Raw genomic sequence first — 69,710 nt, forward strand, 5'->3', positions numbered from 1 at the left:
CTTATGCCGCATCAATTCGTGATCAGTTTAACCTTTCGCCTTAATAATTATAATGATAATATATAAGATTATTGAAATTTAAGCTAAATAACTCAAAACTAGATTATTTGGTCGATATTGCGTAGTTTTGAGTCGAAAATTCCCTTTAAATACTTATTGTCTAAACCTTTTATATATTTTTTTTAATACCCTGAAGATTTTCTAGCTATTATATGTCAAACATTTCAAATAATACACCTGTATACTAAATAACAATCGTGTGCAGCTTATTAATGTGACCACAGTATAAAAATATACAAGTTTATTCTTATTTTTCTTAAATAATAATTATACATGTTGCTAAAAATCTTAAACGATTATCCTAAACAAAAAATACACTATTATACAAAACAGTAACTTGAATAAGGTATGAACTTTATATGCGATTAATTCAGTGAAATTTATTGACTAGAGTGAGAACTGTATTTTTAATGAGATATCCGCACTGATGCAATTACAATCGATAAGATTTCTGAAAAATTCATCCGACACGTCTTGCTGTTTTATGAAGGGTTTTTACCCCTATATATTTCAAATTGGTTTAATTTGAAAACCAAAAGTAAAAAACAGAGGTGTTTGCTCGGACTGAAATCGATGATCACTCTATCTTTGGACTACGTCGGTTCGGTAATTATACTAATTATTAGTTTTTGTAATATATTATATGTATTAACAGATAAGCAATTGAGCTTCCTGATTTTAGGTCATTTAATATGTTAAACCAACCATTAGATTCAGTAATATCCTTTAGACCGGAACATAATAATACGAATGCAAATTTGTAAATGAATACCGGCCTTTTGTTATAAATAATTGGTAAAATTTAAAAATATTGTACAATAATCTTATTATATTTTATTATAACATTTAGACATGATGTCTATCGTCTACCTATTGACCTGAAATGACAGAACTAAATGCGAAGAACTCCAAATATAGTTCGCTTCGTGATTTTGAAAGAATGTCTAAAACATCGAATATGTCAAAGGTCATTTACTAAACTGAGGAAAACAATTTGTTATTCTGTGATGTTTTCGTTTGAATATAACATAATTGTTCCATTTTGTGAGCAAACCATTAGTAAAGTGCTTTTTTTTCGAGTGTCTATGCAGGTCTATGCATAGATGAAGTTTTAAAAAAAATATTGTAAGTCGTAAGATTGTATAATGGATACATCAAGAAATTAGATTTAAAAATACCAAAATCTATTTGACGAGTGACGTATCAAAATAATCTATTTAAAAACCGCTAAAAGTATATAAGCCTTACCTCTATTTAGGTAAAGGTCCACCGTCAACTTTAGATTATTCAAGGTAGAATGTGCTTACGGAGAAAATCTCTACCCAGGTTCTCCTTCTATCCGTTAGGGTTAGTCAAGTTTAGTTGTGTTAGAATCTCTGATTCGCCTCAGCGGACCCTAGATGGTTGCCGCTTGCCCTGACTTCAACCTAGAATTTTTCCTCCTCCGTGAGAACCTCCGTTTGGAGTTCCCATGGTGGATCGACCGCAAGAAGTGTCGCGAGAGTCTAATACACTGTACGGGCTCTCACAGCGCTCTCACAGCGCTAGCGGCTATAAGCTTCTGCCGCGTCCTCAAGAAGACCCGATTGTGATCGGTGAATGCGTCCACCGTATTGGACAACCGTACAGTGCCATAGACCTCACCATGCCGGCATAATGATCCCAGCCCTCCCACGGGGCCTGCACCTTGTTTAAATCAAATAAATCATTAACTACAGCTTTTTTTTGTTTTAATAATAACTTAATTTTGCTATGCAGTCAATTTTGCTACACAGTCAAAAGTAAATTACGCTTTTACTAAAACATAGTTAAACTATACTTTCATTATACACGTAATAGAAATTGTAAATATCTTAGTGTGGGGTCAGGTCACGAGTCGTTGGGTCGCGGAAGCTTCGGGCTATAAGGGTTATATCAAGCGGTCTTACCCACGGATTTATTTTGAGTTACAATTAAGTAATTTTCTTGCATTTTTTAAACTTATATAATGATTCTGATACAGTTATAACATTATCACATTATATTTATACTAAATTTCTGTATTTAACAAAAATATTAAAAAAGATTAAAATGTTGTCTTATCGTGTAATTCAGTTTTATAATGAAGTATAAGTATTTGTTTTATTTTTAAATTTAAAAATATTTTATGTTGTAACTGATCGACAGTAACCCTGTTAGAGACAGGGTCTCTTCGTGATATACCGGGAGTGAAAGCAGGTTACCTAACCCGGCCTTGGCTTCGGGGCAGGGAAGCCGCAAATGTCACTTACTTCTCATTGTCAATTTATCAGTCGTAATAAAATAGCTCGAGGGATCACTATGAATTGTTGTCGAGAGTTTCCTGCATATTGAAATTGTTTTAACTATGGTTAATTTATTGCATTTAATTCATCGTAAAATAAAATATTATACAAAATGTACGATTGATTACGTTTATATGATTTTTATTAATATTTGATCTACTTTTGTTATTTAATTCCGTGTACATATAATGTAAACTGGTTAATTATTATTTCTTTATATTGTATAATATATATAGTGTATGTTACATATAGACAGAGACAGACAGAGTTGTCATACAAACCGAAATTTAAATCAGATTGAAGGAATAGTATTAATGTATATTATATATTGGAAATTAAATTCGCAACAAACTGAGAAATAACAAAAATCGCATAAAACCTTGCGGAATCAAAAGTCTGGGATACAATATTATTATGAATTAAATAAAATGCTATAAATTCAAAGAATATAGCATAGTATTGTTTGATTGTATAATAATAAGTATCATTATACTGATAAGTATCGGTCGATCTGCTTTATCTGATTTAGATTAGATGATAATCGTAAGATCTAGAACTGGAAATACTTAAAATGTGATTCATCCTAATCACTCGCTAAATACGCCCCTGGGCGTTATGAAATCAAATTATTTAAAGCGTGTTGTAAGAACAAACTTATCCACGACCTTCGGCAGCCGTGAGAATCATCGGCGTGCTCTGCGTGCGACCAAACATTGTCTCCTTTGAATAATCGACAACGGTTATGCACATGTTGTAACCGCTTCACGAAAACAATCATTATTTTCGTACGATCGCGTGTATAGTCTTTCAGGAATAACGATCTATTTTGACATAATTTTTTTTTACAAAACAACAAAAATGGCCACAAATAAAATTTTAAAATATTTATTTTATTTTTTACATTTAATTTAAAAAACAACTTACTTTAATCAGAATTGTGTAAGAAACTCGACAAAAGAAACAAAATGAGTTTGAAATCGAGAGGTGTACCAGTCATTATTGAAGAGTTCCATCATCAGACCAGCTCCATAGCAGTAAATATTGTGTGCGACCTCCAATTTATACATACATAATTGCAAACTTACAAATCGATAAGAATCCAGCAAAGACTATTATTAATAAAGAAATACAGTCTAAGTAACTGTAACAAGCCTTTATTAAACACTACTTCGGATACATTTTATTTAACTCAAATATAGTCAAATATCGTCGTAACGTAAATACAATCTCACATTACTGCTATCTCTATCAATCAAAACAAGATAATTGTGTGAAAGCTCCAAGAATGGAAGCCCAGAACGAAAGCGAGATTCTTGTCGGATCTTCTCTATCAAAATAGTCTGTAATTGAGAATCCTCTTACTAAGATTTCGTAGATTTGCTTTTTTATTGCTTTAGATACATTAATAATAGTATAAAGTATTAAATTTTGCAATTGGTAAATAATAGTACTGGGTATTAAGGACGACGATTTCGTTCCCCAGGCAACTTTGTAATGGCTTTAAAGATTTCATAAATCATTAATCCAATTATATATATATATATTATTATATATATATATATATGACTGATTATTCCTTTTTGATATGTAGATCGTTGAAAGATAGAATATCAAATTCCGTGGCAATAAACAGGAGATCCTGTTACGATAATCATCGTCCGTGAGCTTAGTTCCGTGTTGGTTAAAGGATGCGCAAAGGTTACATAAAGGTTTTCTGCATCAACATTTACTTCTGAGCTAATTGTTGAACATTATTAATTGTCAACATTACAAGCTGTAAAATGTTAAGTATGCACTATAAAACTGTTAATATTATTTACGTAATTACTCTTACTAGATGTAACTATGATACGATCAATTTTAATTAATTATTTTGGTTACGTGTATTTTATTTACTGATTATTAAAGTTCAATAATAATTGATTGTATAAAATCAAATTTAGAATGCGGCCCGGTTTCGAATTTTAAATAAAATAAATTTTATGTCGAAGATATAAAATAAATGAAAAATAAACGGATGTGTTTTTGATGATAAGACAAGATCTTACAGTGTGCTTGAAATGACTAATGTTAAAATTGTCACAGAAAAAAAATCCTATTAGATTATATTTGTCAAGGCATGCATAATTTAAGGTGGAGGGCGTTTGTGAGAGAACCGATCTATGCAGAATTTTGCAAAGCATTTCTGCTGTTGCCAAGTATTTAACAACTCATTGTCTCAATACATAAATAGCAAGAAACACTAGGAAGGTTGCTTAATTCAAATAAGCTAGGCGACAATATGTGTAATACGAGTGTGACTTGTTACTAAAGACTTTCCCACGTAAATCCTCTGAGGCATATCAAAATTATTATAAGATTCGTCTCACCCCCGCCGTGAACGACTCGCCTCTATCAAATATAAAAGTAAGCTATCTCCCATAGAATTTTCGATCGTGTAGTCACTGCAATTATATATTTTGTAATATTCGAAATAAACTTAGTTTATAGTGTAAAAAACTCAAAGTATAAAGTGAAGTAATAGAGTGTTAATGTTGCTGGTCTAAGGTCTTCTTGCGGTAAAGGTTTTTATTATATTCCATCACGCTGCTTTAATGCGGCTTAGTGGGTTAGCAGATAGAAATGTGGGATTTTTATTAGACACATGTCGGTATTCTTACGATATGTGCCTCCATCGCCGAGTATGAGTTTAATTATGAACACAAATTAAGTATACGGAAATTCAGTGGAGCTCGTGTAACTTTGCCCAGTAATCATCATATAATATTCACGCGTTTAAGCCACTTGGCCATCTCAGCCTATAACCATGTTGTCAGAGAATCGTAATATCTATAACGAAGCAAAAGAACAATTGTCGCGCTGTTGACTGTGAGCTGTTATGATTACAGACAATTTGCGAATATCCAAGCTGTTTTCGTTAAAATTACTCATAATTCTGTCGTAAATTGCAACTGTTGACTGTTGATATTACTCCAGTGACAAATTGCAAAACTGCGGCAAAGCAGTTTTTACACAAGTGGTGCACATATTCATTCTAAAACAATGCATGTTATGGGAAACTTTTTAGGTACACACAGTAACTGTTCGTAGTTTTAATTTAAATGATTAAGAAATCACAGGCGTTCGAGTCGGATTTTATCTCTAAATGTTCGCGTCTAAACATAATACGTTAGCGCTTATAGTAATGTGAATACTCACAGCGAAGGATAAAATGCATTATGATCACGTATCCGTTAACTAATTAAACGTTCATATGTAAATAGCCAAAGACAAAACAGTTTAGTATTTTTTCTGGTCTGTTACTTCAACTATTTTCTTTTTTTTACTCGCTATTTGCAAACTTTAGTGTTATCTACCAAAAAAATTGAAGGCAGGACGTTATTTACGTTCCTGTTAGTATTTAAAACAGTTCATATTTCTACATCGTTTTTTTTAATTTTACTTTTTAAATAATTATTATTTTTCCTCAATTATTTATTAATTATTTGATTGCGGTGATAACTTTCTCTGTAATCAGTTCATGCGCATATAATGTCATGATATAAAAATCAGTTATATGATACTATACCTACTACTTTATTTCTTATGTAAATAGGTTACACTGGATCGAGTTTCGTCACTAATGAAAAAATAACAATAGATCATAAGCTGTTATTGAGGAATCGTTGCACCAGTTTGCCCGAGATACCTTCAGCAGACGGTCCATGTAGCGTGAAGAACATTTGGTTCACGGTCATCACTCACATTGCATCCGAAGTAACGTTAGGGATTCTAATACATACCTACGTCTCAATGTATTACATTCATACGTCATACGTTACCCGAAATACGATAAACATAATCATAACGAATGATAAGCGTTTATTTGTGTGGGATAAAAATAACGATAAGTGGTTGAAAGGAAATTATTTTATTTTTATTGTAACTTTTAAGATTTCTATATTACCTGAAGTATTTCCTAATTTAAATAACTAAATATATATAAATTCAATATAAAATTAGTAAAGGTAAATTTTACATAAGTCAGTAAGTTAAACAAGTAAATACAACATTATACTATAGAGTTGATTGCCGGAAATGATATACTGCTAGCTATAAAGTCAATAATAGCCTGTTTAAGTCCTGCTGGGTAGACAGCTCATCTTCTGTTAAGAAGGCTTGTAGTTCATTTTACCATGCTGCTCATTTGAGCTACGGAGGCTTTGTACTTCTACACAAAGAAGAATTTTATCGAAACATGCGAGTTTTCTAATGACATCCATCACTGGGAAGGAAAGTTACGAATACAATATAGGCACATGAAAACTCATTGGCGCTTGTCTTCATCTGAATACGAGACGTTCGGTTGAGATATGTAATCAATGGACTGGTATTATTTAACCTCCAAAAAATGCAAGTGACCAATGAACTCTAATATAAATAAAATTATAGCGCTAATATTTTATTCATATACATAAATAAATATAATTTACTGATTAATATATTTTAACTTGATTTACTTAATGCATTTATAATTGGCTCCGGTGTCACAACGCCGGTATAGACTTTGGCGCAGCTTCCGCATGCAACTCGTTACATGTTTCTACTATAAGTTGCATAAGAACACGTTGGAAGATGTTGTTTAGCTGTAAAAGGTTAAATCTAAGACTTCATAATGTGTTAAGTCTAATTGTTTCCGTCATTTGTGTTTTTTAATTCGAATATAATTAATAAATTAAAAAAAAAATGTTAATTTTTACTATGAATTATGTAAATGTTCATAAATAATCATGGACTATTTATTACAGTATGTTTAGTCGTGATATACTTTATGCTTATTAATAATAATTGTGTGAAGGGATCCCGTCCTAACTTACGACTTGTGTATGCAAAGTCAGGACGAGATCTCTGCACACAATTAGGGATCATGCTATCACATCACATGCTAAGTTAGTCCGATATTTTAAATTATTTTACGTTGACACATAAAGAGATGATATGGTAATGCCTTTAGATTCCACCGGCGCCACTAAAAAAAACTCAGCAACATATATAACCTATAAACCGATTACACTTTTGATTTTATTATCTGTGGCAAATCACGCATGCGAAAAACAAACATATTTCGGTAGATGGGCGGATCACGTTTTGAAGCTGCACGTTTCGAGTTTGCATACAATCATTTGATAATCGATTTGAAACGATAATTTAATATTCTGCTTGTTCAGTTCATTTTTACTAAGAAAAGACGATAAAATGTTTTATTTACAAAGGGTCTTCCCACAATATTTCATTACAATTTTTGTCTAATAATCTTATTTCAGAAGGCGTGAATACATCTTTAATCGATTAAGAAATACAAAGTAAACCCACAATAAGTCTCTAAGTGATTACTCACACATAAATACTTGTTCTATGAATATTAACAAAGCACATTGTTATTAAAAGAATGGAAAGATAATCAAATCATACACTTTTGTGGTCGTAAATACTTGACAATGCCTTGTAATGGTGAGTTAATTATTACATAACTAATTCACAAATGAATATGCAATCAATTCAGGTATGTACTTACACTTTTCAATTCGAGAATGACTTTGGTATGTAAATCTTAACATAAAAACTTACAATAACAATATTGTTTGAATAAAATTAGAAATTACAATTTTTTTTATTCGCTATATACATATTTCTAGATGTGAAAATACATTTTTATTTAAATTATATTTTTGAATTTACGTGGTATTGCTGTGGTTTGAAGGGTTAGTAAGCCAGTGTAACTACAGGCAAAATTAATTTGACAGCTTAGGTTTCAAGGTTGGCGCATAAGCGATGCGATTAATAAATATTTCTCACAGCTCACTTTGGTTATTGGTGAACATTTACCATCAGGTCTGCCTGTCTTCCGTACACTTATATATTACATAAAAAAAACAAATAATTTTTTTTGTAAAAAGTCTTTTGAAATTGCTAGCTAGCTAAACGGATGCGTTTTTGTAACTACCTAATACGATTTTTGAATGGGCTTTGTATTGCAGAGAGCGGTCAGCCTTGTGTATACTTCAACAGTTGAATGAAACATCCCGTCGGACACTACAATTAATATTAAAAACGTGATTAATGTTTCTCTCAATCATTGCACTCAAATTACTCATAAGCTGTGGGAATTATACAGCGATATATATACGAGTGTACAAATTGCGTTGTAAAATATGACCTTTATCTAAATGTTTTGTTAGACCAACAACTTTCGTGGTAAGTTCACAAACAAAGTAGAAAGTAAGCGGCAGATAGCTAAATTTATAACGACGAACGAATTTGGCAACGAAATGAGCCTAGAAATCAATTTGTTACAGTCCATGATTGTGTATAATGCACAAAGCTCTAATAGCACCCGCAATGCACCGATCAGTCTAATTATATCATGTTCTTTATTTCAAGATAGTCGGTGAAAAAAATCGTCGTTCGGTAATAATGGGTTATATCTCATATTTGTGTCCACTATTGTCGTATATTTCTTTTCTTCTTTGCGAATGTGATGATGCTGTTTCTTATATCAACAAATAAATAAATATACCAAAACACACTATGGGATTTTTAGATCTATAAAATGTCTAAAGACAGACGGTTAAGGTAGGGTAAGGTAAACTACCTTAGCCGTCTATTTTATGTAAAGGATTAATGAATGCGTTAAGAATTTTTTCCTATTTTATTTCTAGTTTGAAATAAGGTAAGAGGAGAAATAGACGCATCATTCGCAGTATTGCATTGAGTTGATACGGGATATCAAATGGTATGCGGCAATAGATTCGTGTGTATAAAATATATCATCTTTATTTAGGAAAAGAGTTCGGGTGAAAATATCCACATTATATTAATTTCATTATATTCAAGCCATATAATTCTGTTATGGAAATTGCTCTTTATAATTTCAGTTTAATATAAAATCTACTTTATTGTGAATTAATATCGAATACACGACCTCTAACTACGACCACTGAGCCCAACGCTCACCTCTCACTGACTTGTTTTATCATTTACATCCAATATAACACTATAATAACGTATATGAAAACTTTTGTAATGATATAAGTCTTCAAAGACGTAAGCTTGGGAAATCTTCACCTGTATGGAATGTGAGCATCCTCAGCTAAAGGTCACCGCGAGGTCGAGACCGCTCAATGGTAGTTAGTAGCAAAACATACAATAGCAATATCACAATTAAGTGGAACGTGAACTGCAAGTATTGTAGCGGCCCGCGTGAACGCTCTCAATGCGATTTAAAACAAAATAAGGCTAATTAGTTCGAGTGACCATCGACACAATAATATCAAAAACAGATACATTGATCTTGAAAAATTTGGCTTTTATTCATTTATTAGGTACATTCAGCAATTAATCCAACTCTAATATTAATGTTAACTCTGTCGAAGCTTAGAAAGATATCCATTAAGTTATGTGATAGAGAACTGTTATATGTTGATATATAAAGTATAGCTCAGTTTTACTTCTCTATAACATAACTCGTTAGTGTGTCAGTTATGATGTAATAAGATTATAATGAGCAATAGAATAGCGGTCAAGAGATACGTACTGTTTGATGACCCGCGATATCGTTACATTTCATTACATTAGCGATAAAATCTTTACATTTCAAATTATTAAAATGATTACTTTTAAATTGTTTATACTTTAGTCTTACATAACTGTAGGTATTGACTATTTTTGAATAAGTGCACAAATGTTTTGGAAATTAATGTGTTAACCTTTAAAGATGTGTCAAATAGGTATTAAGATATTGATTATATAATTTGATTGATATATATTGATACCTTAATTACAAAAATATTCTTATTATTATTATTATTTGTTTATATATAATATCAAGTCTCTTTTTTTAACAGATATCAACTGTTTTGTGCAGTTTACTTGCTATTCATATAAAATATATTACTGTTTACTTAATAATTAACAGTTAATTAATATTAACTTATTTTTAAATTTATATAAAACATTATATATTTTATTTTATTTTCAATAGGACAACCAACAGTACATACAATATCACATTAAAAAAATCCATTTTAAAAATATATTGGCAATTGTTCTACTATTTACAGGTAGTTTCACTATGTACTATAACATTACACAATATGTATTAAAAATATAAATTAATCATAATCAATGATTAGATTATTATATATAGGAGTATACGTGTATTTTTCTATTTGAAGACACCGGCACTAATATAGGCAAGTATGTCTCCTTGCTAATTAGAAAGGTAAAGATTTTCTTCAACTAACCTGTCAAGGCTTCAGCCTAAATAATAATCAATTTTATGGGCATCTGCAGATAGTATTACTACTAAAGAAGGCAGTAATTTGTTTAAACTATTCCTACTTATTTATAATATAACTATGGACGTGGAAAAATCAACCAATTTAAACTGGCTTAAACAGAAATATTTTAATGATTCACATTAATTGCATAGGAAGAACAATTATTTTCGATTTATAATTAAAATATTACGAATACGGAAAACCTCCATACTCCAATTAGTACAGTTATATTGTGAACATATACTTTTATTTTTATGAGTTTAAGATAGCATGTTTACGTATTTGTAATTTAAATGTGACAATACTCTATAAACCAATATTCTATACAAAAGACTTCAACGGCTAACAATTTTCGACGCCAAAATGTTTATATATATTTTTGAGTTTTTATTTCTTTATGACTAAAAAATTAGCGTGTATTATTAATAATTAAATAATGATTTTATAATTGAATGAATGCCAATAAATAGTTTATACTAGTTTAAGCAAAAAGTATTTACAATACAATGTTCAAATAAAAATTCCTCATGAATCAATGAACAATCGTAAAAGGTTGTGATCGATTAATTTTACATTTTCAATACTTATATCACTGGGATGTTATTTTTATGTATCTCATTAGTTTTTATAGATGTCATTTGATGATTATGCTTCTAAGTTTACGTAATAGAAAGTTAACATAGAGACGATGTAGTAGAGTCTAGGGACCGCAGACTGGCGATTTTCCAAGACGTATTGTGTAAACTTATTATTTAAGCGATCCTATATCTGCATAGAGTTTGACGAATTTGTATAACCTAAATAAAAAATAACCTTTTATATAGTTCTTTGAGATCTTTTTCGTTTTAATGCTGTTTAATATTAAGCGCAATAAATGCATTCACTGCTTTAAATGTAATGCGTAAAAGAGAAGCACTATATTTCAGTACCTTTCGAAACAATTCATTACTATAACCGCGAATTGGTAAGAAGGCTAATAATGTAATGCTACCTCATATTCATCAAGAATAACCTATTTCAACAAAATAATTATAATTATATACATACGTAACGTATATATAGATATGTATATAGATACGTAACACAATACCGCATATCAGCATATAGGTCAAATTATATTCAAAGACCTAGTCTGACAGATGGAATTATAATAATAATAATTGTTATTATCGTCGGCTATTAGTAACCGCAATGACATTGTGCTCAATAAGTAACATTCAAGTGAATCTTTTATTACTGTGACATTAAGACTATTTCACACATGACGAATGACCGTATTGAATGACAAATCTAGAATCATATTAACCAGAAGACGGATAAAAACTTAGAAAATATCTAAGGAACATGTATTAATAAATGAACTACGTTATTACATTTACTCTTATAATTAAAATGTAAATAATGTAAATAGAAAAAGTTTTCAGTTTAAAGAGTACATGTCATTAATTTTTTTTATAGAATATTCTCAAACAGAAACCACTCGTATATAAGTAGAAAGAAGTATTCCATAGAGACTTTTATAATATTTAAATTTTATAAATTTTACTACTTGACTAGGAAATAAGGGGTTAAAGAAATGCATTATTTTTTCTTACTTCTTTTTTATAATTTACTTGTATAGCCTTGAACGTTACAGCACATTTTTTAGGCATATGTAATCGCAGGCGACAAGTTGTTTCAATTTAATGCAATGTTGTAATAAATTTTTATTGGCAGTGTTTTTGTTTGTACGATAATAGTTAATCCACAATTTTATTATATTCAATATTTCAATAACTTGACTTGATATAATTAATAAAAAAGTTTAATTTTGTTTTATTTCCTATTCAAAATTAATAGTTTATTATAATAAAGTTTGTATGAGTTTATTAAAAAAAAAAAATGTGTTCGTAATAAGCTATCACTTCAGTTTCTAGTAAAACGCGGATTAAGTCTAACCTAAGAACGTTAACAATTTAACAAGTAACTTAAATTAAGATAGTCACTGACGGTAAATAATTAAACGCATAAACTCTTAATTTTTAAGGTTTTTTAGATAAAATAGTATACTTAAAAATATAGATTTACTGTACAGCTTTTTATAACAAGCAAACTAAATAATTATTTTTCTTTATACATTGCTGACATTTCAATGCAATAAAATTTTAATTTTATACATAATATTGTGGATATCACCTATACATGGCAAATGTAGTGCTGAATGGAAAGCTTGTAGAATATTAATATTTTATGCACACATCTTCAATTATAAGTGACTCGTTAAATTCCTCCTTTGATTACGGCTACAGCCAACAGTCATAAGGAAGCATAAGACAAAATATAGAACACAAGTATACTATCTTTTACCTAATCCTGAGTCTGAGTTTAGTTTATAACATTTCATTAGCCTGACCTAGTTCAGGATCCGATTGAACCCAGGTTCTTGGAAGCACAAACTAGCGACATACATTACATTAGCAGCCTGTAAATTTCCCGCTGCTGGGCTAGACCCTAATCTCCCTTTGAGGAGAAGGTTTTGGAGCATATTCCACCACGCTGCTCCAATGCGGGTTGGTGGAATACACATGTGGCAGAATTTCGATGAAATTAGACATATGCAGGTTTCCTCACGGTGTTTTCCTTCGCCGCTGAGCACGAGATGAATTATAAACACATGAAATTCAGTGGTGCTTGCCTTGTCGAAATCATCGGTTAAGATGCACGCGTTTTAAGCTCTGGGCCATCTCGGCTCTTAGCGACATAAGCGTCAACGAAATATCTGAAAGTGCAGTATTGGTTAATATAGGTAGTAATAGTTAGTTGTAAATTGTTTAGTTAAGTCGTATTATGTTCGGTGAAGCGTGAATGCGGAAAAGTTGCGAAATGAGAAGATGACTAACTCAAATGTCTGTAATGCTAACAGCCATTTAAACGCACGCGTGTGAGGCAGAATAGATTACGTCTTAAATATGCAGCTGAGTTATTCTTGGCACACATGTCTTAATATCTTAACCAAAAGTTTAATAAAGATATTAATTATTTTTATTCGAAATCGTCTCCAACATTTTTGAATCTAAATAAAGTAATGCATTCTTTAATTGGTATACTTCGACAAGGTATCTGATGTTCTGACTAATATTATAAAAGCGAAAGTAATTCTGTCAGTCTGTCTGTCTGCGCTTTCACCGTCAAAACACTAACCGAATTTGAATAAATTTTAGTATGAAGCAAGCTTGAACACCAAGCAAGGACATCTACTTTTTTATACCGAATACATACAATACAATACATACAAGACATATCTGTAGACTACGTTAAAATGAGAACCGCGGGCGACAACTAGTTTCAAATAAGTACGCATATCCATCACTTCGTATGCATTGTCATGACACTAAAGTCAAATGATTTTCTCTCTACCAAGTTTTATACATAAATCAACTTCATTTCAAGTTTCATTCAAATCCATTCCGTGGTTGTCACGTGAGGCAAAAACAAAAACTAAACATTTAACAACACAAGAGTTGTAGTCGTCTGTTTTGTTTAGTCTTCAAGGTAATAAATAGAAATGTACAAACATGGTCGTTACAATTAATTATATCTTAAGTGAAATTTGTAACCTCAATAATATACTCATTTTCTAATCAATATATTGTGTTTAAAAAGATCGTATTTATGATGTATATTTCTATTTTTGACTAGAGTTTGTTTGTAGTCTAAACATTTACAAGTTGCATAACAATAGCAACTAGGTATTTATATTACGTGAATGAACTAAGTTTTAGAAGTAGGCGATTCATTGTGTGGGTTCAAATACCATTCAATCTTACTCCGTGATTCATGACACAGTTTCCTATGTTATTTTAAAATACAAGTATATAATACTGGTTTATCCTCCTAACGCTTTTAATTACTTTTAAAAACTAGTTAGTAATTAAAAAGATAACAATTTGTGGAATAAAAAGTATAATAAATTAAACACTTTTTGTTTCATTTTATTATTTGTAATCATATCTCTTTCTTTCTATGTTTTATTTTTGATCGTTAATCAGAATTCTATCAGTTACTCTTTATAAGAATTTATATTCTTATAAAGAGTAACGACGAAGAGTAACTGACGAATATGGACTATCGCTGCTTGTGAAGACAGTGTAGACTGTGGTCTATCACGAAGTATATGACATTTGTTTTGTCACGTTTGAAGTATTTGCAGTTCACGTTTAAGAAAATTTCTTACTTCTGCTGACATATTCGTACAACAGATAAATAAAAATTTCAAATGTTGAAAACTGAAAATGTAAAAAAATGATATTTAAATTAAAAAACGAACCTTCATAATATATTAATGAATGTAACAGTTGTAAATGTCCCACTACTGGACCTTTATATATATATATATATATATATATATATATATATATATATATATATATATATATATATATATATATATATATATATATATATATATTTTATTTAATATACAACATCCACGGGCTCACAGTTGCCCGTGCCTTTTTTTACATTTTATTTTTATAAATTGTGGCGTTATTTTATATTTTGACTAAACATCAGCAGATCTTCGCTGGACTTCGCGAGCTTGTCGTCTTCTTGGAAGACGTGACCCACACTAACATTTTTTTATTTTTTTTTCATTTTAAAATAATATATAAATACTTTATGAATTACTGTAATCCAGCGGGCCCTGGTCCGTGCTCGATCAGAGAGAGCACAGCCTCGGCGACTCTGATGTCGCGTTTATGTATAGATGTCTTAAGGCTGTGTTTGGGCCTTTATATTTAAAAGGAACGCTCGGAGCACGCTATTAAAGAGGCGTTCTAACCACTGGGCAATCTCGGCCCAGTGGTTAGAACGCGTGCATCTTAAACGATGATTTCGGGTTTAAACCCAGACAAGCACCACTGAATTTGTGTTTATAATTCATCTCGTGCTCAGCGGTGAAGGAAAACATCATGAGGAAACCTGCATGTGTCTAATTTCAACCAAATTCTGACACAAGTGTATTCCACCAACCCGCATTGGAGCATCGTGGTGGAATAAGCTTCAAACCTTCTCCTCAAAGGGAGAGTAGCAGCCCAGCAGTGGGAAATTTACAGGCTACTAATGTAATGTAAAAAAAGTAATACTAAGAATAGTACAGGACGCAGGCAGGTCACATGACATGAACACAAGATTTCAAAAAAATAATAATGTGGAAATTTTAATTATACTTTCTCGGATCCTTTGTATGTAAATCATGTGTGTTACCTGTGTTTTTGGTATGTTATTAATAATGAAAGTAATAACGTCTTCCCTTTAGCGCTTTCTTTAAGAAGAACAATAAAGAAAAATGTAAAAGTTCTGCAAATAATAATTCTATAAATTATTCCTATTATTTAGAAGAACTTTCACCATTAAGGACGAGATACATTTAAATTAAATTGCTTACTCAAATTTGAAGCTTCAAGTAATACGTACACGTTAATTCTTTGAGCCACCTCTCAAAATATTAAGTACCTGATGAAAAGTTAAACGAACATTTCTAATTCGTTCCATGTTTACTTTGCAAATGCGTCCGTCAAAGAAGAGGATACAATGATGTTGGCAGATTTACATTTAGGTTTGTCAATGTTCCTCACGCTAACATTCTATTTACACAACAAGTTACGTGAGTCGTGTGCGCACTTTATTTTCTTAACAAGATGGAACCGGCACGATTAGATTGTTTCCATATGATAAATATAAATTTTAGTGGGTTCTGTACCCATTGTGAATTATTATCAGTATGTGGTGAAGCTGTATTTTCTCGGAAACATACATCATTACATTTACATATATACGGCATTTATAACATGTTTAATCCTTATTGTAAAACAAAATATTTAGGAGGTACATATAGAAGGAATCGGCGTGGCAGTACTGAAAACTGGATAACGTGTATATATTGACTGATCATATAAACCCTACAGTACACACTATGCTTTGTACTGATGCCTTTCTCAAACGTTTAAAATATTTTTGTGTAGTGTTTAATGAAATGATTTGTGAGACTATATGAAAAAATAATAATTTTAAAACATCGATTTCGAATTCGATCGATTTAAAACATTTTTATAGCTCAGAAAATCGCAAATTTGCATACTCATAACTAATTGTAATAAAAAATAAGATGACAATTATAGTTTTTTCGTTTCTGCCTGTTAAAAATAAATTCAAAAAACGTTCTAATCCTTTTTATTGGTACAGAATGCACTTTCAATTTACATTTATTGTATTTTAAAAGTCCATAATTTGCATCTAAACATAAATAAACATATTTTCCAAAGTACATATTAAAACAAATCATTGGATTGTTGCGATGTAAAGTAATAATATGCTATAACCAATAATATTGCTAATGGACATCCGTTTAAATTTACGTGATGTAACTTCACACAACAATAGCTTGTCTGGTACATCGCTTTATAGTGGAACATTTTACATTTCTATAATGGGTAAAGTTGACACGCTCAATTATACTGGCTTAAATTGGTTGTTCAAATTGAGTTTGCTGTAGTTGCAATACATCTCATAAAAACTTCACCTTTTAATGGCAAATTATTTCTTGTCGTCAAAGTGTCAGCGGTCAAACGTGCCAATAAACGAGTTATGATACGTTATTGCACGCATTCCCCCTAATGGAATATAATATCACTCAACTCGTCAACGATACAATAATATAAGTCATACGTATAGAGAGCGTAACCTTTCACGGTGATCTGCGAGTCGGGGCGGGCAGGCGCGAGCTTTCAGAGCCCCCGCCATCGCGGGCGGGCGGCGCGAGCGCATCCCCGTAAGTCAGTCCCTTCGCGACGCTCCTCGCGGCAACATGTCTCCCGTGTGGATCGTGCTCGCTTTACTCCCAATCCTCGGTAAGTTTAAAACAAGAAAAGTGAAAATATTATATAGTGAATGTGACCTACGTGCTGATTAGCTGGGACGTGTTTTACACTAAAAAGTGCATAAAACACTTTTGAGTGTTTTATTTATTTTAGTGTTCCGGTATAATAGTGAGGAAATAGGTAATTGTGTTAGTGTGGTTGCGCGCGTGCGCATCTGATTATTCATTAGTGCAGGATGTCCGGGCGCGTGGGAAATTAATTATAAGACAGGAAATCATTGTCTTTTTCCATAGTTAGACATTCATAGTCATTATTTAAAAATATAATTTATAGATAGTCATTATTTAAAAAAATCGTAAATTTTAAATATATTAAAATTTACGATTTAAAACTTGACAAATTGTCTTATAATCCGAAAACTGTATGGTCACAGCGAATCCTATATTCGTTTCAAATATTATCGACTTATTAGAAAATGTATTAAATAGATGTACTAGTATTTAAGCCGTATGATGATAAGAAAAAATAATACTTTAAACTAAGATATATATTATATTATCTCTTTTACATTTTTAGAAATTTAGAGAAAGTACTTAAAGAATTAATTTATACTAATATGCTATAATATTAGTATTTACATATTTGAATATCATCTTTACAGTTACTTAGTTAAGCTTTATTATATTTCCATCAAATAACCATCGCAAATTAGTTGAAAAATGATGCGCCGTGATATTCGTATCCCCCTTTGGTAAGATTATGTCGTGAAGATGTCATTAAGTGACGCTCATCCGAGTCGAGTATTACTGTAGCAAACAAAGATAAGACTTATAGCATACAGTTTCATTCCTTGCTACAGAAATTTAGGCTTTAATATCACATGAACAAAGGTAAAATACTTATGCAACTTTTCCCTGAGTGGTACAGGGTACACTGCATCTGCACACGACTGTGAGAGGTTCATCATTGCAAGCGCCTTAGTTGCGCAACTGTAATGCACTTTCCATTCGACCGTAGGCCGCTAGGCGCAAACTATCGCACGTCGCGATAATCGATTCCTCCGATTTACATAAGTGGTTTTCTCACGACTCCCCTGACTAAGAACCAGGGTGCCGTGACGGCCGGAGAACGGATGCGTTCCAAGGTTTCTGATGCGCAGTCGAAACAATGTACGCCACACTTAAACAATATACCTATGTCTTATATCTATATTTTCAAACTGTATGTATACTTTATAAGAAGAATATTATTAAGTTTTCAGAATCACGTTACCATTAAAAAGTAGAACTTAATATTAAATATAATTTTAAATAATAATTATTCACATTGTTTATACAAAAAAAAAAATGAACACTTAATATTTTCACTAAATGTTACAAAAGCGTAAGATACATTTCAAATAGAGATTTAATTTTTACGTACGCATGTTAAAAAACGTTAATTTAAAATCTCATACGCAAAACAAATACATAAAGCTCCAAAACCAACACTTCACTTTAAAATGTGTCGAAACGATAACAAATTACTTGTGTGGTCATCAAAGCGTGAGAAAACTTGTTACGTGAATAGAAAAAGAAAGTGCCATTGAGTTTATTGCAACGTCCGTGAAATATGTGCACAGTGTACTATCGATTGTATTGACATGTACGTTTGAAAACGAATTGTTCTCATTGTAGTCCCCGCTGACTACTTGCTGAGTCATCACAACAATTGATTATGTCATTACTCTTTAAAGTTGTGACCTGTGACTCGCAAGAAAGAATAAATTAGCATAATTTAGGTTATGTAAATGTAAATGTTGTAAATGTTCCGTATACTATTATTGTAATAAAAATGGTAAATTTTAAATTAAATTATAGAATAATGAAAATCGTTAATTATAAATAGAATTAAAATAAATTAAACAATCAGTATGTAAACGTAATTACTGTTTCCGTATAATTTCTTATTGCTAGCGGAAGCTAATACTTCCAACAATACATGCTAAGCAATGATACAGCATATAATTAAACAATTAGTTAAAATTACTTATCGTCATAAATAATTGTTATAATTGGATGACGAATCGAATATCATATAATCATGAAGCCGAATTCGATTAATAATTAAAGTTTATTTTTCTTCACTTATTCTGTATCTTTTTGTAAAAAAGATTAATTTAAAAATAGAACTAAATTGTCATATCAATTAAGATTTTGAAATTTCATTATAAAATACCATAGGGAATTTGTGTCATCTAGTCGGCGACCTTTCAAAGAGGAGCACCTTACTTGAGCGAGTATTACGCAACGTGAGTATCACCCCCACTCTGCACGCATGGGAACCTCGCTTAACCTCCGACTCGCCATGCAAACATTCACCGGGTTATGTACATGATGCAACTAACTCGAATTGACCACGATTATCGTGCAAAAAATTATATTTCGATAGCCATAAACGCGTCTCCAATGTCAAATATTATAAACACGATATATATATTTTTTATTATATTGCGAAGTCATTTAATCTGTATTTGTCAATAAAGCTTGCAAAATATCTGTAGATATAGATCACGGCATACGACATTGATGTTTTATTTATAGCTATTCAGGTACTAATTAACTTAAGTAATTTCATTGACAAAATCTAAAGAAACCGTATAAGAAACACAGTAAGGTAAGGCAAACTGAGAACCGTGTGAACGCAGTATTGTGATAACTATTTAGCAACTGTTGCTTTGAACACACCGAAAGCCTAATACCATTTAACTGTCAATAAAATTTATAGCTTTGTCAAAACTCACTTAACTAGTTTTGTATTGGAGGTAGGTACATCAAAACAATAAAATATTTTTTTGCAGTTATGATTTTAATAGAGTGGCAAGTTTCATACAAAAAACCTATTACATTCATTAGTTATTTACTTTTATAATTAAATTATAAAAAAGGTGTAAACATGAGCAAATGGATTTTATTTGATTACATTTTGTCTGTCCATTCAGCGGTGCACGTGTATGTTTCATGCTCGTGACATACATAAACACGTACATCTTATTAACTAAATTACTGTACACTTTACCATGTTAGTTGCCTTTTTTGTCGCTAAGTCGCATCAGCATAAATAAACTGACAAGAAATCACTAGTATAATAATTTCACTATTAGGTGTTGAGATCAGCGCGTTCAAAACACTAACTCTAATACCAAAATATATATACCGAATTATTGTTTAACATACACATATAAACAACTATTATAATACAATCAGTGTCATACTATTGACCTATTCGCCCGTAGCCAGCCAGTCTATCGTACCTACTAGAACGTCATACACGCTTCCAAACACCGTCATTAGTATATCCGACTTAATACATTGTAATTTATTTAAATAAACAAAATAGAGCTAATTTTGCATAAAAATACATCTTTAGTTATAATCTTTATTTATATAGCGATATAATTTCGAGAAAAACCTTAAGTAGTGTCTACGATCCAACTTATTCTTGGACACCTCAGGTCAGCGAGGTGAACAGAAAAATGCTAGTTGCAATTGGCTCTATACGAAGTTTATGTAACCTCTTACTGATTTCCAGTTAGATTGTGCGCACACAAACTATCTTTCTAACGGTTCTATATAATCAGAAGTCAGTCATCTCTATCGTATATAAGACAAATCAATTAAGTCTGAGCGAGTTCTTAATTTCTGCAATTAGTTAATATTTAACTCTCTCTTCAAGTATATTTCGTCTCTACGCAAAAAGCTCAAACCCCAATCCGATTTCACAGAAGTACTTACGTTATTTATAACCCTTTATGTATCTAATAATAAAGCACCCCCCTTTACACTAAACCTTTTTATATGTATCATCTTTACTACAAGATAACCTCAACCTGTCACTATTTTGTTTGATAGTCGCATCTAGGATATCATTTGTGTCATTTTATACACATATATATGTTTAGTGATGATATTTATTATACAGTCTTGTTTATTCAATTATTCCACTCTTAAAGCTCCTATCGGCTTATTTTTTACTATGTGATGATCTTTAAATAAAATTGGTAGGCTGTAAGAGACTAAACTTTGTACTAATATTTTCTGTGAACCTTGTTTTTACCTTTTCTCGTATTACGATATTTATTTTGTATGGTTTTACTCTACAAAGTTTTGATAAATATCGCGGTAAAATTTCGAAACTAACTTTATTTTTTATTCCAATAAAATAATTAGCTGTATGTCACTAAATACAAAAGGTTTAAAAAAAATTAATAACACTGTATTTTAAACGAAATTGAGTGCAATCATTTGAAAACACGACACACTAGTAGTTATAGGTTAAATTTTCATATCAGTGTGATATAAAAACCTTAACAAATTAGTGTTTTTCTGAATTTACTGTGCAATTACTCCTTTACACAACACTACAATTAACTACAATAGCAAATAATACATTAACTTCTTTAAAAATATTTGACCAAATAAAAAAAAAAAGTTGTTATTACTAAAAAAGCATTTGTATAATAATGTATAACTTTTCAGTAGTTTATTATAATTTGTAGAATAATTTGAATAATTTGACGAGATAAAATTAAATTATTTCGTTATTCTTACTTACCTTAGCCGGGTAAGCATCTTGTACCTTAACGGTTTTGATCACGTAATCGACCTCAATGCAAGATGGTAACGGACCATTTGACCTATGAGTTATGTTTTTAACTAACATTCTATTTTAACAGAATATTTAGTTGAAGAATATATTTGGTTGGTATTTCATATATTATAATCTATAGATATACTAATTAAACACTGACACTGGCTGAGTTATATTCAGGTAATCGTTGCGATTATTAAATATTATTCAATTATTAACTTTGAAATCCATCCAAAATGATATTTTTTTTTTTTTAATAAAGTAGTACTATCTTTCTTTTCTTATAGTATTGGCCACCACATGATGGTAAGTGGTCACCACCGCCCATAGACCATAGCGCTGCAAAAAATATTAACCATTTCTTCAATCAATGCGCCTTAGGAACTATGATGTTATGTCCCTTGTGCCTGTAGTTCCACTGGCTCACTCATCCATCCTACCACCAAGTAAGCCAACTATGTGTATTTGCGTTTTATAATTTAAGTGACGTGATTGTCGTTAGGAATTAAAACCAAAAATAACGGAAAAACAATTAACATACGTACTCTTTAATATAATTTATGTGAGTCGTATGATTAATTAAAGTTTTATTTATATTTTATATTTTACAGGGGGAGCTCAAAGATTCAATTGCCGGGGGCGTATTCTAGGCGCTTACTATGCTGATGCGAAATCTGGATGTAAGGCGTTTCACGTTTGTGTGAGAGTCGCTGGAGGTGGAGTTAGAGACTTCAGGTTCTTCTGTCCCCCCGGTACATTGTTCCATCAGGAGGCTCAGACGTGTACTGACTGGGGAGACGATGATGCCCTAGCTTGCCCTGCAGACATCTACGATGGTCAGTTCGATCTCTACAAGATCGGATCTGGTGAGATAGCTTTGCAACTAACAAAACTTACAAATTCTTGAAGCTTCCATTTTAAATGAACTTGAACCAAGTTTGTACTGCAGTAGATTATTTTAATATGTGATGAATTACTTATTTAGTTTGACTTTCAGTACTTAGCTAACAGCGGTGACTCTGGAAATGTCATTACGGCAAATAGTATTAAATTTCTTAAAAACAAAATTTACATTGCTTCGAACGAGACATATGTCAATTTATTGTTGTTTATTATTATTTTTCTGTTTGGAAACAACTCCTGAAATGGATTGTGAAACACGCAATATCCTATTTACTAGGACGACAAATACACCTACTCATTTGATAGGTTTTAAGAGAATAATGTTTTAAAACTCTCTTCAAAGTTCAAGCGTGGAAAGGAGATGGCGCAGACGAAATAAATTGTGAGGTTATTTTAATTGCCATTGCATAACTTAAAAAAAAATTATTAAACACAATTAACAGAAGCTTTCAAAACTGCAAATATAACTGAAAAAAATAAACAGTAGTAAATCATTATAGTCTGGTATATTTCATAGAAATGAAATTAATAACATAAAAGCTTTTGTTGAACGCTTACGAGGTTATGCTTATGCAATTATAAGACAAGTAGTTTGATAGACACGTTCTCTATTAATCTATAAAATTAAATTAACCTATATTTTGTAATACATAATTAATAACGTTATTTGATACAGGATTTGACACAAAGAAAGTGCCGTCTTCTGGAAACCGGGAAGAAGAACCTGAATTTGGACTTCAAAAGGCAGAAACCGGTGACCGTCGCCTGTCACAAAACTCCGATCTAAGGGCAGCACACTCATCGGATTTCTTTACCGGACAACGTGACCGTGGTCGGGATGAATCCGCTACTCAAACTCAGCCCCCAATATCGAGTCCAACCACACGGCAATCATTTAGAAGAGCGACTACATCGCGTGTGACATTTACAACAACTCCACACACAACCACTCCACCACCTCCACCAAAACCGTCAAACCCCTCTCAATATGACCATTCTAAAAGAAAACTTGTAAGAAAACGACCCGTTCATACACCGACTCCCCCTCCTACTACGTCATTCCAAAATACCTTCCCTCCGCAAACTTACTCGGAATCACCACAACAAAATTTCAATCGTAGAAATCCGCCTCAAAACAAACAAAGTTCTACCACAGTTAACATACCTGCACAATATAAAGACGAGTACGTAGAAGTGAGCAAGGTGACTCCGAAACAAAACATTAATAGATACTACCCTAATAGCCCGACACCTACACCTTTTTCAAAGGCAACACAAGCACCAGCCGTTTATAAAAAAGAGAACCCTGTTGAATTGTACAACTACAATGGTCAATCAACACCAGGTTTAAGCAAAAACAATGATAATAGGCCTTTTAAACTTAAAAATAGTTTCAATGTACAAGCTGACGTTCCTAAAGATGACTTTGCTCGAATTAGAAATTTCAATGGCAATAACAATAGAGTTAATCCTACATCTACCGTTGACTATAATATAATTCGCGGTACAAGTACGCCAGCATACAAAAATATTAATAGCGTTTCGTACGATTCTGAGAAAAACAACTTCGGTCCATTTCTCGGTCCTAAACAAAGCCATTTTAATAATCCCACTTCAACGTCTCCTACTACCACTTATTATACCACTACCCGTGTTGATCCACCCGCAAATTTAAACACAGTTGCCTATAATACAAATATCGGTTTTAATACACAATCTTCAAACTATGCAGAAAGTAATGAAGATGACGGACAATATCGACCACCCCAAGGTGAGGACGACGGTCAGTACAGGCCAGAACTCTATGAAAGAGATTCCGAATTACTTTCAGGAGCACACTCATTAAACATAGCGGCAAGCGGCAATAGGTTACCAGAAGATCAAAAACAAAATAAGATACAGTCACAAAAGTCATTTAATAAAATATCAGCACCTCGACCATTCAGACCTGCACCAACTCCAAGCTCATCTTCACCAGTAACTGAATTCTACTCGACTACTGTTAGATTGCAAACAGAACCGCCAACACAACGAACCTTTGATTATTATCAAACGTACACAACCACCTCTCGACCGTACGAAGCACCCTCTGCACAAGCATTTACCTTTGGTCCTCCAGCTAAACAAACTACATTATCGGCACCCAAAGCTACTGAACGCTACCAGTCTAGGGAAACTGCTCCGCCTACATCACCTCCCTCATCCTATGTATCGAAATCCACTCGACCACCATATTACGCAAAACCGAGCAATAAAAAAGAAGATAACAGTTACGACTACGCGTATTACGATTCTGACCCAGGATTTTCAGAATATGACCACATAGAAGAGTTCGGTAGAACTAAAACTAGAGTATAAAGTGTACATTAGTTTCTTCCACTGCCATTACGTTAGTTGCCTCTTTAGATTCCAACTCTATTATTCCAATTATAAAGTAATTCTATACTACACTACATTTAATAACATAATTAATAGCAAAAGGATTTTCCTTTATTTAATCAAATATTTAATATATTAAGAAACAAAAAATGATATGTAGATTGTTATTAACTTTTTATGATACTGACGGTAATAGTGATAAGTTAGCAGATTAAAATCCATTTCCATTCTTATCTAAAGAGGCTTTTCGATTGTAATGTTATCTTAAATTATTTTGTGATATTTTCGTGGATGTTTGTATTTCTATAGATTATAATTAGGGTAAGATTAATAATAAATAGCTAAGGTATCTTTTCAAATAGTCAAAAATATTTATTTTGGTTTCAAATTCTACTGCTCTCTGGTTTCTATACAAAAAAAAAAATCATAAATAAAAGTAGATATATTTTCTCGAAAAATATATTTTACTTATTTATTGTATCTTGCGAAAGAGGAAAGCCGGGCAGAAGAAGTAATTCTAATATTATGACTTATAATGACTTATTCAATTATTTTCCTTAGGATATGCATTATTTATCGTACATCGCTGTTTCATATTATGATGTATAACGTATGCCAGTACTATATATTATCATTTAATATATTAAAATAAAACTTATTTTCTTGCTTTTTCAAAAACTTAACTGGAAATTGTAAAATATATCATTGTAAATAAAGTATTCGTAAAACTATATCTTGTGTTATTTGTAATTACAATATATAATTGTATATTTCCTACAGTAGGCTCGCTATTGTTTAATGAATCACATTTTTTTAAGGATTAGTAACAGTAATTTGTTATGTTTAAAAATTTGGGATGTTATTAGTATTATACCTCATCAAAATTATTAACATATAGCCAATTCCAATCGAAGTAGGAATAAAGACAAGCAAACCTTAGATGTATGTATGTAGTTCATGGGATTTGCTAACAGCTATATTGTGCACTACTATAAGTTTATGGTTAATATATATTTATTTAAAATTCAATACTATTACACTTTACTACTTAAATTTTACTTCCATAATCCGATAAAAGTTTCGTCGACGTTCAAAACGCCATTTTTTGGCAAATCCATAGTGAATATCATAGACTAATCAAGCCTCGACCAATGATAACGTGTCAATTATTTAATCTATAATCGGGATAGATTATAGGTAGGTATCCATTTTAAGCGGTTTTTAAAAATAAGACTGTTGTTCTCACTTTGCGATGATTTCCAGAAGCTCTTAAGAGATTTTAAGTGCAACATATAGGAATTATACCATTAAAAAAAACCAAGGCGTGCTGTTATAATTATATTGTACTAGGAGAAGTCGCGGGTTCGTCCGCTCGAGATCCCTAACATTATTTATCCCTTCGAAGAGTAATAAAAGTAGCCTATATACGTCCTTGGAGTCAGCAGCGGCCTTACCCATTGCGAGGCTCCGGGCGGTAGGTCTTTGCGAGGACCCCTGTCCTCGGTGAAAAGTATGTATATGGTTCGAAAGTAGTGTCTGGTTGTTTGGTTTAGGTATTTGTTATGTTTGACGAGTGATGTTTAGGTATTTGTTATGTTTGACGAGTTGACAAATAAATAAAATTTGTGTAATTTTAAAATATTTTATTAGTGGATACATTTTTAAATGGATGTTATTGGCGTCTTCCTTAGACCAAAATCTTTAATTAAAGCATGGGCTGAGAACTATGCGATTAAAAAACCGATCTTCAAGTGTTTTGAGGCGCGATATATTATGTTCTGAATTAATGAATTAGTTAACTAACTTTATTTTAATTTACTGTTATTTTATAACCTTAATAAATAATTCGGGAACAAAAACAAAAGTTTTAAATAAAATATCTATTTTTTGTTCTTCAATTTTGCTTGAGTTTTTGCGCGAGGCCCTTGCAAGAGCGAGGCCCCGGGCGATTGCCCTATTCGCCACCCCCTAAAGCCGCCGCTGCTTGGAGTTCAAGCTTGTTTCAAATTCATCAGTGGTTTAGCCGTGAAGCTTAAGAGATAGTGACTTACTGTGAGTTACTTTTTCATTTTTAATACTAACATCTTACACAATGCAGGTGGATGTTATAGATCGTTCGGGTCGACAAATACCGATTGAATCAGTATTATTTTAGAAGTTTCTTCTTTAAGATAATATAAAATTCGTTTCATTATCGTCTAGCTGCATCGGAATTAGTAGCTATAATTTTAAATCATTAGAAATGCAATGCCATCTAACGTGATTCTTAAGAAATAATATATACCATCTACTCGCCGCCAGATGTCGCATCGTATCATTTTATTTTGTTTTTTCGATTTAAGATGATTAGGTGTTGCACGAGTTTTCTAAATATTAAAAATAAAAAACAACAATAATAAATATCAGTAATTATTTACCTTCACCGCTGTCTTATTCTTACCATCACCCCGAGGTCCAGATATTTTTTTATAGAAACTTTTTTCTATTTTTACACGAATTTCATGTGCTTAATTTATATTCATAATTCATCTCGTGGTAAAAGCAAACATTGGGATGAAATGTGCTTGTGTCTAATTTAAATGAAATCCTGTCACATAATATCAATCAACCAACCCGCATTAGAGCATGACGAGGAAATAAGCTCCAAAGTTTTCCTCTAAGAATCTCAGATTTTCTCAATTTGGAATATTATACGTATTAAGTCCTCAAAGTCCATGTAATTATAATAAACTATTTATAGTAAATTATATAATTCATTATTCATGGATATTATATTCATGGATATTTATAAAAGTTTTACACAATTAATTTAAGAGATGTAATATGGAAGTCAAAATGTAATATCAACTTTATTCGTACTTTTCAAGGAAGGTATATGTATCATCCGAAGATCATCAAAGAATAGCCGAAACGGGGCTGGATTTAGGGGAGGGCAACCGGGGAACTGCCGTGCGCCCTCCACATGCGAGACCCCCCCACAGAAGAGATTCGGACGAGTTAAATTACTAATTATTGTAGTAATTTAAGAAATTAAAATATTCAAATGAATTAATAATATAATTATTAGTCTCCACGCCTCTGTTGCTTCAGAGCCTTCACTCATTCGTGGCCCCACGACCTTCAGACCTTTAAATCATATAGCTCGTAGAAACGACGGCCGTTGGGCCAGAAAACTTCTCGAATGACGACCACGAAACGGAAAATACAGCGTAGGCAGACCGTATACAAGGTGGACTGTCGAACTGGTTACAGTTGCGTGAAGCGCAAGACCGGCTGTTGTGTAAATTTTTAGGGGAGGCCTTTGTTCAGCAGTGGACGTCTTCCGGTTGAAATGATAATGATAGTATCATATTATATAGCATACTAAATTCGCAAGACTCGATGACAATTGAACTATATTTTTGTCCTAAATAAAGGATCTTGGCTACGACGAATGTACTCAATGAAGGGTAGCCAACGGCGCGCGGCACGCTTTATAGATCGGAAGTGTATGCGCAAACATAAGTGAATACTCTGTTCCCTAAATTATAACCCGACGGGAAATCCGACGCAACCGACATTAGCGCGGGATTAACGACTTTATTTATTTTCAAAGCGCAGAGGAGTGAACACTTACATTTTGAGCCTTGCTATTGATAATTTTTCGTCGTAATGAAACAACAATAAGAAGGTACTTACTAAAATCCTCGGTTGAGTAAATTGTAGTATTGGTCGGGTAAATTGCATAGATAAATAAAGATATATAAATTTTTCGGTACCCATAAAAACACATAATATAATCCTTCTTGTGTGTTAAATCGCATTGTAATAATTGTAGATGTATCAGACAAGTACATTATCTCCTTATCTATTTAATAATTCTCTGTTAAAAAAGTAATTAATAGGCTTAAAAATTGTGTTAATAACTTTACGAGTTATTCCAGAAAAAGTTCCGTCCGAGTCGGCCTTAATTACTCGTTTGCGTCAACGGCCTGTATTATTGTGACGTCAGTCGTGATTATAAACAAGATATCCCATTATGGCCTAAACTTGCTTATCCGGTAAATAATTAAGCCATATTGGACTAAACTTACATTAATGGTTGATATGTTTTTGTTCGTAATAATATTACGGACAGTAGAGTTGCATTGATATATAAATAATTATATTAGTGTTTTATTTTTTAAACTCCATTTCACTCCATTTCATTATGTTTTGCCGAGTTGCTTTTGTAAATCTTATATGAAGCCTATTTTAATTAATGTTTTTTATTCTTGATGTTTTTGGCGATGATGGAAAAGATCCTTTATTGAAGAAGCCTTGTGGAATAACTTACACCTTTTCTCCTCAAGGCTTCCTACCTTTACCCAACTATAGGACTATACGAGTAGTTACTTTACTATACTACATTTAGTAAATGATAGAATTTTAGACCATAATCTACAAAACATTTGTTTTATCTTAGTACTTTTTTAATTTATTTTAGTCTTCATCAAATAGAAGTTAGGTTGGTTCTAAAGGTTGGTAAGTTTGTTGGAGTAAAAATATAATTTTATTTTAATTTTCTTTTAAGGTTTGTATTATTTATATATAGGTAATGTTTGTATTCGTATCCTTGCGTAATATAGTTTACAAAAATGTAAGAAAAAAACCTTTTAAATAATAAATATTTATTGATAAAAAATATCCAAGGCAAACGATGGCGCAACTTTCTATTTGCAACATATGGACGAGGTTAATGAAACGATAAAATTACGATAGTCAATATTTATTTAAATAAGTATCACAAAGTTTATTACAATCTTATAAATTAATAAAAATTGTAATCGCCGATACCTAATTTTATTGACTACAACCTTCAAGCAATGTATTCTGTTGCTTATTAATATTATTTGCTTAGACCCTTTATTAATGTATACAGTGTTTGTAATAGATGCATTAGAATCTGCACTATGTTGCCTACATGTCGAATAACTCGATAAATACAATAAGCCGGCTAACACCCACGATACGACACATGTGCTTGTTGCTGAAGTTGACCAGTCGTTCAAGGTAAAATACTGTAAAGATGACATGCTATTCGATTTTCATCAAATTATTTATATTCAATGAAAGCTGTCAATTCTGACACTAAGATATATACACCTCATTGTACTCGGTACCGGACCAAACTAACTTTGCTTCCTTTTCCATTGTAATGCATCTAAATTTAGATGTTTATAACTAGTACAAAAAAGTTTTATTTTGTAACTATTTTATTACCAACCTATGTCCTTAATGTTATGTAATGTTACGTTATTTTTGAAAAATGTTGAACATGTGTTTTGTTAATGAGTTGTTGATTGAGAGTTGGTTCGGTTAGTCTTGTCTCGTCTTCTTTAATTTGTGTTTTAGGATTTAAAATGAAGAAACTAAAAATTTTTATTACATTAAGATTTTTTTTTTATATGTTTAATTATTTTTATAATACAGAAGTCGTTCACAGATTAATAACTGTCATATAAAAATCATATTTAAATAATATAAAGCGTAACGAAGAGAAAGAACAAAATTCCAACATATTTTTTCTTGTCGAACATTTAATAAAACCCTACATGGCCAGTTTTTCTTTTTTTAGAATATCAAGTCATCTACATATTACATATTACGGAAAATATGAGTTAGCCTTCCAAGTAACCTTAAAATACATTTCCTGGAGGTGACAGATGAACTTTGCGTCTTATTTAAAACTGTTGCAATAAAAATAATAATTATAGTAGAATTCAAATGCATTAAAACGACACAAGCCAAGGCAATAATAATTATAATATAATAACTTGCTACACACCATATAACTAGCCACGGAGTTTTTCGTAATTGTTAAATAAATACATTAATGTCTTATACAATACAAAATGTAAGGAAACCACTTCAATTGTGAAGAAACCATTTATAAAAACAGACACACATTAAAACAACCAATATTACAACATTTTTGTGATCTTGTGTGTAATTATCAAGAATAAAATTGAGCACAATATATCGGCTGAGCTTCTGTAACAGCACCAATGATTATTCTACTTAATTATACCATCACTATTTGTAACTAATTGAGCTTAACTTTTTAAGGTTATCCGAGATTCACTTTGTACTTTGTCCGTCTATACGACACATACACAGACCTCTATATAGTTCCATTGATACCATAACACTTAGATCCAGGGCAAGATGACGATGGGCCAACCATATGACTTGGGTTAAAACTCGCGCCAATGTTTGACACATTTCACAAAGCCTTATGGTGCCCAATAAAATACGTCACTAGAAGAAGATGCCATGGTATGTGCTACTTCATGATGATTCCATCACTGCGACGCAACCGCTCCGGCCATCCTTTGCCGAACGTCACCCAATGCGGAACCATTACTGAACCCATTCAAAAGAGGCAGCTTCCTTTCTTTCGATTCGTAATCTGTCTTCGATGATTCAACTTCAGCCTTTTGTTTCATTTTCAGACTCTGGTAAAAGAATAAAATCGTAAAATTATTTGAATAATACCAATCAATACAAATCAGATATTTTATATTTAGCTTTATGACAGTCAGTTCTGATTCTGAAATTAATATTTAAAACAGCTGAGGAATTAACCTGTAATTAGTTACTCATGATAAATTCATGTAACTAGATATTAGCGTATTTTCCCAGTGAGTACATTACGTACATGAACAAAAAGTAGCGGCTATCTGTATAAATTGAACATAATTGCAGAATACCAGTGTGATTTTATTTTAAAGTTAACATCTATACTGTACAATAAAGAGACAACTATGGAGTTATTTAGATGGATTCCTAAGAAAAGTGGAGATAAATTTAATGTTACATATTTCGACTTCTGTATGGTATTTTAGCATTTAGAAATTTGAACTTTTACCTCAATGTTAATTATTAAATTAATTTTATTATATATTATAATCTTATAAAAATCATTTTAGTTTCGTTTGAAATATTACATGTAATCATTATTTTTATAAATTATATTTGAGAAGAAAACAATGTGCGACTTGAATAGTTACATTTGCGTCATAAACGTTCATTCAAACACAAACGACGCAATTACGTTTCAGAAATGTTGTATTTATCGAGACCGAAGAAGTGTCACTTTAAAGAGTGACCATGTCTTACCTTGGCCTTCTTGATATAAGCCTGTTTGTAGAAGTCAGAGAATAGGTAGTAGAAGAGAACAGCGTGCATTCCAATCCACCAGACGAAAGCACGAGGATAATCGCAGTCGATGAAGAGCAATTGGAATGCGTGCAAGAACACCATCACGAACTGAACCTGTTGAATAATTTAAACATTTTATCTGTATTAAACGAAAAAACAACATTAAAGGAAATAATGAATACATTATTCAAACAAACATTGAAAACAAATTAATTATACATAAAGTCGTTTTTTAAAATATAATGATTAACTCGAATGTTCTTTATAAGAACGTATGAATCAACTAAACACTGCTTCCTTTTTACTGTAACGTCTACAAGTGTTTGAGCCTTGACTATGGTATTGACCTTAGACGTCCCTTTTACTTGGACAACCGCGACCTTCTTGATGAACATTTAATTACGTTCGGCCTTTGAAATTCCTCCGCTTGGACTAGCCATTGCCTAGTCTGTTATTGTATTGACTCATGCAAATCATAAAACATTACTTTGAAGTCATGTAACATTGATTTTTTTATCGTTTAATTACAATAACTATCTAATTATTATCCATGACTCTAATATTTAATTGTGTTGATGTCAGGCATGTTTTTCAAATAAATGATTTATATGTTATTATTACCATCTGTAGTGCGGTAAGGTACTTCTTCCACCACAAGTACTTTTGAACCTGAGGACCGAAGGCAGCAAGCAGATAGTACGAGTACATAATGATGTGTACGAACGTGTTAAGCATTCCGAAGAACGTAGAATGGCCACCTGTAAAAAAACATATTTGTGAGAAAAAGTTAGTAAATAAACACTTAAATAAAATAAGTAGTTAAAAATGGGCTTAAATATTAATACTGCTAAAAAGTTATTAAACGTTTCAATAAATGTAGTAAATGTTTTCGAGATTTTGTTTTTTTGTGTTCTTTTTTTTATTTATAGTGATGATAACAACATGACATATTACAAATTGGCAACAGAATGAATAATAATGTTTTTTATATAAGCAAAAGAAATATCTATAATTCCCAACGGTACATGTAATTAAACTTTTTGTTCCGATGATTGATAGAAAAAAAAAACATAGGTATAATATGAAAGAAGCATACATTCTAGAGGTAAAATATAGCTAGGATTTAGAAGCAAACAATTACGAATACGACATATAAAATAATTTTATGAAAAAGAAGAATTCACGATACAGTTATTTTAATTGACGTCATTGTTCTTATATTAAGTAAATAATTTTATTATGAATGTTGGTTTTTAAAAATAAATTCTAAACTTTTTATTATACGCATTTCTTTTTGCAAGTCGCTATATCTTTCCAAAACGTATTTAATTGCATAAAGTTATTTTCTAAGTGTATTTTAAAAGATGACACAAATGATCAATTTACTTAATTTTTTAATTATTATAATTGATGATGGTAAAAAGGGTCATAAAGATTTTTGTTAAATGTTATTTAAATATTAATTTATATTCTTCGAGGATACAACATCTTCCATAAATGTTTGGATGTGTGAGGGGCAATGAACTCGGAGATAGAATGTTCATCTTAAATCTCAAGCTTTTATTGTAGGTACGCTATTATTATTTAAATAGGCACAAGATATTAACAAAGGTATTGCTTTAAAAAGCATATATTTAATTATAATGGCAAGAAAATAGTATCTAGGCAGACAATGAGAAAGGAAGAAGACAGTGGAAATACAATTTGCTCAAGGCTGACAAGTGTAGTACTGACAATTGTAAATATTAAATAATACCGCCAAAAGCCAAACTAGAATATGATTGGCGCATAATATTTTCAAGGAAAAACTATATGTAATACGTTAATACGTATATATAATGATATGGGGATCAACTAAAGGATATACCAAAAACACAATAAGCTTGCGTGGGGTTTTCTGCAGACACTTGATACTTTGTTAATGATATTTATAGACAACAACACTAATAATAATAATATTTTACCTAGTTCACGAGAATGGTTTCATTTATCTGATTTAATCCAATGGATTATAGGATTTTAAGAAGTAAAGAAGAAAAATAAGTAAGTGGTATTAAATATATAAGGATAAATAAAATGCTCATAAATTGAATGAAATGCTCCCGGGGATGGGACGGAGTAACGGTGAAAGAGCTGCCCTAAATTATTGAAAACTATCAAATGTTTGCTCCTCTACTACACATTAAGATTAAGATAAAAGATATATTAGACGGAGACATACATTATATGATTGATTATTGATATTTTTTTGATGAAGATCTGTTTTCTAGTATATATTTGTGAAGTGGATTATAAGTGGATATTTGTGATGTAGAATTTACTTTGAACAAAATTATTGTCATAATACCATATCTTAATCACCTTCGTAACGACCGGTAAATACCAAAATAACAAAGAATTACGGAACTATTTTCAATTTATTTAAGTATTTTAATTAAATAAAGCATATTTTTTATTTAAATGAATATTAAACAAATCACAAACCGTAAAATAGTAATTATACATTAGAAATAAATTTAAATTGCATAAAAATAAAATAAAAAACGTACACCCACGCGGTTAACGGCCGCGACGCCGGTAACATTATTAGTATGTATGTAGTTACCAATAACTATACACGAACCGAATCAAATTACCATCCACCTAATAAATTACAGTATACGGCTAGTGATTTATGTAATTTAAGATTCTCAAAGACTCAATGGGGTATTTTTCCATATATGCAAAAAAAAAACAAGTGGAATAGTACTCATATACTATTAATATCTAAAATGATATAAACTAAGCACAGACTGTTTAATTATTATTTGCTTCATTATGAAATTCTATTTATTTATTATGGCAACATTACGTTCTTCGTTGTTTCATTATTTCAATATTGTTCCTTGTATTCTTTGTTTGAACTTTAAATTCTTAGAAAAACAAAAGTATATATCATTATATTATAGATCTATATCTTATTAGATCACGGAATCAAGATTGCGTACCGTGTTAAAGACAATTATTTTATCAAAAATTAATGTAACGTGACATATACGTAAATAAACTTTAAAACAGTTCAAAACCTTTTTCGGACAATCAATTGCGAAACCTGAAAGCTTCCGAAAAAATTCAAATGTCAGTCAATTTTTTTTTAAATTAATTTTGTTTCAGTAATTGTCGGTAATTTGCGAATGGAGGATTTTACTTATTATCATTTAATTATAATTGACAACCAAAATATTTGTATTGTATCTAAATATGTATACATATATCATTTAACTTTGAGATTTGTTAATGATTAGAATTTAGAAGTTTTATTTAGATTTTTCGAATCAATGATCATTACTTTTCGTGTATTTTTAGATTTTACAAATGTTTGATTAAGCTTTTGCCACAAGGGTTAATTCCTTATCATTTTTATTAGTTAGAGAAAAGTTATTGTTTGAAAAAACTGGCTCGACTTGTTGACGCAACAACTATCGAAATATCTTTAGGTATAAATATGCTATATGATAGCTATGAGACAAAATTTCAACTTTGACTTCGACTTCGAAGTTTGATCAGCTGTATGTGAACTAAGATCTTATAAGTTATAACCGTTCATATTGTCATTGGTCCGCCTATAAATTTGATATAGTAAGTATGATAAATAAATTATGTTACTTTGACAAATTTGATTCAAAATTCACTGTCAAAAAGAATTAAAAAAATATAAATGCGTTTTTTTTTATGACACGTAATTAAAGTTGACGGGCTTTTAACCTAGTAAAATTATCTAGTACGTTCTTATTGAAGTAGGTAGTATTTTGTGTGACAAACACATTTATTATCGATTATTCTAACTAATTATGTGCGTACTATAAAATAATTAAATATATGTATTTTTTTACTTGATGTAATTAAAACCGGCATAAATTCGTACGTACCGTGAATAAAATATATTACGATCATGAAAAACAAAGTGTAATCATAAAAAAAATTGACTATTACAAAAAGTGATGTGTTTACTGGCTTTCGTCCAGTCTAACTAAATTAATAAAGAATATTTTAAAAATGATTTTGACATTTAATTAAACTATAATAATATTATTCAATAAAAATATATTACTTTATGATCTAAGAACGTTGTTGTTCTAGATGTTACATAAAAAAAAATATATACACATCAAAACACCGGAATATACTTATGTACGTTTAGAGGTCAAAAACGTTACGACGTGGTAAGCTTTAATTTAAAAAATATGCAAAATATGGAAATATTGTGTAGCCTAAGTCCAAACTATCATAATGTAAAGTGTCATATCAACCTTATTAGTTTTATTAAAACAAACAAACATACAGACGTCACGAATACGGTTTTTCAGTCACAAAATTTACAATAAGTATGCTTACTTTAGTATAAATAAAAAATAAGTACATTTAGATTGTTATGAATTATAATTTTACATAATAATATGATGTACATGTTACAAATTATTTGGTAAAATCCCAACGTACGTACCTATATGTACACGTGAAATGAACGGAGTGTTTGTGTATGTACTTAACACTGTTTTTGTAGTTATTTAGATTATTCAAAGTATTTTGCTGTACAGCGGCACATATACTGCCGTCATTTATTTTTTTTCCTCTGGCAACTATTATACGAGGAACGGATATAAGAATCTAGCCATTTGTAGGTTATAAAGGTTTATTTGTCTTACGTTCGAAAAAAAACCGTACAAGTTTTTACATTCCAGAAAAGTCGTGCAAGAGGATCTCGTTTATTTAGCCAGTTGATATTCAAATATGAATAATAATCGCCATTAAGTTTACACTAACGTCAAGTAAACAATGGTAATATACGTCAAACACTCGTAATATGTTGGATTAAGTTTTTTTAAAAATAAACGTTGTGTTTTGATTTTATTATACCCGTATGTTACGATTAATATCCGTCGAACCAGGCTCGTGATTTTTGCACAATTATCGATGATGTTTGATGTCTAAATTTTCTATTTTATTTTTGTTGATTTCGTTATTTCCTGGGTTTGCTTATGAGAAGGTATAATAAATGTTATATTCTTATGTACATACTTATAAGCTCAGATTACAAAATAAAAAGCAAATGGAGCGCGCGGAACATAATAGTGAAGCAAGAAAAACGAATACAAAAACAAAAGGGTATTTCTGTTAATAAGTAAAAAATGCTTACACTTTTATTTATAAATAATTGTCTTTTGCTTTATAATCTAATCGTATAGGTATAATCGCTTTGTTTTTTTTTATAAAATATTGGAAATATTCTCTAAGGAGACTGTCATTAAAGTTAGTTGATGTTTGTCATGGAAACTTCTAAGTGAGCAAAGTAAACCATAACAATTATAATACTAGGAAGGTAAAAGAAATCTAGTTAAATTATCTGTATCATAAACAAACCAGTTTTGGAAGGTCCTTTAATACGCCAATTAAGTATCATAGGTTCAATATCTTATAAGGTAGACTACCTTGAGCTTACACTATACATACGACACTAGGTTTTTTTTTGCGATTTAAGGTAATATGCATTTGTTTTGATTCACTCATATTATTCATTTATTTACATAAAACTGGTCCAGCACGCGGAAGAACGGAGCCGATTTTAATTGTTCACGAATAGTAAAAAACATCATATGTAATAAGTATTTTTTATTTACCATTTTAATAATAAAAACTGGCTATAAACGTTTTTTTTTGTATACGAATCTAACTTTATTACGAAATTATGATTCAAATGTTTCAATTTATTTTTACGAAGTAGCAAACAAAGGATAACCACTATATCATTATCAGATGTAAATCATAATAAGTAAGTTAAACCTCGTTGTAACTAACGTGTCCGTATCGTGACAAGCGTACGAACGCCTTTATTTTACTTTAAAAAGGCAATAAAAAATCCATATCAACGCGCGCAGTCACAACTAAAGTAATAATGGCGTTAAAACGTACTCAAGTACCATTACTAAAAAAAAATATGAACCTTATATATTTTTAATTAAGTTTATTTTTAATGGAAGTTCGATACTGTTGTTATTTTTCTACAAATCATGTTGACGACAACGAGATGTGTGTCTATGTGTGTACAATTTATTGCACCACAAGACTTGTTATACAGGTTCGCTCAGTATAATATTATTAGTAAAACTTACCCGGCGTGAACTTGACTCCGAACCAGACCGACATAGGCATGATGCCGTGGTGGATGACGTGCAACTTCGACACATGGTCAAACTTCTTACGCATCACGAAGAAGATCTGGAAAACAAAACAATCATTGTCTCAACTCAGTCGAGATGTTTATAAATAATTCCTACTTAATTATATAATAACTTATATTTGTCGCTATAATAATTTGTACTGTCATTAGCACCAAAGTTATCTGAGAAATTTCAGCTCAATCGTTTAGGTGGTTTGCTTGCTTTAAAATGCACATGCAAGATTTGACGCACACTGACGTACTAAGACATACAATTATAATATAATGTACATTAATTGTTAATTACACTAAAAACAATTATTTATTTAAAATGGTAAAATTATAAATAGATAAAATAATATTTAAGATTGTCTAATTTAACTGAATGCGTTCTTTATTATTATTGTATTATTTATCCAACTAATATTTTTTATAATAATATAAATATGTTTTTAGCATTATTGTGCTAATGTATGTATGAATGGAATCGGACAAAATATTATCGGAGATTTGCCCGCGTTTTCTCTGTTACTCGTTTATTTTAATTAAAAATGTTATAAAATAAATGTATTTGCTATTGTTAGGCTTTTGCCTGATATAAGGGGTTTTCCCGAAAATCTTCACAAATAACAGATAGGTAGATATTATATAGAGTTTAGCTTGAGCAGCCAAGTGTAAACTCGATGCGTTTTAATTAAATGCTTCATAAAAAGCAAAAATAATATATACGCAACTCGTTTAACTTAGGACTATCGGGGAAATATCTTTCTTAAATACATAAAATCAAGATTCTTTGATACATATGTATCAAAGAACAGGTTTAGTCGTTTTACCGGTTTACAAAAAATAAAACATTAAAACTACAATATATCCAGCCAATGGCATACCCTATAAACATTCTAAGCTAACTTATTTTATATCAAGTTTTGAATTATTATTTAAAAAATCAACTCCCTTTATTAAACAGTATATATAGAAATATACAAATTAAAAACTCAAATAGTTAAATCTGACATGACTTATCTAAAATAAAGGTATATATTTTAAAAGTGTCAAACATATCCCATTATATTGAATGTTCGTAGTGTCATGAAATAAAATTATTGATTATAAACATAAATATATTAACTATAATACAAAGAAAACATTTTTTTAAATGATAATTACGTACCGTATCGAAGAACTCTGTGAATTTCGAGAAATAGTACCACCAGCATCCATATGCTATCTGCAAAAAAGAAAAATTTGAATATTTGTTCTCTCCTTTCATAACCTTGGATAATAAACACTGTTTATTTAAAATAAAGTATGTAAATATTTCCTTCCAAATCATTTATTATGTATATAGGGCCGGACTTGAGGGTTCCCATAATAGAAATTTCTAAAACAAAAACATAAATTGGGCGGTTTTTGTTTTAGAAGAGTAAATACATTTGATGTAGAATACATCTAGTTATAGTAAAGTATAATTCTTGTATTTTACTATTACTTATATAAAGAAGTTGAAACAATTTAATTTCGCAATAAATAATTCAAACCCTGACCAAAAATATTGTTCAACTCTTTTGCGTCCCTCGGGTCTCCATGTCTCTAAATCCGGTCTTGTACGCATACATTTTTTAATTTAAATTGAACAGCTTAACCACTTATTTCGTTTTTTTTTTATGTTTAAATCAAGACTTTTTACTAGTAGTTTAAAATCAGGTATTGATCCGAGTAGCATATAATTTTTACATTTTTTAACGAGTCTCGCCCTCATCTTTTTTAAAAAAAAAAAAAAATTAATGCTTCGTTTCGCCCTCATCAGATTTGATTTCAAATAATTCGTTCGATAAATAATTAATAACCGTACTTAATTTAAATGTTTTGTACATTAATTATTTGATTTTTAAATTAATGTACAAAAAAATTAAAAATTGTATTCATTCTTGTTAATTTTAAGATTACTGTTTTTTTCTTATACGCCCGCACACAATGTTTCACTCCTATATCGTTTATAAAAAAATCTCCAAAACGACGACTTGACATTTATTTATCGCATCAAATATATTTAACTGGTTCTTGTTATAAATTATTATAAGTAATTTAATATATTTACTGTATCATACCTATATTTGTTACTTACATAACTATCGAATTTAGAAAATTACTTAAGCATTTTCTAAATCTACTACATGTAACGTATTTTTAAGGTAAAAATATATTTAAAAATATTTCCCTACTAATAATAATTCCTCGTTTACGTCTTTTGTGTCCCAATTCTATAATCAAAACTTTAATTACTGCCCTTGAGCGTGCTTTCGAATGATGTTAAAGTTTAACCATTAATTTATGTTAATTCGAATTAGGATTTAGACCTTGATCGCTTTTTTTTCTGCCTCTTAAATAATTGCAAAACTTTAAGAAACCGGTCAGATACATTAAAAAAAACGGATATTTAATCTTCGTATCACGATAAAACACAACAAACATTAAATTAATTGTTTCATATTTGAACTTTGATTTAACAATTGAAAAAAACCTATACGAATATAGAAGTGCAAAAAGGTGGATGGCGGGTAAGTTTATGTCATGTTGTAATCAATAACAGTTTATAATAATTGATATCACTTTCGGAATGGTTTGTGTTTTTACAACATTTATTCCATTATTCATATTGTGTAATTGTTATGCTCTTTCAACAATATCTAAGTATTGATCTTCTATTACTAAACAGCAATAAAAACTATCTTTCAACATCCACTACAGGTCTTAAAATTGTCAAACATGATATTAATAGGTCTTTGCTTATCCAGAAACACTTCTAAATTATTATAAAAATGATATTCGCTGGTCAATATAATATTCGTTTTAAATGTATCAAAAAGTAATAAATACCCGCAACGCCTGAGGATTGTTAGAATAATCAACCGGTTGGCATCTGAAGCTGTATGACGTAAACCAACCGCTGGCAATGCTCTGTAAAAAAATAAAATTATTAATATTATAACAAAAAAATATACACATCTATCTAAACATACACCAATGCCAGTAACATAAACATACGTTTTCCTTAATTGAAAGTAACAAAAATTAGATATTGAAGTAGTAAAAATTTATGGTTTTGAAAGGGTTAAAACAAAAACATGTAACATTTTAAAGAATAAATGTAAATTTTATATAAAGTTTTATTAATTGAATAAAATAAATTCAACAAATGAGATTCAAAAATAAAACCATAATGTCGCATATTTGTAAATGATAAGAGTGTATCGAATATACTACATACTATATTTTTAATAATAACGACGAACATTTCATTTAAAAAACTTTTATCGAATACGATCGATATGTCTTCACTCGACTAAGTCATATCAAAATTATAGTAAAATAAAATTAATTTACCTCGTAAAACAACCAACTGCTGAATATGACTTGGAAGAGATTGTACCAAATGAGAACGTTCTTTAACTCGAAGGGTTTTCTGTTTTCCATTAATTTTGGTCCCAATACCTGTAGAAAGTTGTAAAATATGAAAATTACAAATATAATACTATCCTATTATATCATTAATAATATATTATTTTATAATATCGACAGAACCTTTAAAACATATTCGTGAACACATGGAAAAAGAAGTACCACATACTGTATATATATATATATATATATAATTATTATTTTGTTTGTATATTATTTTTATTTCAACTTACTTTTACTGTGAAAACATAGGTGAGGCAGATCGCTAACGTGGGAAACGGTGAAGACATCAGGAACCAGTCCTTTACTCTCTGGTCGCTCTGATTGTCCATCAGATCATGATAGCCGTCCACTATCCTGTTTATAATCTCCATTTTCACTGCAACAAAATAATAACAAAATTAATATCTAAAATAATTTTAAACATATCTGTTCCGTCACTAGTAGATATTCGATGGACCTACATTTTTTATCGTAAAATACAATTTATAAAAATATGTATATATGTACGTGACTACAATACGCCGTTCGATAGTGATATGCCGCAATTTGGTCAATTTCTCAAGAGCCAAGTCAAGTTTACCGAATGTCAGGGTGGACCGGCCCCCTCTACGGTAACAAATCAGCCGGCGAACGTATCATTCAAATATTTATTCATTACCGTAATATTAATTTTCACTTAATTTATAATCAATTTACTACTTTGTAAAACATTTGAATTCTTCAGTGATACTTTTTTATAGTACGCAGACTTTTGCGTTTTTGAATATAATTCATTGACATTAATAGTTATAATAAATAAATATTTAAAGTTTGCGGCTATTTAGTTATAATTGTTAAAAATAAATTATGATTTAAATGATATTTATTTTAATTTAATTAAGTCAGACTCGATCAACTGATCAACCGACCGATTCAATTTACCGTTCTCTATATTTTAGAACAGCACTAATAAATCAAGTAACTCGTCAGAACACCGCGATATACCCGTTATATCACTAACCCTAACACATACCGTTACAGAATTTTTTATCCAACCCATAACATTAGAGTAAGTAACATGTACCTTTATATTATGCCAGACAGATAATAAAACTCTATTTAATAGTAATTAATTAGAGCTTTAAACAAAATTATCTAAAACATATATTATTTGATTGTTTTTGGGGAGATTCATACTGTTATATCTTCTATACAGTATGTAAACTATCAACGCATAGCTTAAACTATGAAATAGAGAAAGGATTTTGCACAATTTTTATTTAAAAGAGGAGCTGCGCCCTCTTTATATAAAAACAATCATGTAAATATTAGTGAGTAAGCAAACATACTGAAAATGCAGTAATGTAATGTAATGTATTATTAAATTACTTGGTTTACCGGGTGGTAGGGATCTATTTAGGGATCACCCAGTTGGCCCGTCCGCCTTAACCATAGAAATAAGAAAATACATATAAATAAATAATTATTTATTTTCATTCTACAATGTGACTGTACCTGCTATTACTTGAATACCAGAAATGCTATAATTAATGTTTGTCAAAATAAATTTGTGTAATCCCTACGGGAGGACACCTTCATTTTTGTTGTAAAAATAAAATGTAATTACTTTACAAACATTTTGATACAGATCAATTAAATATTACATTACAATGACGTACGTAGAAATAATATTTGACATACATATTTTTTATAAGAACTTAGTGTTCATACAAACATATTAATTAAAATAATATTTGGAAACAGTAAGGTTATTGACTGCCTCAACTTTTTTTACATGTTCAAAATATTTAAAAAAAATGGGTAGTGTTTTTGGGTTTTTGAATACCATTCGTGATTTTGATTCGTAATCGTGTTTTAATACCTACTTATGGTCATGGTATTGAAGATGTTCAACCGTAATCATATATCGCAAGTATATAACTACAATTATATAATATGCGACTTTAATAACCTTTAGGTTAGTTTTATTGAAACTGCATAAAATAACACTATTTAACAGAATAGCATGTAACCACAGCAAGCTGATAACGAAAAGCTAAAAAAATATGTACCTAGAAATTAATATAAATGGTCTAAAGTACATATTTTTAATTAAATAATATATAATTCAATGCTATACAAAAAACCGACAAGGTCTAAGCGGAATACGACCTTTTAACGTTAGAGAATAATAACATTACGTTATGACGGCTTGATACAATGTAAAAAGTATTTTACCTTAATTTATTTTAAACTTAGACCACTAAAATGACGTCGAAATATTCGAGATTGCCTTTTATAAAAAAAAAAATCTTACAAATCAATCTTGTCTGTCGAACACGAAGCTACCACCGGTTTGGAATGTGGATTCTACCGGCAAAAAATATCATTACTCTATTACGACTGTTCTTTTGTTTCGCACAAAAACATTCTAATATCCAGCGTGAATACTGCAAATTAATTATCTACTTTTAATATGAATTCATAACCCATCTACGTTCAAGAAATAAAATACAGTAACAAAAGCCAGTATAAAATGCTTATTCCATGAAGAAGACCAAGATCTGTACAATTACACTACACTAAATTACAATGTTGATCAAGAAAAGCTATAGAGATATATTATGTTGTCTTGCATGTATTACAAACACGTACACAAATAGATGATTATTTATTATTATTTATTTTTATTTAGGTTTATATTCATATTTATTTTTTTTGCATTTAGGATAATGGCAGAAAATGATGTTTTAATGATTTGAGAGTTAATTTAGTTTTGCTAGACATTAAGTGCGGTACAATTGCGTTTAAAAGAAATATATATATATATATATATAAAGTATGGTTGCCATAGTTATATGTGCCCTATAAATTAGGATACATCGCAATATTGTATGATTCATCTATTTATGTTACTTTTTATATATCTTATTTTTTTATAAAATTAAACAATATAATAATATCTAACAGAGGTAAGATAAGAATAATTCCAAACAGTTTATTATTTTCTCACCAAGCTATTCACAATTTTAATAGCACCGGTGACGTCACATTTTGAATAAATACCATCATTTGTTTATGAGCTACAAGCGTGTAACAAAATTATTGGCAACGTTAATAATATTTTATTGCATTTCTTACATTAATATCTTCATGGTCAGATTCTGAAATAATCGGTCTTTATTTTAATAAACGTTGGCAGGATTGCACTCCGACGTTTCAAAATCTTCTCATCGACAACCATAATATATTGACTTTGCTTACATTCAATTTTTAAAAACGTTTTTTATCAGTTTTGTTACTGAAAGTTTTTTTGTATGTCGAATTGAGGAAAAGATTTGGCACTAATAACAATAAGCTGCTCCAATATGCTAGAATTCCATTTAAATCATACATACGCAGTCTTCCTCACGACATTTTCCTTCACAGCCAAATAATTATAAACACATAAGTATTAAGAACTAGGAATACAATAGCGCTTGCCTTAAACCTGCAATAAGATGTACGCGTTATAACCACTGGGCCATCTCGTCGTCGTTTAATAAATTAGATTTATCAGAAGCGATAAATTATTATAAAGTAAAAATAAAAATCATTATTTGAATACGAAATTGATATGAATATCGAAGGTATGATATAATTATAACACTACCACCATTGAACTTCAATATTGGTGCCACGGTCCGTTACCTAATACTAGCGATTTACAAACTCAGTCGTAGGCAGTAACATTAATAACAAAGATTTCGAGAAAAGGTTGAGACTTTACAACTGCTGTTTTTATGATAAATATCCATTTAATTTATTATTTTTAAACCATTTACGGTTATAGTACTGTAAAATTTGTCTCTAAGGAAAGTAACATTTAAAATAACTAAAGTCCAATTAATTGTCTTAAGCAGGAACTCAATTCAATGTTGTTTTTAAGCTTATGAAAACTTGTTCGTGATATTTTTACTTATTTTTATAAATTACAAAAACATTTTACTATAAAAATCAGCAATCTAAATGATATTAATACAAATAAAACGTAAATAAATGGTTTAACGTCGCAGAAGTATGAGAAAACCCTGAATAAAATACATATATATTAAAACGTTACTAGTTTAAGATCTATAAATTCCGATATCCGTCAGTGTATAAAGTATCTTAATTATTTGGCGATGACCGCGAAAATGCGACTTCGACTTACATAACACTTAGAACATATCCTCGAAAAACATACAAGGCGTGTCGCTTACTAATCCGTAACTTTGACCAATTCATACGAATATTTGACCTTCAAAACATCTTAACAGGTCCGTACAGAAATCATCTTTCCTTTTACGTTAAACGTCACGATAGATATGGTAGAGTCGCCTTCTACTCGGTGATAATTAATATTCAAAATATGATCAAATACTAAAAATGCGAACTCTTGAAGCTAATTGAAATTAGATTTGTTATGATATTTATGGTGTGAAAACTAAGGACAAAGAATATGTTAACTACTTTAGGGGTGCCACAATCTTACTCTCATGTTTTATAAATAAATAATAAATCGCCATTTTGTTACGTTTTAATAACGTCGCAACAATTATAAGCATACATAAAACGTGTCAATGTATTCTTGGTTTTCTAGAGTAGTGTTAAATGAGTAACAAAATAAATTATTCTTGATTTGTAAAAAAAGTATACAAATACAAAATAATACATAATATTTTAGTTCATTTCGTTTTTAAAATATAACAATTATATTTTTTTTATTAATGATGTTAAGTTACAGCCCTATCCGGTTTCCACGCAGTGTCTTTATTGCGCATTGACAAGAAAATCGGTGCGGGCGTCGCATACACACGATTCAAGATTAGCTGAAGTGGAGGCCGTGTGCGATTTGAGGTTCCTACAACGTTACAATAGAGACCGAAAGTTTATATGATTTAAAAATAGAACACGGTAAGCTCTACATATTAAAAACGAAGAAAGAACGAATTCGACAAGAATAATTTAAATAAACATTATTTACAGTAACATATTTTAAATGCTTACCATTATAAATGCAAATTGAATGTTAGTGTCAATGCTATGTTATTATGAACGACAATAATTAAAATGGCGATTTTTATAGAATGTTCTATAAATAAGAATCAATTTTATCTCGATGGTAATTAAATGATACATGATGTTCAATATTGTGTAAATCCCCATGAATCAACGGTGAAACTGCAACAATTTCCGTTGGTCGACAGGTGACGTTTACATAATTATACCGGTCATAACAAAAGATTTCATAAGAACTGGCTGCTTGTTATTGTGTATGTTTGTTGCGGAAAAATATAATTACTTAAGTTCTTTCTCAGTTTTTCTTTATTAAACAAGTGTATACATTTAACGACTTTATATAGCGTTTTGATCTAGAAAACGTATATCCAATTACATTTAAAGTCTTTTATTACGTATGTACATTGAAAAATAATTTATTTATATAAAATAATAACAGTACCTCGATTGCGCATAGTCTAGCTTTTTTATTTCTATAAATATATATGTGTAGTTTTCCTCGTCAACATAATAACTATTGAATAATAATACAAAATATATATAATTTTCCAAGTATGATCTTGATTATTTTAACTATCAAGACTGTTTTATTCGAGGACTTATATTGCATGAGTTTTACTGACACAACAACAACAACAACAAATAAATACACCAAAACATCTTTGATATCGTTATTTGTATATACGGGCTTATCTGAAATACTACTTCATTCGATCTATGTAGATTTCCATTCCGTTTCTCCACTAGACAGATAGATATGGTTATTTTACTATAAAAGATGAGTTCTGTATGTGATAAGTCGGTAAAATCGTCCCGGCTGAGAGTGTGCTATAGCATACCCTGTGAATTACTCATTGCTACATGACAACTTATGTATATAAAAAAAATATGGGAAGTGGAATGGGTGTATTAAATAAAAATCTAAAATACTCTATATCATCTACTCAATGCCACCAGTGCAAGGCCGTAACGGGTCTCTATTATTTTATAAGACACGCAAAGGAATTCAAAAGAAGTACTCGTTGTCAGTACTATCAGTTGCAATACGATCAGGAAACACTTAAGATATGCGGTGACAATGACTACTAGCTATTATGCCAAAGCAACCTTGCATAGATCAAACCGAGCTGAAAATTAAATCAAGACGACTGGAATGAAATATGTACAGATTAAATATATTGATAGTGTTGATTCAAATTCGACGCCATTTTTAAATTGTATTTCAAATATATCTTTTTTTTTTCAAACCAGGCACAATCTAAGACGGCGTAAAATTATGTTATGTGATATATTCATGCATTTGATAACGTAATGAAAACGAATAGTTAATTATTATTAATTTAATTTTAGTCAAGTAATATTCGTATTCGCATCTCTAGACTAACTTACAACACGCTTTTGTTCCGAAGCAGTATATCAATATGCAGATATGCATCGTGAGTTGTGCTTAACTTCTTACCGGCCAACTTAAATTGTTCTGACTGCACTCATTTCTTTGAAGTTACTTTGGGTTGGTAAAGAGTGCATTCATGTACATGTACGTGTCATTACGACCTTAGATAAATAATATAAAACATTTGACATTTCGTATTAACACGAAGAGTTATTTAACTTAAAATCTTATTCAGTACGCAGCAAAAATAATAGTAATATAAGGCCCTAAGGTAGGTTAATCGTGTCTGTTTATATAAATTTCTATCGTAATCAATTTGTCATGTCAATAAATCAAATAATTATGATATGTCATTTCATAACGACCATTTAGTTAAATGTGATTTCCAGAACACAAGTATATACCAATAAAATTATATTTCCAAATAGTTTAAAGCAATTCTTATCTCAATAACATATCTTTTACATTAAGTATCGGTGATATTTATATACATATTTAACTTTTAACCACAAAACGATATATTTTCTAAGTGAATCTTATTATTTAAATAAAGAATGCTCATTGTGCATTTTTGAATTTGCGTAAAAATAAGGTTTTATATTGAGGAATACATGCTAAGTATCCATATGTCATGTATATAATATGAATGTATATACCTTATAAGTTAATTCTTTGACATTTTATTGCAAGCTATGGCGTCTCATAAATAATTCGATTAATCATTGCAGGTGTGTCAGTCTGTCGTCTTTAGCTAAATACGGTCTTGTTTCTATATGTATTGAACGAATAGTTACGATAAATCAGCTGTTAATGAAGTTGTTTTACTTTAAAATCATTCTTCACTGCTTACTATTGTAAATACAATCGAACTTGTACGTAAACTTTTCCTTTATTATACCTGAGACATATTCAACATACTTCGATCGTTGGTCTAGAGCCTAGCTTGTAAAGGTTTCAAATATTGGGCTAGAAATCGCACTTATAATCAAAAAATATTATTGCTGGATTTTATCTATCGAAATTCTCATTAAAATGGTAGCACTGTTATACTCCTGCGCCTTAGAAAATAGTAAAATACGTAAAGCCGATGGTCCTGCGCCTGATATCTCTCGGGTCGTATCGGATTGCGTTCCCGTTGGCTTATGAGAATCAGAAAATAGACATTAAACCTATTTTGTAGACGCACTTGCACTATATTATCTCCTACAAGATGTAAAAAAAAGATTTTACATCCGATAAGTGAATATTGATATGATACGTCAAAAGTTTACTAATCATAAAGTATCTTGGAACGTAACAAAATCGATGCGTATCAGACCGCCCACATATAATAAATGCGTGTTTACATATACATGTAACCGTTGATAAATACTTAAAGAATATCGTGCAGAATACAAAAGGCCATTAATGTATCGACTTTATTTATTTTTCTATCCATGAGCTCCAGGACGAGTCATATGGTCTTACGTTTGAATAGTTGTAACAAGCCACACTAACGGTAATATTATAGACTGTTGCCTTGTTAAAACTTAAGAATTTTAATATGATCAAATAAACCTTTAAACCTTTGAACATTAAAACATGAAACAATGGTATTGTATAAAACGAAATAATTTATATTATAAAAGAGGTTTTATTAAAATCGAGAAACAGATTGTAAATATATTTGTATAAATTAATCAAAGTGATTTATTGAAATAAACATGAACTTGTAATAAACGTTAACTTGTTTGTTGTTTGAATATGTTTTACTTGTTTTGATACAGATTCATATACCTTTATAATATATTTTTTACATGACAAATGTAAAGATTCTTTAAAAAGTCAAGATATTATTAGACTATTTTTATTAAATACATTTATATGTATACAAGGGTGTTTACAACGTACACCTATACAACTTTAATATTGAATAAAAACACTTAGAAAAATGTTGTTTTTCAGTTTGGAAAGTTTTAATTCTCAGCTTTTCTCTACTATAATCCATGTATTTATGTTATCCTGTCTCTTGAATCACTCTATTCCTTGATGGAAGCCGCATTATAATCCTTTGCGTAGTTTAAAAGATCTAAAACCTTGAAGAAGTGCCTTTGTTTCATTCTATGTAGAGATAAATAGTATCCAGTCAAAGAATAATATTTTTATAATAATTGGACCTTAATATTATAGAAATATTAACAAGAGGCAGAAGGAACATAAATTTTTCATTTGATAATTTTATTTCGTAAAATCCTATACTATTATTGTATCAAGAGTTTTAAATACAGCTGTTACTCAAATTATTTGACTTTAAAATCATATTTTAGTGCCCTAATGCTCAGTAAATCAGTTGAGCTCAAAAACACTGAATCAATTATGATAAAACCTGAAAATATATTTAGTTGTTGCTAGACTATGAAATTATACACATTTTTTCGTACTACTTTAATTTGAGTTCTCCTATAATCTCAATTACGTAATGCTCTGCGGAAAATCTCCTGGCTTAGTAGTTTTAGTGTAGTGTAGTAATTATTATTGTATTCATATTAGTAATTGAAATGATCTTTATCGACCTTATAATATACGAAGTGTCATCATAATAAAGTAATAAAATCTTACAAGACGTCAGTTTTAATTTTTTGTTAAATTCAGTGATTTACCTACATTTATTAAATATAAATATAAATATTGGACAACATCACATACATTACTCTGATCCCAATGTAAGTAGCTAAAGCACTTGTGTTATGGAAATCAGAAGTAACGACGGTACCACAAACACCCAGACCCAAGACAACATAGAAAACTAATGAACTTTTTCTACATCGACTCGGCCGGGAATCGAACCCGGGACCTCAGAGTGGCGTACCCATGAAAACCGGTGTACACACTACTCGACCACGGAGGTCGTCACCACGGAGGTCGTCACCACGGAGGTCGTTTATTATTATTTATTTTAAAATTTACTTTTAATCAAACGATTTATTATATTTCATATTAATGTTTACATATAATTTAAACGTAACGTAAATCGTTAATCGCAATATTTCGATGAAGACCAATATAATTATAATATTTTGTATTTACATGTTGGTTTTGAGACGATTGTCTTTTCCGCAAACTAATTATATATTAACATGTTCCGTAATTACGAAACTTTCAGGTGAAACAATCATACAAAGTGGGATAATAACTATCGGTTTGCACTGTCAATTATGAAAGCAGCTTATGTTTTAAAAATCGAAATAGGTTTTACGCCTTTTTTATGTAATGAGCTGACCATTTGCGTAGAATCGTAAAATAAGGTACAATACCCTACAACCTCCATACAAAGCGGTCAAAAACGGAATTTCCTAAATTCATCATCAAAGATGATAAAAAAAGGTAACGTGCCGTTGGTATCATTTAAAATAAATGTTATTGACTCCGAGTAATTTGATATTTCATCCAGCAAAATTACAATGTTTTTTGTCTTGAACGTTCACATATAATACGCATACATTCAATCGGAGTTAATTTTTTTTAAATCGAAACGCTTGCACGAAGATGAAATAAATAATTTAATTTCCTGTCAAGTTCAAAGCAGTTACCGCTTAAATATAAGTTTGTTTCATCTTTCTGGCAAAATCGAACAAGTTTGAATCATTATAACTTGTATTAAGTTCTGTATAAACACAAGCCGCTAAATATAATATTAAAAATAAAAATGTGAAACCCTTTTTTTTTAAGAAACAAAGAAACTAATAAAAATTATAGGTACGCCTGTATAATACCAAGTCAATTATCACGTTTCACAGATTGTATCGTATAGTATTTTTTTAAGGTATACATGTTTTGGCGTTTTACAAAACAGTGATAGGAGCAATTCTTTAGTACGCGGATTACTTGAAAACTACATGATGGAGATTCTCGCTAAGCCGCCAATTAACTGACAAATCTCTCCAATAAGAGAACTTATCTTATCTTACAATGTTTATTTTAATGAAGAAGAAATGAAATATATCTATATATATATAAGTAGATTATTATTATTTTATTATATTGAATAAATTAAATACACGTAGGTACCTATTTAAAATTGTTTGTTGTATTTCTTTATTGATATTATATAACGTATATATTTTATTTTTTGTACCACTACTTCCTTATTTCGTCACAATATATTACAGTACAATATGCCGAATAAAAATAATATAAGTAAGATAACTTACTATGTACTTAAATATTAAAAAATCTATAAATTTATCTGTTGTTGTATATTGTTGATTTTGTATCGCGAGATGATAAAATTATAGAAACTTTATATAGAATGGTTAACCGAAATATAATTAACAATTAAATGTGTTTAAGTGAAAATTTAATCTCACAAATCTGATTCGGGAGTGCCAACATTTTGGTATTAAGAAACACTGTAATAAACGTTGTTATTACAAGGCGTACTGAATTGCAACAGTTTTACGCCGCAAAATGCGTGCGCTTCGAGACGAATTCGGAAAGTAATGAATGGGAGTTCAATGTCATCGTTTCCAATATGAAACGTAATCTGACGGTTCGAATAACAACATGCCAAGTAACTTACAAGGGCAATGTCTCCCTCCTAAAGAGAGCGGTTTATATTAAATATTTAGCTATATTTATTTAGTATTAATTCACTATTCTGTCTCTATACTAATATGTGTAAGGAATTATGTCTGTTTGTTGCTCTTTCACGCTTAATTAGATTTGATAAAATTTTACTTGGTGGTAGGGCTTTGTGCAAGCCCGCCTGGGTAGGTACCACCCACTCATCAGATATTCTACTACCGCCAAATAACAGTGCTCTATATTGTTGTGTTCCGGTTAGAAGGGTGAGTGAGCCAGTGTAATCACAGGCACAAGGCATATAACATCTTAGTTCCCAAGGTTGTTGGCACATAGGTGATGTAAGGAATGATTAATATTTCTTACAGCGCCTTTGCCTATGGGCGGTCATGACCACTTACCATCAGGTGGCACATATGCTCGTCCGCCAATGAATGCCATAAAAAAATGGTATGAAGCTTGGACTCCAAGAAAGAACGTAGGGAATTTTTATGCCCAACACCTGACGAGCCAACCCTCAGACTTTATCTTAGCATCATTGCTTGCTTACATCTTAGTTCGAATTCAACTATCTGAAATGATTTATCATTTCAACAATTGTGTGCTATATATTTGTGTTGAATGCCACAATACATGATTTTTTGCCGATAAAAAATGATTGCGAAACTTTTCTCAATGTACAACTAATTTTTTTTTCTCACCCTCCAGCGTGAGATTCATAATTGTATCTTTTGATTTTTATATTGAGAATTAAATATTAAAAAAATATTGTCGTAATATCCTTCTTATGATCATAATCCTTAAATTAACATATTATTACAAAATCTTTATATAATTCGTGTATGTACGTGCTTAAGTCACTGAACACCGAAACGGCTGCACAGATTTTGATGAAATTTTTTATGCGTGCTGCACTAGGCTTATGAATTAATGAGATTGGAACCAGTAGGCTAAATAAAATTATTATTTCACATCGATTCATCGTACGAAGTCAGGACGGGTAGCTAGTATGATTATTGAATGTTACAGTTCTGTTGTAACTAATAAAAAAAAATATATTTACATACTATACGATGTTAACGCTCTTAACACACCTTAGTATCAATTGATAGCAAATAATTACTAGAATAATTGCGATAATTGCTGTATTAACTTATTTATACAACAATGTAGATTGATAGTACTTAGATCTATATTAAAATATATACAAGTCTTTGATATCAAATTATTTATAATAAAGGCATTTATTGAAAATCTTTAATGAGTCTTGATGATAGTTTAATATAGATATAATAACATACTAGGTATAAATATTCTTTAAGGTATCACTTTTTATTGTAGCTTATTTCAACACTTCGTTAAACATAAAAATATGTTATCTTCGTTAATAATATTGCCGCATCCGAGATACCGGGATGAAGGCGTTATAAGGGATTCAGGATTGACTAGTGCTTCTTTCCGTGCCAGTGTCTACGGTTGTAGGTGACCTTAATCAGGTGGATCGATTTATTGTATGAGAAAATATTATACAAAATAAACTTCCATTATGTATAGAATAACATAATCACACAAAATCGGGCACACAGATATAAGAAGCGATAGTCTGATAGCAGCGGTAGTTTAGATTTTAAAAGACCATATTATTTTAGTTTTTTCTAGTTTTTAAGGATTTTTATATCAATGGAATCTTTTTGGTCCTAAAATTAAGATGCGTAATAAGCTTCTAATATTGTTCGTTTATGTGCGTATATTATTTAAAAATCTTAAAATATAATCACTGCATTTTCATGTTATTTCACTTAAAGTATGCGTTATTGCAACAAATACAAGAATATGACGCAGTAATATGCAAGGTATCTGTTGACAGACGTAAATTAAACATTACATACTTATAAATATAATGTAAAATACACAAACAAATCGAGATTGTTGATTTTAAAGCAAAAGTTATTTTAATCATTACGTAATACGAAAAAATACGTTCGTATTGGGTATATTCTATTTTTTTTATTTAGTACAAAGGTACACTATATTACCTTATTTGTAGAGCTCGTTAATTTAAGTTATTATGTTTTTATTCATACATGTATGTATTTATTTTAATTAAACATTCACGCTCTCCTTTTTCAGTAGTAAGTTTTAAATCAGCAACCCTAATTTTCTATTGTGTTAAATGGGAACTTTAGGACTTTGTGGCATTTATAGAAATAATTATATAAAATCACCAGGTTTATGTATAAGCAATAAATCAAGATATGATATGATAAGGAAAATATTATATAATTATACAAAAGTGTACTTTATTCTTGCTCCTCAAAAAACTTTTCAAACGCAATTTTTAAAGATTAAATGAAAAATATAAAGGTGGCACTGGTTCGCAATAATTCTGCCAACCATGAAGAAACTCTGCAGATTTATTTTTTACTTATTAAAATAAATACATCTATCAATTATAATTAAATGTACGCGTATATTTATATTGTTTATTAAAATAAAATAAATCGAACTCTATGTATTTTTATCGGCTCTATAATTAATTACACATATCATATATAAAATATTTCTTTTTGTCTATTAATGATTCTCTTAAAAAGTATTTAAGTAAGTTTAAATATAACAGTATCTGTAAAATTTCACTATCAATAAATAGTATGATTCGATCGGTTTTTTAAAAGACGACTCGCTTACGATAACTTAATTATTCGCCATCTTTCGAAGTTATTGGAACCTTGTGCCGAATAAACTCGTATAAGACTAATATATTATTTTAGATATACAATTTGGTCAATGACTTTTGTAAAAGTATCAGAGCATTAAAGCCTTCGTCGATTGCGAAAACAATGTTGCCCATAGGCCATAACATTTAATAATTGATGTGTGTTCTCTACTGTCTGTGTACTCTGTATGTGTACTGTGTATGGGTTAACACTGTTAATTAAAATATTATACACAAAATATTTACCATCATCATTTTACGTGCACTTAGAGTTTGTGATAATTTAAAATTTGGTACATCTCTCATAATTGCAAACGTAATCGTTAACGTTAATATTGTATATATTTTGTTATCAATAAGATATTGCACGATTGCATTTTTAAATAATTATTATTTATATAAAAGCAACATATATAGTTTACAATGTCCCTAATTTTTTAAGGTCTCTAGTGTAAGTTTATATTTGATTTTATCAATACCGGTATTCTGATAGGTAAGGCCAGCCGGATGATATTATAGTAAATTTCTCAAAAACATATTAAAATAGATTTTGATCTTTTAAATTAGGCTTAGCTATATTAAGAGAACAAAAACATATCTAGAACTAATGGTTCCGAATCAATAATTATTGAAGATTAATAAATAGATTCATATTCTATTCTATGTTCTAGACTTATATCTTGACTCGGAATCTTATTTTCTTTACGCGATATAAGCGGATTAATCTTATAAACACGTTCTCTAATAAAAAACCTTAATATTTACTTATACTTGACAGCAATCATTACTTATTGAAACATGATTGTCTATCTATTTACATTTGTTATTTATTTTACGTTATTCATAAGTAATTCGGTAGTTTTATACAATTGGATTTTTAATTAGTTTTGAAGTATGGAAAATTGTCTCGTTTGTGTTGTATTTGCGCCGTATATTAAAGTCGGCTAGTGTAACGATCGATTATGCTTCTCCTATGCCACAAATGAGCCATTCCTTGGCTCGTGTATATCCTTCAAGTGTATGTAGATAAAAGGAGCGCTCTCTAGAAGAAGTCATTGAAGTCGAATTTCGAAGTAACAACCCCGTCTATACATATTAATAAAGACTACTCAGCTCTCGCGAGTACATTTTGGTGTCTTTTTGGGAGCAGAAATTACTATACTGAACACTCGCTGATCGTGGGATAATAAATCAAGTCGCGCCATAATTAAAATTATGACCAACTTTGTCGTCATATCGAACACCATGATGATTATTTTACGATATATTTATATATTTTATGAGTCCAATAAAATATACACGCGACACAATCTACCAATAACATATTAACAATGTTTAACATTAACTTGTATACTTTTTCAATTAAAGAATAAGCTTATTACAAATCACATATAATAAACGTGTAAATTAAACAAAGGTGGAGATAATATTTTAGCTTGATTATTAATTATGTACAAAGGATTACATGAAACATAATAAAATGTAACTAACTATTCAATTTATAAAACATCCTTAATACCTTTAATAAAATGTAAAACATACGAAATGAATTAAGAATAAATATTAAATTGTAATTATAAGTAAGCGAAGTACCCCACACGCATAACCCTAACTCACTGAGGTTTATTAACCCAACGATTTTAACTGCCTCAAGCGCCTCATCGGTTTAGTTGCTTGCTTCTTAGGCTGTAGAACCCGAAGCCCAAACTCTGGGTCGAAAATTTGGTCACAATCTCATCACATTATGAGAGCAAGGATCAGAGAGAAAACGGCTAGTCTCCTATGAGAAAAACCGTCAAGATTATTAGAATGAGGCGATCAGTCTACTATTGTTCTGAGTGGAGAAATATATATTATTATAGAAACAGAAACAGTGCAAAGCTCTATATAAAATGTCGTCTTGATAATATCATTTAATATGTTTTTGAACTAAATATAGCAATGTACACGGAACCACTATCAAAATAATTCCAGTATAAAACCGGTCAGGATTTCAAAGTACTTAAAACCTTTTACGGTTTCATTTTGTCTGTCTCAAAAATAATTATATACAATAAAGTTACATGTGTTTTAAATAACAATAATTATTTGATAGTAAAACTTTAATTGAAATATTGTCTTAAATATATTACAGGAGTTTTATTATGAGAAGCATTTTCAAGGAATAAATTTATGAATATTATCATATATATGTAGTATGTAAGCAATATATATGTTGATCACTTATCTTAATAAGTATCTGACTAGCACAACGAGGTTTCTCGTGGTACTGTCAATCTGTCAACTACCTACTGGTATTTGTAATTGTGCGGAAAAATTAACATTCTTGTAATACCTTATCTCTTTATCATAAATTAAATGGAATAAAAATAATACTATTTTGTAGTACTTTACACATTGTTTACTAAACAAATACGACAAAAACAAATTTTGCAACGCTTTGTAACAAAGTAATCAACGAAATACTTGACATCTTTAAACCTATATGAATGCGGAAGGTTTTTAGTCAACGACAAGTTACATTTTTCATTTCTATAAGCTTCATTTATTTTATATTTTCGTATTGATAAATTTGCTGTTGACAAAAAAAAACTTTTTGTATATTCGATATCTAAATACTTAATACATAATATATAATATTTTTAAACGAATCAATTAAATCGTAAAATTATGTATGATTCGTTAATATAATTATTTTAAAATATGATAATGTTCTATTTAGGAACTTCAGTAATAAAGAATATCTTATATATCCAATGATTCAATTATAATCATTGATTATTTGCCACAGGATTGATTGATTGATAACATACTGGCCACTATACTTTACTCCTACTTTTATTGAAAGTACGCTATAAATTATAACTTAATTTAAAAAAATAAACATAATTAAAACTGCTGATGAAAATTATGATAGTTGATTAATTACGATGATTAATTCCTATAGTTATAGAAATAAGTGAAATTATTATTGATGTGAAGGAAAGTTACTTCAACGTGACCTATTGTGGAAAATCTAGTTCAAGAAAATGGCACACGACTCATTATCGACCCTCAGAAAACTTTCACTTAAGGGTCGTTATAAAGTCGTTGCGTTTTCCTATTGACATTATAATTCTAAAAACATTAGATAAAGAGGTCGATAGAATCACAATCGCATTATCTAGAGAAGCTATGAACTGTCTCGTTAGCTTAGGGTTAGCATACATGGTACATTACACGATCCTCGACTTCGATCTCAGTTCGCGCCAATAAAAGTGAAAAGTCAATAAATTCTTAATATTAGTTGTAAGTTCGAAAATTGGTTGTGACAGCCGTGCTTCGAAAAGCACGAATAGTTATCGATCAAATGAGCCAAGTAATAATAAGTTGTCATTTTCACTTAAGAAATACAACGTAAGAAATATTCATCATTAAGTACAAAATATATGCTCTAAAAACGAATATGTTATCCCCTTTGTGGCTGAAGTAACACTAACTCACTCGTCCTTTAAGCCGGAACAACAATACTGAGTATTTTTCTTTGGCGGTAGCATATGTGTTAATGTATGGTACCTACCCAGACCGTCTTGCACAAAGCCTTACCATTAAATAACATCGATATATATAACAACGATTCTAAACAATTTATGACCATGTTTTTAACGCGGATGACGGCAAGCTAATATATTAATAATACAAGAACTTAGAAAGTTAAAACGAAATAAACCTTGGCTTAAATATTTAAGGTAAATATTTCTGAAACTGTATACATTTTTTTAATCTATTATAATTAATATTTAAAAGAACGTTGTATTTAAAAGCCCTTAGTAACGCGTTGATGAAAAAAAGTAACTCTGAAAACAACTAACTCATTCAATTTTATCATGCGGTAACTATGTTTGTATGTATATTAATTTCGAATAAATAAAAATATATGTTGCGAATTTATTCTTTAGTTCTTTTTGTGCCTTCGGTTTTACGTAAAGTAATAACAAACTTGTAAAGTCGTCTTGTCACACCTCATACATTTTATAAATTGTAATAGAAATAACTTATGCCTAATAAATTCTTGCGTTAGTCATACAGAAAACGATTGAATAAAATAAGAATTTTAATCAAGAGGGTACTTTATCCTATGCAATACTTGCATCATAATAATTTAAATGCTTAAACTACAAGGATTTTTCATTGATTATACTTCAAGAACAGGTAAATTATCTAAATAATAATTATTTTTTAATTATAACTCATTAATTGTAGTATAATTAGGTTGATTCCTAAGACTCATTAAAATATCTCACTGTCTTTTTTCCGTTTTAGGCACCTAACAGCAATTAAATATTTAATTATTTTATCATCCACAAAAAAAATGCTTTGACATTCTATTCTTTTAATTAAATGAAATTGTAATTTCGAATTTACGTTGGTATTCATCTTTGTTTTGATATTTATTTTCTTCATCCGTATCCCATACATGGATACAAGGATTGTTGATATAAACACTACACTTATAAGACTTAACTAGGAGTAAAAACTTACCTGAATATGTCTTCAACACTATAAAGGAAGTCGCACCGATATACAAATGAAATTTAATTTACGAACGCTTACGGGCTGACGACCGAAAGCAAATCTTCAATACAAACGGGTAACGAACGACAATGCGCGGGTCACTCGCGGATAAACTTGCAATGTGCGCGCGCGCCTCTATCAACCGACTATATATCTCGATCACTGTGACGTCACCTCACTACGATAACTTGTACATACCATTAAATCACCAAAAACGTGCTCTATCTAATTTCCTGTCGATTTCTGTGTTAAATATTTATTTATTTTTATTTTTTGTCTATACGTAAATAATAAAGAAGTACTATTTTACGATAAAAATGTTTTATTTTAATTTTATCAAAATGGATATCAGATCTTAAATTGTATGATAAACGAAACGGTTTTTCATAATTATTATTATTTCTGGTTAGTGGTACATTATAAATGAAATCCGAAGTATAATTTATGACAGGGAGTCGTCCCGCTTTTTTACTTGATAATACACGATGCAATGTACATATATTTTCCTTGAAATTAAAGATACTCAAAACGCATCACACATCAAAACTACATTTGTTTTTTGTCAACTTCACGTAAATTACCTACTGCATTTGGACAAAGATAATAATTTTAATATTCATCATTCGATTTGTTTTCATCTGTTTTTACTAAAGCGGGAACCTCTGTCTGCCGTTAAACTTTCATGCATGTTACTTTCTACCCTTCTTAAAAAAATATAAATTAAAAAAATATAGTTATATTTCATTCGTAAATAATTTATTAAAGGTTTTATTTCTCTTAGTATTAACGATGTTTTTCTTTCAAAGTATTGAAAAAGGGCAAGACTAGTTTTCAGTTTTTGGGCTTATATTTCTCACTTTTTCTCAAGGTCAAATTTGATTACCACAAACAGACATTTCAGTTTGTTTCTTTGTAATATTTACTGCTACAAAAACTAGTTTATTTTGTTACAGTTCGCTTAACTAGCTCTTAATATCGCTTAAAAGTCATATAATTAATATTTTATTATATTTCATTCAATATAAAAAATATTATTTCGCAAGTTTGTATGATTTTTAACATTACTTTTGACTTGTGATTTTTTTTTAAGAATTTGGTTTGGTTCCTTATCAGTGTATCATAAAACTTTTTAAACTATTATTACGATGATGTTTATGATATTAATCTTTAACTGTCTTGACAATCTGTTATCTGATATCGCTCAAGAGAGACTAGGCAACCACATAGGACATGTTTGCTCAAACCTATATAACACTCTCTACTCGTTCAGTTTATAATCTTAGGGGACCGCAAATCCGACAGGAATCGGAATGCACGCGAGTGAACAGACTTTTCCAGACAGAGAAAATGTTTGACAGGAAACCGAATAACTATTTAGCGGCTCCACGTGAGGTTTGAACCCCGGACCTCGGGACCTGCGGCCTTATATCTAGCCACGCGACAAACGACCGGTCAATTCTGTTGTCTATACTACTAACTTCCTTATTTTTGTTATTCTAGAGTTTCACTTTATAATCGTTTCTGCATAATGTACGAAAAGTAATGTCTTAAAACAAATTAAGAAAGAGATGACAATTGTAGCCGGGCGCTAGACAGACAGTGCAGTAGATGATGCCTAAAGGCGGAAGCGGTATGCGCCGGATAGACTATTGGATTATAAACTTTAAAACAGGTGCTTCGTATAACAATTAGAAATAAATAAATAAAGTTAAAAGAGGTATGATAAATTGTACAACAAATAAAATAAGTATTCAACTAAACTGTTACATAATCAACATTTTATTTATTATATCTGATAATATATTTTATATATGTAATAAAAACAAGTAAGTAAGCAGTTACAAATTGTTACAATACGAAATAATTTCAAATACTAGTAATAATTATTGAAAAGTTAAGATTAAAAGGATGCAGGAAGGTGTTTACGTGAAAACGTAAGAACGTACTTTTTAAAAAAATTATCGCTTAATTCATAATTGCAAATTGGAATACAATTGCGTCTATAAAATCAAGTCTTATTCTTTATTTTTTCTTATTATATTCAGTCTTATTTATATATATTAACGTCCTTATTTTTTCATAAAATATATTTTTGGTACTTACGTATTAACGCTACCGCCCTCCTTCCATAGGGGTCCGGGTACCTTTCTGAAGGCTTCTGCTTGAAAAAAACTTATAAATCAAACCATCCCTAACCTACTCGTATATTGGCGCATTCACAGATTTTATTTTTGCTGCGGTGTCGTTAACACTTAAGTACCTAACACATTTATTCTCTCTCTGTTTTGGAAAACAGTTAATTTTGACATTTTCTTCTATTGTTAAACAAAAACACTGTCCCCTTAAAGACCTATTGGTTCTATACAATTGAGTAAAAAACGAAAGTATTATAATTGACACTTAAGTACATTAAAATACGCGTTAAAAATTTGGAAGTTAATAAGATGTTAAATATTTAAAAAAGCGCAGACTATATTTTTTTAACTTACCTCAACGCATGCTATTGACTGATTAACTGTAGCAAAAACAAACGTATTATTCTACGATTATTCAAATAATACCATATACGTAATTGACATAACATGACCTTCATTATTTCAGTTTAAAAAATAACTTTATCTACCAACGAATTAAAGTACAATGATTTATTTAAATTGTAATACTAGAACAGTAGTTTGACCGTCCTTAAATAGTAATTACTTACACCTTAATTTTTTTAACAATTACAACCGTTATAAAATAATATTTCAAGACAGTGCAGTTACTAATAATTAATTTGATCCGATATAATAAAAAAGAGAAGTTTATAACATTTAAAAATTAGTTAAAAATAAAAATATATATGACTCTTAATTGCTATTACACTAGAATAAAACGACAAATTATCTAAATACAAAATATACTCGTAGAATTTTAAAACCTAGCGTTAATAATAAATATTATGAACAGAACGTGAGATGTATAACACATTGAATTGAAACAAGGCCTTCAAATAAAAATAAAATAGTTACAAAACCTGATTTTATAAGGAACATGTATCTGGAACCCTGTACTGAAAGGAATAAGTAGAATGTCGGTGTTGCAAGCTGTTTTTAAAATCACCCCAAAATTTAATTAAGGTAATCTTGTATTTTCGATACTGGAACACGTAATTAAAGTTCATAGGAATAAATGTTGGAATAAATTTTTTTTAACAAATATTAACAACAAGCATATAGACAGTGTATGTTAGGGTGCACCCTAACATACACTGAATTTTTAGGTCAATTTCTTGTTACTGACGGTCTTCCAAAGCGCCCTTAGTATAAATGTGTAGATTTTGCAAATACCAATCTGATAACTTTCTTAATAATATAATAAATTGCACCTGTATAAAAAAATCTTAAGAATGCAAAAGAATGTGTGAATTTGTCGGAGCCGCATTAGATGAATTTGCAGAATTAAAAAAAACGTTTCTTATGTAGGGCATCCTGTCTCACTATATAATAATAAACTCCCCGAAACATGGGAATACCAGAAACATGTTTACTGACATCACTGTGATTGACGTATAGATGTAAGTAATTATTTTGTCGTATTTACAACACTATGAGAATTTATATGATGTTATATACATGTAATAAGAGTACCAGCCTACAGCCTTCGCCGCCGGCCGCGCGATTAATTGTACACAGTAAATTAAGCACATGCAAAGTCAGGTTCCCGGACAAACCCACAATCTCCGTATAAGATTTAGATGCTCTAATAACTAGGACATCTAATGTTGTATGTATATCCATTCATTTTATTATATTTCAACCTTTTTTATTTAAACAATGACGTCTAAACACTTACTTTTTGACTTAGTTTAACAGTTACCTACTAACTGACCAGTATTCCTCAGAAGGCATTCCGATCAATCGAGAACGTCTGATCTACACATTTTAGTAAACTATAATATGTAATAAGAATGTTTAGAGTATTACTATGACGTACAGCATTAAGGTTGAACGATATACATCCGTAGATTTTCTTATGATACTTACATTTACCTAAAGCTTACATATATAATTATAAAAGTCAAAATCCGGTTAAGTAAAAACGGCCCGTCAAATAAATAACAGGCAACATCCTCATCAGATACCTGCCAAGTTATATATTACACGCACATTTTTACCTATTATTATTATTATAGATATATATTCCTGTATATGCCTATTATATATTATTATACTATATTACTCATTCAAGGCATTGAAGTTTCAGATAAAAGAGACTAATAGTAAGTTAAATCTTTACAATTTATAAGCGCAACTTTATTATTATTTTTGAGATAATCGCCACGCAACAAGCATTATTTGTCGCGAATTTTTCGTGGGCAATGAAATAATAAAATTTGAGTTTTTTTCTCACCAAAAGTTATCAAAAAAACTTAAAAAAAATTTAAACTAAAAGGCGTTCGAAGTAAATTCAAAACCAATTAAAAATAAAAATTCAAGGTACCCTCTGATTTTTTTATTAGTTATTTGCTTATTTTCATAAGATATTTATCAAAAGTTTTTTTTTATTAATATTGCAATATTAACACAATACTAAAAGAAGCCTTCGACTTATTTTTACAGAATAACTTTTTAACGATTTTAATACGTAATTGATACGGTAAAATCGCAATGCAAACCTGTCGCCTTTAAGTCAGTGCGGGACGAGACCTTTTGCCGAACGTACTTATAAAACTTTTCTCCGCACAACCCAGGGGATGTGAGGATTGCCCGTGGCGTACTTATCGGTAACACCCAGTAGAGCAACGTCAACGACGTATATCTAATTTGCTATGTTGACACTTGGAACAATACACCTAACTACAGCAGCACATTTTGTAAGAACGTCGTATCTCACACGTGAAATATATGTAAATGATTCGCTATGTCAACATATAGTCATATAGTTTTAAGAGTCCACGATCTCATTATGCGAAGCGTTGACTTCAAGACTTCAGTTTGTTCTTACAAAATAGTTCCACTGAAGTGACCTCTTTGTACCAGGGTACAAAGGTACACACACAAACAAACAGGTTTGTTTGTGTGTTTTTTCGGGTTCATTTGTGACTCCACCTTGAGTCATAACCTTTTCTTCCTCTACCTCTCCTCTTCTACCTCTTATTCCTTACAAAACCCATCTCATCATACCTATTTCATCTTTACCTTAGCCTAACTTGTTATATTGTATTTCCGGAATTAAAGAACGCGTTTTTTTTCCATTGTAATTAATTATTTCAAAATTAATTCTTATAAGACAATTACAAAAAAAGATGAATAAAAAATAAAATATTTATTAAAATTAAATTAGGAATTCCAAGTTAATGTACATGTGTGGCTGTGACGTCAACGCATTAAATAATACCCCTAATAAAATATATGGTGCTTAAAGACCAAACACAAAAAAAATCAATACATTCCTAATAATCATAAATCAATACATTAACCTAAACCAAGGCCTTTGCATTGGTTTAGGTTAATAAGGCAAATTGCCAAGTGCCAAGTGTACTTAATTTCAATAAGTCCAGTGCGATGCTGTATGAGGTGATAGCGGCCTAATACAACTTTTGTCTTCAAGCGTGCAAAACTATTACTACCAATTTTGGCAGGGTTGACTCAGAAGGGTAAAATTTAAAGTGACCAAAATATATTTTTTTCATTATATATCGTTCTTTATTATTAATAAGTAAGTGGGTATTTTGTAAACTTTGATACTATGTTAAATTAATAAAACACCGTTTACAAGCTCCGCACTCTAAATGTTTTGTTTTTATTTGTACTATTACTATTCAAGCATACTTTACAGTTCACTCTACACTATGAATGGATATGATTAATGAATACTATTTAAATGTTATTATTATTTTTCGCTCATGTGTTAATCGATATTATTATTAAGAAATATCAAACGAAAATAAATATAACGTAAAATTACGTGTGCACTGTCAACCATGATTTTAGCACTGACCAGGCCGTTATAAGCCGCTCACGCACACACTCATCGGGTCCAATGTTAGTGTCCTTGGAGAATATTTACGTCATAGTGAACTATAATTTGGTAGTCTTTGAATTTTTATTTTTTTATGCTTGATAATTTGAATAGCCTTATATTTAAGAATATTAATCGTCGTTTCATTTATTGCGTTGACGGCGTCGCTACATTGGTTTTCAACTTAAAAATATTATCTTATTAGCACTAGTTCGATTCGTTTTTAATCCATAATGATATTGTTGCCAAGACGACTATTTAAAGTTTGACAATAAATTACTATATTCGGTTTCTGTTAAAATCGCCATTGATTTGATCGAGATTAAGGTTCCGACGAGTCTGACATAATCATCAAATATTATACCAAAACAAACCTCTTTCGTATGCGAATAGAAATAAAATTACAACTTAATAGAACATGATATAAACAGGTGTTGATTTATATTTTAGTGACCAAAGTCCGTTATTTTAAAGTCAACTTGAGGCTCCATATCATTATTAATTATATATATTTCCTTATTTTTTTCTTGAGCAAAGAAAAATAAATATAATTTTTTACCTTTAACGAGATATCCTTCATTTCAAACACTTATGAGATTTAACATGTGACATAAATGTATTTCTGTTGGGATAAGACCTCCTCCCCTGGAGAAGATTCGTATTATTCAAGTTACCCCCAAAACGACAATATATATACCTATGTCAACCATATCGATATCGAATACCATCATTATTTTAACTTAATATATAGGGGAGAAGAAATGGCATGAAAGACCCAGTTTTCTAAAAGGATCAAAAAAGTTTAGTTGGTAGTAGTTTAGTTTTAATTAAAAAACTATATGATTCTTTTTCTTCGATTATTATTCATTTATTAAATAACGTTATTAATAACGACAAAAATCTTAAATACTACAGAAAACTCAACGAAATAAAAACAGCAAATATTAAAACATTAAAGGTACGTACTAGCAATGACAAAAAACAGCAGCAACAGTTATTTTATGGTACTATATGCATTAAAAGTATAATAAGAAATCATGTCAAAATGGAGATTTTATATTGATAACATTATCATTAATTAGTTTAACTTTACTACCAACTCTATCTCCTAAAATCTGTACGTGGCGATAGGTCTGATACTGATTATAATAAATTTATAAGCACAATCTAATGTTCACGTTTGTTCGTGCGTGCCGTATCTTCAGACAATTTCTTATTTTATCATATGACAACATAAGAAATTAATCGCACCATATATACCCACAAACCTTTTAAAATAATAAAAGAACGAATTGTTAATTATATACGTAGGCTATCTAATTAAAGATATATAAAATATATGCCGTCAGCAAATAATATGTATGGTATTTTCTTTAAACATAAAATTTGTATATTGAGATTTCCCAAAATTCTCTTTTAGTGCACTTTCGTTAAAGATAAGTAAATGCCGTATTTTTATATAAATTTGAAATATAATTAAAGTGCATTACCTGGTGTTTCTAATATTTTTATATTATCTATTAAAAAAATCATAAAGTTTAAGATTAAGTTTTTATAAATTGCTAAGCGAACGTGTTACTGCTTCCGTTTTATTAATTATATACTATAAAATTCAATTACATGTAAATCATTTATAATATTATAACTTTTAAATTATAATATAAATACCTTATTAAATATATAATTATTACGTGCTCTCAATTCACGCTAACATTACGTAAATAAACACATACGTACGTCGCTATAAATTATAACACTATTTTTTATTTAATTAATGAAAACAATACTAAATATTAATTTATAAAACAAAATATTTAATTAGGTATCATTTTATAATTTACAAAATAAATTTTCAAAGTACTTACATATATTTAATAAATTTGGATTTACGTTTTTAAAAGTTTCTTCCCGCGCTTTTCAGTCGCGGTTAATTTAATTTGTGTTATATTTACTTGAACATTCTAACTTTTTTTTAAATGATTGGCCAAATATTGCTCTACTGTTACTGAGGCTCATTTATCTTACTCACTTACTTATTTACCTACAGCTAGATGATATAATTTAAAAGTTGTCTTCAATGCAATGCAACTGATCATGAATTTATTCTTGATTTGGAGATTATTATGATAAGTGACTATTAATAATTAAGTAACAGTTATTTTTTAATTTAATTATTGATTGGCTAAGAGGACACAATAGAATTGTGATTTTTTTCCTGGATTTATTTACATTAAGGATCTTCAACATAGGGTAATAATGTTTTCGCAAACTGTTGTAATTTTTTTTTTTTGGAAAATTACGATTAATCAAAAATAAAAAGAATCGGTTGCTCGTAATGGTTTGAGGACATGAAGTCATTTTTAAAATAAACTTAATTTTAAGTAAATTAACTTATTACAAATTAAATTATTACGTATGTTCTATATTCAGCAGGACTGAGTGAGTGCAAAGTTTTGGATGAATAGATTTGTTAGTATAAATTATAATTTACAAATCAAAATATATTTTATTTGTCTTTATTAATACACATAGATTATAAACTTATTATAGTTATTTAACATTGAAAAAAACCACAACGGTTTGACCTCAATGCATAAAGGCTTGAACTGAGTCTAATATTAAATTAAATGTGCTTATAAGTAAAAAATATTTAAGGCGCTATAACTACAGGCGTTATTGTAGGTAGCTACGAACTAGAGGAGCTTATCATAATAATTTTACTTTGAAAGGTCTTTCTACAGATGTGATGAATATGTTGACTCTACTTAATTTTGTTGTAAAAGATAAGCCCGAGATATGTATATTTATCAACTATTTCGATGGTAGGAAGGTTAAATAAAACCTCGTAAAATAAACAATGACATTAATAAATAGGTTACGTAAGGAAAAATAAACATGGCTTTTCTTCATGATATTGTTTTTCCATTTTCAGGTTATACTTAACTGGTATTGGTAATTACGTATGATTACTTGTTTTTATTAGTATGGAAGTAATCAATTAATTTGCGTCTTATTTTAACACGTTTTGTATAAACTAGCTTTAGTGTCTGGCTGTTTTTTAATAAATTTCACAATCGTTGTACAACTAACTGCCCCATGTTCTAGCGATAGCAAGTTATGCACTAATTTCTATAATCTATTGCATGCGTTCCACGTGAACGCGTTATAAAATTTTA

The 69,710-nt window shown here is 30.0% G+C and overlaps 2 protein-coding genes across 3 annotated transcripts; one reads left to right on the plus strand and one right to left on the minus strand.

The window, feature by feature from the left end:
* Positions 1-17,501: 17,501 nt before the first annotated feature.
* Positions 17,502-25,892, plus strand: LOC125064313 (mucin-2-like). Of its 2 annotated transcripts, XM_047671280.1 has the most exons (4): positions 17,502-17,568; positions 22,779-23,033; positions 23,747-24,785; positions 25,038-25,892. In XM_047671280.1, exons 1-4 carry the CDS (start codon positions 17,526-17,528, stop codon positions 25,426-25,428), a joined length of 1,728 nt encoding a protein of 575 aa, XP_047527236.1. In that variant the 5' UTR covers positions 17,502-17,525; the 3' UTR covers positions 25,429-25,892. The 2 variants fall into 2 exon arrangements, with proteins under 2 accessions (XP_047527236.1, XP_047527235.1); XM_047671279.1 differs by having other exon boundaries at positions 22,779-23,003; positions 23,747-25,892.
* Positions 25,893-30,180: 4,288 nt separating this feature from the next.
* LOC125064084 (elongation of very long chain fatty acids protein AAEL008004) lies at positions 30,181-60,640 on the minus strand. Its single transcript, XM_047670871.1, has 9 exons — positions 60,499-60,640; positions 42,520-42,665; positions 42,212-42,319; positions 41,705-41,785; positions 39,999-40,055; positions 38,781-38,886; positions 33,253-33,389; positions 32,590-32,745; positions 30,181-31,925 (listed from the first exon to the last, which is right to left on the minus strand). Exons 2-9 carry the CDS (start codon positions 42,658-42,660, stop codon positions 31,773-31,775), a joined length of 939 nt encoding a protein of 312 aa, XP_047526827.1. The 5' UTR covers positions 42,661-42,665; positions 60,499-60,640; the 3' UTR covers positions 30,181-31,772.
* Positions 60,641-69,710: the final 9,070 nt, after the last annotated feature.

Source organism: Vanessa atalanta, chromosome 5 (genome assembly GCF_905147765.1).
Source record: "Vanessa atalanta chromosome 5, ilVanAtal1.2, whole genome shotgun sequence".
Lineage (NCBI taxonomy): Eukaryota > Metazoa > Arthropoda > Insecta > Lepidoptera > Nymphalidae > Vanessa > Vanessa atalanta.

What these genes read in the sequence shown, in the direction of transcription:
- LOC125064313 (XM_047671279.1), top strand. Translation starts at nt 17,526, where the DNA reads ATGTCTCCCGTGTGGATCGTGCTCGCTTTACTCCCAATCCTCG. An exon ending in CGCTTTACTCCCAATCCTCG is followed by an intron (nt 17,569 to 22,778) that starts GTAAGTTTAAAA and finishes TATATTTTACAG; the next exon opens with GGGGAGCTCAAAGATTCAAT. An exon ending in CCCTGCAGACATCTACGATG is followed by an intron (nt 23,004 to 23,746) that starts GTCAGTTCGATC and finishes TATTTGATACAG; the next exon opens with GATTTGACACAAAGAAAGTG.
- LOC125064084 (XM_047670871.1), bottom strand. Translation starts at nt 42,660, where the DNA reads ATGGAGATTATAAACAGGATAGTGGACGGCTATCATGATCTGATGGAC. An exon ending in CCTATGTTTTCACAGTAAAA is followed by an intron (nt 42,320 to 42,519) that starts GTAAGTTGAAAT and finishes AACTTTCTACAG; the next exon opens with GTATTGGGACCAAAATTAAT. An exon ending in GCAGTTGGTTGTTTTACGAG is followed by an intron (nt 41,786 to 42,211) that starts GTAAATTAATTT and finishes ATTTTTTTACAG; the next exon opens with AGCATTGCCAGCGGTTGGTT.